Here is a 72,089-nt window from a genome sequence, read left to right as displayed (position 1 = left end):
CTCAACCAAGTTCAAATTATTATTGTTCTGAAGATTTATTTTTATCAATTTTGTATTAACATTGTAAGATATTATTAGTTAGTTATAACATTTGATCATAGTGAATTTTGGACTTAAATTGAAGTTCATTAATAGTTTAATTAAACCATGGACTTAAATTGAAGTTCATTAATAGTTTAATTAAACTTATTAAACCATGCTATAGCATTTATAGTGTGTTATTTTCTAACTTTTTCACACTACAAGGCAATTGCTTTTTGCACCATATCACTGGATCCGATTCCAGCGAAAAAGACGAAATTGTACTTAATTGCTTTTTGCACCATATCACTGGATCCGATTCCAGCGAAAAAGATGAAACTGTACTTAAAAAGCGAAAAAGACGAAACTGTACTTAAAAGGAATTTCCAACCGATTCCAGCGAAAAAGACGAAACTGTACTTAAAAAGAATTTCCAAAATATGTGTTCTTGGATTTTTTTTTCGAAATGAAGTTTTATATTACGGATTTTTTTATCCTGAATGGGTTTTCATTTTTGTTCTGGATTTTCATTTTCGAAACACAATAATTTCTTTTCTGGATTTTTTTTTTCGGAACATTATTTTTCAATTCCGGATTTTTTTATTTAAAATAAAATTTTAATTTTTGTTTTTGAATTTTTATTTCCGAAACTCAATAACGATTTTCGAATTTATTTTTTCAGAATATATTATTTTCAATTCTGGATTTTTATTTATGAGGAATTAAGAATATTTTTGAAAATTAAAAAAATATGTTGGGTACAGGTTAAAAATGATTAGGTGTAGGAAGTATTTGCCTTTAATTTATAATAATAAAGTCATTGAGATAAATCATTTTTAATGAGAACAATCTAGTCGAATATTTAAAAGAAAATTGTAATTGAACTTCTTAAAAATATCATAATTTAATTGTTGTTTTTTCCTTAATAGAAAGATTACATATTGATAATTACAATGACATTCTTTTATTCATATAAATATTTTTCCTTATAAATTAATTGTTTGCAAATTTATTTTATTGAGTGACGCTTCCACACTAACAAAGAGAATTATTCTCTTAATAGATGAACATGCCTTTTATATATATATATATATATATATATATATATATATATATAATTGTAATTTATAAATTATTTTAAATATTCGAATTCACATTATAATTCATTATTTTACCATATGAGAGAATTTCATATAAACTCATAGTCCCTATAACTAGTATTTTTTGTAAAACAAGATATATACATTTATGAGATTCTTTATTTAATCTTTTATTATAAATATCTAAAATAAATTACTTTAATTTATTTTTATGTAGTTTTTTAAAACTCAATAAATTATAAATGATGTGTTTTATACATTAAAAAGACTACTTTCCTATTTAAATAATATACATTTACTCCGTTATTTTTATAATTTAATAAATATAAATATATCTATTAACAAAACTTTTAGTTTTTTTATGAATTTGTTCAACCAGTCAAAAAGAAGAATTAAACCCTCAAAATTTCTATTAATGAAAGCATACATAAACACATGCTTAAAACACTAATTCAAACAAATCTTACACATTTAATTTAATTTGTAATATTTGATTCACACTTAAATTACGTTTCCTTTAATTAATTTCAAGTCCACCCTCTACTATAAATATTCAAAACAATCAATAGTACACACCATGAAAAAACACATTTGATCTAATTACACAAATTGAGTTTCAAATTTTTAATTATCTTCAGTCACAAATTTCAACCTTTTGTCTTAAGGCTACAACCTCAAAAATATGTCAAAGGGTTCATTGAAATTAGTCTTTTTGTTCCTCGTTATTGCCATGGAAACCTTTCATGGTGTGTATTTGTTCTGTAATTATTTCTTCATTGTTCTATGTAATACTTTTCTCATATCTTCTTATACTAAAATCATTTAATGAATTTTGTAGGTCTTTCATTCTCAAAGATACCAATGGAGAAGGGTGGAATGGTTGATTCATCTCAATGTTTTACCAATAAAGATTGTGTTCCCTTCGTTCCATTTATGAACTGTGGTGGAGCAGGTGCTTTTTGCAGAGATGGTGCTTGTGTTTGTAAACAACAAAGTATGTAATATCAAAAGATGGAGTCAGATATTCATATTAATGCTTTTCAAAGGAGGATTACAACTCATTTATCTCTTCCATGTTATCTGTAATATTTTTCTTATATACTTCTTATATTAACATTATTTAATGAATTTCACAGGTCTTTCAAGTGGAAAAGTTGATTCATCTCAATGCTTTACAGATAAAGATTGCATTTCCTTCATTCCATTTATGAAATGTGGTGGAGCAGGTGTTTTCTGCAGAGATGGTGCTTGTGTTTGTAAACAAATGTAATATCAAAAGATGGAGTCAGATATTCATCTTAATGTTTTTCAAATGAGAATTATAACTCATTTATGAATAAGAATATAAATAGATTGAATTAAAATTAGTTATCCTTTCATGAGTTTTATTAAAATAAATAAATTGAACTATTATAAAATTGAATTAGTATGAGATAAAATATTATAAAATTGAATTAATATAAGATAAAATATTATAAAATTTAATTAATATGAGAGAACGTAACTGAATATAAATTGAGTTTAATTACATCATAATTTTATTGAATTTAATTTAATTTAATAATTTTAAATTACTTTAGCATATACATTGTTTAAATTATTAATGGATATTTTATTTTAAAATATTTTTTTACATCTCACGTGTTATAATTCAGTTCAATTTAAACAAACTTAAATAATTTAGTTTTTTAAAATTAAATTAATATAATAATTCAATATAAAAAATAAATAATTTTATATATTTTATACAATTTAAATAATTTAAATAATATTACTATTATAATTTTCGTTAATAATATTAATAATAAAAATAAGGTATGTAAAATGTGTGTGAATTGTGTGTATATGGACCATCTGGAATCACATGAATAAGATGGTGTTTAAACAAGGTAAGGTAGACATTGAGAAAATCTTCCATATGACACGATTTAAGGTGTGGACTAGTATGAAAAATATATCATCTTTTGTTTTGTTCTCCCTATCAGATTGGATGTTATGCCCTATTCAGTGTTTGAAATATGTTAAATGAGTCTCTCTCTCTCAGGTTGTGTTATTGTATTGTTTTCAATATATGTTTGAAAGTTTTGCATTATTCTTAGCTTGATATCTATAATTGTATTTGTCGTAGCAGATTTATTTCTTTGTTATATGATATGTGGTTTGTGTGTAATATTAAATATCTTTTTAAACCTGTTTGTAGCTTTGTCCTCTTCTCTTTTCATACCTTGGCCAGATCAGGGAAAGGTTTTTTTTTTTTGTTTGTTTGCAGGTTCTCTTGGTGGAGTGTTATGGAGAAACTGGTAAAAAGAAGACTACAACTGGCGTGAAGACTTTTGGAAGAGTATTTGACATGTATTACAACACTCCATGCTGGTTTCCAACACTAGCATGCTTTTGGATTTTGTTGGTGGGGTCAGATGGTTGATGTTGCTAAAACCATTGGGCCTTGAGCGGTTTCACTTTTATAACTATGTATTTTTTGTGGTGCATTTGGAACACATAGCATATGTTTTGGTTGCCACAACTGTAAACTACCAAAGAAACTATGCTTTTTAGACAGCTTGTAGTTTTGGTCTTTTTTTGTTAGTTGTTGCATTATTATGTGATGTTTTGGGCTTCTAGTTAGGTTTTTTTGTTTAAGTCAATTCATTCGCAGGCTGCTTGACATGTATGTAGGTTTTTGAGATGATATGTTAGTGGATTGTAATGAATTCTGGCTTGGAGGTCATTCTCGTGTATATGGGTTGAGACGTTCCTTAACTGTCCTATTTTGTTTAATGTAATTAGTTCATTGTAGATAAAAAAAATAACAATATTATGATTATTATGACTCATAATAATAATAATTATGATTATGGATTATAAGTCTTGTGTTTAGAAATTCATAGTTATTAAGAGATAGTTTATCCAATCTCTAACAATGGGATGACTAAAGATTATGAATGAGTATCTCTAGAATATATTAAATATTTGAAGTAATTTATTGGCTTTTTAATTTTTGATACGTCTAAAATTCAGTCATGATGTTATTGAAATGTTGAGAAAGTTGTAGCAATAATTATTTAGAAAATAATATGTAATTAATTTTATTGTATTAAAATTATGTCACAAACAATCTTTGGTTTTGGACAATAGAGATAGTCATAGAGATAAATTAGAGTGTGGAAGATAAGAGACGATTATTTATAATCATTGTATATGATTGGTTAAAAACGAGTAAAATCACATTTTCTACAATCTTTTGCTAAGTAGAATATTGACCACACTAATAAAGAAAATTACTCTCTTAAAAAATAAACAGATAATATAAATATATATATATAATATTTACATTTTATTTTTTTTAATTATTCAAATTTACATATAACAATGTATTTATTATAATTTATTATTTTACCATATAATAGAATTCTATATAAAATCATAGTCGTATAACAGTAATATTTTTTATAAAATAAATATCTAATTTATGAGTTTTTTTTATAATTTATTTAATTTTTTATTATAAATTATTTACTATTAATGTATCATAAAAATATTACTTTATTTCTTATGTAGTTTTTTTAAAAATTAATAAATTATAAATGATGTGTATACAGGATTAAGAAGACTACTTTCTACTTAAATAATATATATTTACTCCATTATTATTATAATTTAATAAATATACATATATTCATTATTAAAACTTTCAGTTATGAATTTGGTCAACCAGCCAAAGAACAATAACGTTCAAAATTTACTTTAATGAAAGGTATAAATACATGCTTACAACACAAATTCAAACAAGTATTACACATTAATTAATTGTTAGAATCAAAACTCACATAATATTTATTTGAATGTATAAAAGAAATAAATGTATGTATAAATATTAAGTGTGAATTATATATTAAAAATTAAATTAAATGTTCCTTCAAATAATTTCAACTTCACCCTCTACTATAAATATTTAAAACGATCAATAGTAAACACCATGAAAAAATCGATTTGTTCAATTTACATAAATTGAGTTATAAATTTTGTATTTTTCTTCACTCACAAAATTTCAATCTTGTATCCCTAAGCCTACACCTACAACCTAGAAGATATGTCAAAAGGTTCATTGAAATTAGTATTTTTTTTTCTCATTATTGCCATGGAAGCCTTTCATGGTGTGTCTTTGTTCTATAATTATTTCTTTCATGTTCTATGTAATATTTTTTTCATATCTTCTTATACTAAAATCATTTAATGAATTTTGTAGGTCTTTCATTCTCAAAGATACCAATGGAGAATGGTGGAATGGTTGATTCATCTCAATGTTTTACCGATAAAGATTGTGTTCCCTTCGTTCCATTTATGAAATGCGGAGCAGGTGTTTTTTGCAGAGATGGTGCTTGTGTTTGTAAACAAAAAAGTAAGTAATATCAAAAGATGGAATTGGATATTCTTATTAATGTTTTTCAAAGGAGGATTACAACTCATTTATGAATAAGAATAGAGATAGATTGAATTAAAATTGGTAATCCTTTCATGAATTTTATTGAAATAAATAAATTAAACTATTATAAAAATTGAATTAATATAAAATTAAATTAATATGAGATAAATTAAAATATTATAAAATTGAATTAATATGAGAGAACATAACTGAATATAAATTGACTTATGTATTTGTTCTATAATTATTTCTTCCATGTTCTATGTAATATATTTCTCATATCTTCTTATACTAAAATCATTTAATGAATTTTTCAGGTCTTTCATTCTCAAAGATACCTATGGAGAAGGGTGGAATGGTTGATTCATCTCAGTGTTTTACCGATAAAGATTGTGTTCCCTTCGTTCCATTCATGAAATGTGGAGGAGGTGTTTTTTGCAGAGATGGTGCTTGTGCTTGTAAACAAACAAGTATGTAATATCAAAATATGGAGACAGATATTCATCTTAATGTTTTTCAAAGGAGGATTACAACTCATTTATGAATAAGAATAAAGATAGGTTGAATTAAAATTAGTAATCCTTTCATGAGTTTTATTAAAATAAATTAATTAAACTATTGTAAAATTGAATTAATATGAGAGAACATAACTGAATATATATTGGGTTATGTATTTGTTCTATAATTATTTCTTCCATGTTTTATGTAATATTTTTCTCATATCTTCTTATAATAAAATTATTTAATGAATTTTGTAGGTCTTTCATTCTCAAAGATGCCAATGGAGAAGGGTGGAATGGTAGATTCATCTCAATGTTTTACCGATAAAGATTGTGCTCCCTTCGTTCCATTTATGAAATGTGGTGGAAGAGGTGCTTTTTGTAGAGATGGTGCTTGTGTTTGTAAATAAGCAAACATGTAATATCAAAAGATGAAGTGGAATATTCATCTTAATGTTTTTCAAAGGAGGATTACAAATCATCTATGAATAAAAATAGAAATAGATTGAATTACCATTAGTAATCCTTTCATAAGTTCTATTAAAAAATAAATAAATAAAACTATTATAAAATTGAATTAATATGAGATAAACTAAACTATTATAAGATTGAATTAAATTAGTTAATAATTTAAATAAATTGAGTTTAATTATATCATTATTTTAGTGAATTGAATTTAGTTTAATAGCATATACATGGTTTGAATTATTATCAATGAATATTTTATTTTTAAATATACTTTTACTTCTCACGTGTTATAGTTCAGTTGAATTTAAACAAACTTATTTAAGAGTGATTTAATTTTTAAAAAAATAAATTACTATAATAATTCAATATATTTTTTTTAAATGATTATAATGTTTTATACAATTTAAATAAGTTTTATATCAATTTAGTCAAATATTTTTTAATGATTGTATATATGAATTTTCATGGATAAAAAATATAAAAAAAAACATTAAAGTACATTAAAGAAATATATTCAATGTTTTAAGAATAGTGATCAAATAACTTATATTTTTTTATTGCACCTTAGGATAAAAAAACAGAAAATCAAATGGTACATTTACATGCATAACCTAAGTTAATCAAGGAAACTAACTTTTACATTCACAATATTGTCTGCACAAACCGTGACTCACTTTTACTTTTTGACACTTAACAAAACCATCTACACCACCAAAAAATATAAAACAATACTAGTCTTTGTGGATTAAAGCTCATAAAAAAAAACTTCAATATTAGTCGGTTTGGAAATAAATAAAAAACTAATTTTCGATTAATCAGTTTAAAAATAAAAAAAATAATTTAAAAAGTACAATTTAACAATACATTTGAAATTGTATCACTTCTACATTTGAATTATACAATCCAAAAATACTAAACAACATTAAAAATAAATAATTTTAAATAATATAATTTAGAACACAATATCCAAATTTTTATATCACTCATTCCAGAGTCTTCCCAATAAAACCCCATAAAAAAACATTTTTCAGATTTTTCATGCCCCCATTAGAGATTACAATGGAGGTGCAACAAAAACTGCGAGAGTGCAAGAAGAAAGAACCATAGTGTTTTTGGGGTTTTGGAAGATAATATTTTTCACGGGGCACGCTCATATTAAATATTAAATATGAAAGTACTTTTTTGTCCTTCAGTAAAAAAATAAATTAATCTTTAAAATTTCACACACCTTTTTCACTTTTTTTTTTCTTCCATTTTATGTCATTCACTCCCAATGACCTCCACTCTTTTTTTAGATTAGTTACTCACTTAGTTTTCTGGCTTTTAAAAATATTTCAGATTACATTTAGAAGATATTTTTTAATCAGACGTGTTTTACATTTTCAGAATCCAAAATAATTTAAAAATTATATATATTCGGATTATATAATCCAAAAGCTAATTTTAAATAAAAAATAACTTTCAAATTATATAATCCAAAATCTAATTATAGAAGGTAATCATGAATTGAAAAAAATAAATCCAAAATATAAATTACACTTTATGGGAGTGAGCCAAGTTACTTTTAAGCTGCACCCTATCACTTTTTTAAATTTCCAAAATTACTCTTATTTTGTATTTAAAAATTCAAAATAATAAATAAAATTCAAAACTAAATAAATAAATTTCAGATAAAAAAATCCAAAACAAAAAATTGAAAATACATTCCGGATAAGAATTTCTGAAATTAAAAAATGTGTTATAGAAATTTAAATCAGAATATTTATGTAAAAAGAATTCAGGAAGTAATTTTTATCCACACTTTTTTTATCTAAGGTTATTTTCGTCATTTTTGGGGGTATTTTTGTCATTTTCAATAGTAAATTGGGTGTATGTTAGAATTGATATGGTGTAAGAAGAATTGGCCTTTCTACAATGATTTTGAAGTTGTTAAATCTTTTTATCCGTTTCTTTGTTTGTTCGTGTGCTAGATTTTCTTACATTCTTACTTGATTTCATATCTATTTAAAACTCGTTCGCACACTCTTGTGATCACCTAATTTTATCTTTTATCTCATAACACATAAATAATTTAAATTTAAATTATATGTTTTTCTTCTTTTCTAGGTTAAGAATAAGTAAAAAATTGTTTTAAAATCATATTGAAACTTTCTCTTAGTAACAAAAATATTGGTTTCTTTTAAAAAAACAAATTAAAACCTTTTAATTTGATAAACTTTTTTCAAGTAAAATTATTTTTGTTGGCTTATACTTGTTCTTTTAAAGGTATAATTATTTTTTGTCCCTACATTAATGATAAATAGTCAATTTCGTCAACATTAAATTTTTTTAATCAAAATTTATATTTAAAAATATATTTTTACTTAATTTTAAAAAAAATTTATCTAACCTGCCGGGTAAACCCACAGATTAACTCTTATAAGGATGAGAAATCACATTTTCTTATAGAGAGAGTAAACCGGGCCAGGTAAACCCACTAACCAACATTGTCATCCTTAGAAAACAAAGGGCAGTTTCTTCCTGCACCTCTATATTTTTCTTCCTACACTTCCACAATGTTATGCAAAGATCCAACTGTCCCTATTATTTTTTAAAACTCTAAAATACACTTGAATTGTATTTATTTTGGATTATGAAATTTGGAAATTTTTTGGATTGGCACTTCCAGTAAAATTTCGGATCCACCAATTCGTAATTCAAAATATGCATTTCACATTAAAAAATCCATCATTCAAAAAAAGCATTCTGGATCCATCAATCCGTAACAGAATTAGTCTTCCAGATTCAGCAATTCAGAAATCAATAATTTATGCAGAAGAAACACCCTTTCATCCGAAAAAAAAACGATTTAGTTATGGATTGATAAATCCGTAGCAGACTCTCATATCCCGATTTTCGGTACCCACAGTGCCTTTTCTAAATAAAAGGTTAAGGCCAGTTTCAGGATTTAGAAAATTGTGGGGTGCAAGAAGAAAAATGTAGGGGTGCAAGAAGAAGAAGCCGAAAAAGGATCCATAAGTTCAAGGTAGTTTCTTCCTGCACCCCCACAAAGTTGCACAAAGACAAAACTATCCCTATATAAACTGTATATTTATAAGTTTTTTTGTATTCTGGATTATGAAATCCGGTAAATTTTTGGATTGACCCTTCCGGTAAATTTTCGGATTGACGCATCCGGTAATCTCCCAGATTGGCACTTCCGGTTGTACATGAATGATAGTGTTAATTCAAAATAAAAAAATGCAAAACATCTATAATTGAAAAAACCATTCCAGATCCATCAATCCGTAATTCAAAATATGCATTCCAAATTCAGAAATCCATAATTGAAATAAATCATTCCGGATCCACCAATCTGTAATAGAAATTAGGTTCCGGATTCAGCAATCCAGAAATCAATAATTTATGCAAACTTTGCTTCCAGAACACCCATTCATCCGGAATGCAACATGATTCACTTCCGGATTGATGAATCCGTAACACACTCTCAGATCCCTAAATTTTGGGGGTCAGTTTCGGAATTTACAAAATTATGGGGTGCAGGAAGAAACTGCCTAAGTTCTCTGCCCATAGTTCAGCCCAATTGAGAAGAACTAACGCCGTTTTCATTTCCAAGTTCTTCAGAAACTCTCTCACTTGAAACTTCATTTGGGAGTGACAGAGAGAAACAGCGACTGCACCATAAACCCTTCAAATCAAATCAAACAAATCCTTACAACACAATCGTGGATTCAAAACTCGAACAAAAAATGGGTTCTAAGAACGAAGAAGCTTCAGATGAAGGACCTATCAATTCACCTTCTTCTTCTTCTTCTCATTGGACAACTCGAACCGTTATTCCAACCGTCCTCGCAGGTCTATCTCCTTTTCTCTCTTTTATTATGTTGCTTCTTTTATTTCCCAATAACTATTTTTTTTCATCGGATCCCCATGCCCACGATCAACACTAGTTTTATTTTATATATACCCATGATTAGGCTGGAGGAGTTAATACCTATGGCATTCGTGTTTTGCACTAAAGAGTTGGTTTTTCACAACATGGCGATCCCTTTTTCTGCTGGAAAATGTGACATATTTACTGTCTCCAATAGGATTGTCTCGTAAGAAGATACATGTGGTTTTGTAGAAAAGTTAGAGAAGCTAATTTGTATTCTATTGCAGATTATTAAGATAATGTTTTAGTAATGTTTAATTATTCATTTAGTTCTTATAGTTTAACAGATTTTACCTTTTAGTCACTACATTTTAAATTTGTCCATTTTATCTTTATATATATTTTCTATTTTAACCGTTTTTAGTCCATGCTCAGATGGCAGGAACAAAATGAAATTAAAGTAGTATTTCTAAGGATTAAAATGGATGATTAAATGGTGTGTGAAATCAATGTTGCAAATTTACATTAGGTTGAGGATTTGAGTGGGGATAGAGAGTGAAAGAGGTTAGAGTGTTTGTATTTATGATGTTTGTGATTCTCTGGGAGCAGGGGTTGCTGGAGCTGGAACTGGGTTAATTTCAAAGCATCGAAAAACTCTTGGTCTTGCAAGTGTGTGTTCTAGCTATGCTGTGAATTTCGCCATCGTCACAGGGTGCTATAGTGGTAATTGTTGGATTTTCTTTTGATCTGATTATCTGCTTTTCAGTTTTGGAGATATGTTGTTGTATTTTGTATTTGATGGCATTGTTTGTGTTGATTAATGCGGCGTGTTTGGAATCCATGAATTTATTGATTTTCCGCGTTTCTTATGGATTTTGACTCCTCATTTTTTTTTTCACATGAGAGCAACATATTATGGGAGACAACCTGTGAACATTGTGCAGTCTTTCAAATTGAGGCTCTAGAATATTTGATTTTATCTTTGGACTTCATGTTTCAATTGCAAGGATTCAAGTCCAGTTTGTCTTAAGAAATTTTTTAGATATAATGTTGAATCCATGCATTTATCTTGCTCTCGTGCTGGGAATTTTCTAGTAACCATGAATTGAAAAGAGTAAGAAAAGAAAGATTTTTACTGAATAGAATGTGAGAAAGAGGAGAGCGCTCTCCTCCAAGTGTTTACCCTTCACGATAACAAATCTCCCTTTCTCCTATCCTTCTTCCCCTATTTATATCTTACTAGCCCTCTAACTAACTAACCCATTAATATTCTAATATCTTAACTAATTTCTCTTCCTCCTTATATCCTGACAATACACTCCTCCTAATATCAACCTTGTTTTCAAGGTTGGAGTAGTGGAAGTTTGATCCCATGGCTCTTCGTAATCACCATGATATTCACCCACTCTTTCTGAAAGTAATTGTGATGCTTTCCTACCGTAGGAGTGGAAACCCACTGGCTACTGCATGAAATTTCAGGTCTGGTGGCTTGAGTGATGGTGGGGGATGAGGGTGGCTTTTGTATAAAAAGCCTTTTGAACCTTCCTTCTGCCTCGGTGCCATTGCCAAGCTGCCATAGATGCACTTAAGTTTAATGCTAAAGGCTCAACCAACAAGTTGAAATTCCAAGATTCCAATGTCATTGATATTCCAGCTTCCTTCTTTCTCAAATCTGGGTCCAACAATGATTCTGATTCATATTATGGAAATTTGAATTTGGAAAAATATGATGTTTTTTTTGTATCTCCACCTTGGACTTCCTTTCTACTATTGGATTATCAAGAACATGGTCTTTGCCGCCCGCATTCTTTACTTTCCTTGCCTTTCTCCTATCAATGCATATACTTTTTCCTCTACCATAATCTCTGTTTCTCTTGCTATTTTGCCTCATAATTTTTGGTTTCTTCTCCACTACGGGTGTGGTTCTTGGTCAATGAACTTCTTTAGTTCTACCTTTTGATTTAAAGAATTGCAATAGATTACTACACACTCAGCTGCCACTCTTTGAATCAATTTTCCTTTGGCCAAAATGCCAACATCTATAACACTGGCTCTTTCTCGATGATCGGATAGGCCAGGTGAATTTGTTAGGAACCAAGAATTGAAAACAGAAAGAAAAGAGTTTTTTATTGAATAGAATGAAAAGTACATTAAATTGGAGATCACTTTTTCCTCCAAGGGTTTCCCCTTTACAAAGGATTTACAAAACAACAAATCTCCCTTTCTCCTATCATTCTTCCCTTATCTATGTCTAACTTCCCCACTCACTAACTAACTATCCCATTAATTTTCTAACTATCTTAACTGATTTCTCCTTCTCCATCCTAACAATTTTAGATTGCAACCCTCCTCTATATAGATAAGTTGATTGATTCACTGGATCCTAGTTTGGGGCGTGAACCCTAGTTGATGACTTTTTACCTAATTTAATAAGATTTAATTCTGTTTAATTTGTTAGGGGCACGCGAATTTGTGGCTGTAACTAGAAAAACAGGACCTGATGATTTATTTAACTCTGCATTAGCTGGATTTGGAACTGGTGCTATTCTTGGGCGTCTGCAAGGTTTAGTTCTACTCCTCTCACACTATTGCTGCGTGCTTGTGATTTTTGTCAGTCATTAACCATGGTGAATTATCTGTCTGTTCTTCAACTATCTTTTTATTATATGTTAAAATGAATTTTCTCTTGAATCTTACTATTACACTTTCTTTGTATTTGTATGATCTATTTGCTGCAACTTGTTACATATATAATTTATTCAGGACATTTGATCCTGCCCAACAATTTAGATCGAAATAACTTTTGCTTGATGAAATCTGAAATGTTTCTATCTTCAGTTTTCTTGCTCCTTTTTTTTTTTCTTTTTTGTCTGTTAAATCTTTTTTTGCTTTCTTAACTTTTCTTCTATTGATTCCTACATTGTCATGCAAATTTGCATTAGTATCAAAACCATGATTCACTAGGGTAGTCAATAGCAATGAATTTCTTTTAAAAATAGAAATTGATCAATATTTTTATCGTGAAGAACTTGGATGTGCTATACCATTCTCAATTACTTGTAAGGAAGAAGAAAAGGTATCATGGTTATTTCAAGTACAGTTTTGTTCTTTATCTTAGATTACCACTTATTTTTAATATTCTAGCTAAGGGTAAGGTTCTTCGAGATTACCACTAGGGTTGATGTGGAAGTTACATCCTTGGAGAGGATGAAGGTAATGTTGAGAGCATCTTTGAATTGCTATGGTACCCAAGGGATTAGTCTCATGACAATGCTTATGGGAATAATTTGGTCAAAGAGAAAGAGTTTTCCCATATTGTTTAAATTTTGATAAATGCATTATTTTATGGTAAAGTAAATGTAATAATATGAGGAGACTAAATCAAAATCCATACATAAGAATGAACCTCAAACCTAGACCAATCAAAACATAGGAGTTTAACACTTTTTATGAAAGTACACCAAAGAGAAACTATGAGGAAAACAAAAGAACCAGACCAATACCTACACCTTCAGATGAAGATCGCAAAAGAGACCTACACAAAACAAGGACCCAAAAAAACCAGATAATAATATTTTCTTAGTTTGACCTGCCCTAATATGCTTTTTAACACCTTTTCTAGGATTTTGACGCCTCCTAGTAATTTACAGAAAAGGCACAACCAATTCTGGCCGCTGCACCTTCTACGCACTACTAGGAGGCTTTGAAATCCTCAAAAAGGAGTTAAGAAGCTTGCTAGGGCAGGTCAAACTAAGTAAAAATGATTATTTGGCCTTCTTATGTAGGTGTTGTTCTTTTGTTTGCCTCATTGTTTCTCTTTATAGGTGTAAAACTCTTATATTCCGTTTGGTCTAGACTTGTATTATGTATGGGTTTTGGTCCAATCCCCCAATACTAGTTTGTACTCTTTTTTCTTTCTTTTTCCTTTTGTTTAATAATATTTTTTCATATAAAGGAAAATGATTGTTGGATGTCAGCCTAGCTAAGATGTCAGGTTTTATAATGACGTAAGTTTTATGAAAAATAAATAAATTTGGTCAATAGTGATAAGAGGCTCGGTTACAAGCCTTGAAAATTGATTTCATTTGTGAAATTTTAGGTGGTCAACGGGGTGCACTCCGGTACGGTGTCATCTTTGCTGTCGTAGGGACAGCAGCAGATTTTACTTTTTTGAAATTGAAAAATGCTTTTAGAGATCAGAGTAAAACAATATACCAAGACATTGAGAATTCAAAGAAGAGTGGATCTTGGTTAAAATTGCCGGAATGGTTTCCAGTTCGAGTACTCGATGAGGAAGCCCTTGCTGCTAAACGAGCTCAGGAAGAGCAATTCCTTCAGCAGAGGGCTAGGATTCGCAGCCTTAAAGAAGAAGAATCTTGAGAACTTAAATCTTTGTGGATGTTTTGCTGATCCTTGAGTGAAGCAAACTTCCACCCCGTAAAGCATTTTGTATACTCAATTTTATTTTATTTTATTGAATTAGTTTGTAAGTACTTCTCAACCTAAAAAGCAATGGCTTCAGCAGAGATTTTGAAAATGTTGAGATTGAAATTCATGTACTCATTTGGATTGTCTAATGATATTTCCCTTAGGGTAAACAATGTCCAGTTACTACGTGAGGAAAATCTATAAATAGTTTAAATGTATTTTAGAATTTTTGAATATACAATCCAATTAATATATTTCGAATTATATTTCAATATGTATTTCTAGATTCAGAATATATTTTTATTAAGGTAGTACATTTCTGAATTGTGGTATACTTTTGGAGTGTATTTTCTATTGTGTTACAGAATGTACTTTCAGGATACAAAAATTTATATTTCGAAATGTACAATAAAAAAAAAATGAATTATCGAATGTACAAAATAAAATATTGTATTTTAATATATTCATTCTGAAATACAAAGTATGGATTCTGGATTATATTATATATTATGGAAATACAAATTTTAAAGGGGTATAGAAATTTCTCTTATGAGGAATGCATGGACTGAACTGTTATATAGCAACACTAATGCCATAGCGACAATATTGTTTCATGTTTTGCTTGTATCACATTTGACTTATTACTTTCTTTCTTTTCTTGTTTGGTTGAATTTGCTACATTATCTTGGTCTCCTTATCATTCCCAAAATTGGATTATTTCCAACATTTGTTTCTACATGTTGGACTGGTAGTGCACATGATCTCTAGTAATCTACAATGATATTTATTTTATTGACATGGCTTTCTATACAATGCATCTACTACCTTCTTTCTTCTCCACTTTTAAGGGCTTTCATATGGAAATTAATGTTGCATTAATCTGTTAATCTTTGACAAAAAAAATGTTTATGTTTCCAGTTTCAGTTCTCTTTTTAATATGTTGGTAAAGTAATTTGCTGTTATATAATCGCAAAATTATTTTTTATACTTGTCTCTAATCTCTTCACAATGTCCTAGATGATTGACAATTCTTGTCTTTCTAGATAGCATAAAATTTTGCACTAATTCATGATTAACGTGCATATCGTACAATTCATGATTAACGTGCATATCGTACATGACAAATAATTAGGTTAAAGTTAAAATGCTTTTTTGTCAAGAAGTTGATGAAGAAAATAGTTTTAGCTCGTGTCTGGAGAGATTTTTAATATTTGTTTTATATTTGATTTTGAATGGAACTCTTTGGCAGACAAACATTCCCTGCAAAAATAAAGTAATAATATGAATGTTTATTTTAAGTACGAAATTTGCTTAGTCTACGTGTAGCTTCTCATGCTTAGTGCACATTTATTTATTTTTATGTGCGTTAACTTTGAGAAAAGACTGCACAACATTGTATCGTCTATTAAACAAAACACTTGGACTTTCATGATTTGTTGTTTTTATAGAACTATCATCTTATAGATGAAATATGATAATGTTTTATACACTACAATGTTTATTGCTTTATGCAACACTGAAGCTGTTCACAAACATATAAGTGTGGCTTAAAAGTGGAAAAGATAACACTTTTACAAACATGACTTATAAACCATTATAAATCATGATTTTTGAGACATAAATGTTTAAACCACAATTTTATTGAGTGACCTTTAAAGAAAATAATAAATCACACTAAAAAAAGTGTGGTCTAAAATGATTCATAAAATTAAGTTTTTTTTTTCACATTTCTCCTAATACTCTCTCCTTCACCACATTCCTAAACCATCGTCCCTCACAGTCTCCGCCACCGCACTTGCCGAGACAGAAACCGAAGACCGCTCGCGTCCTTCTCCTGGAAGGAACCGACAAGCGATGCTAAGGTCTCACTCTCCCTCGCTTTCTTTCTAACTCCTACATTTTATCTGTTTCGTTTATCAGTATTGTTTATGTAAATAAATATATCTTTTATTTTGCATGGTATCAGTTGGGCTAATACAATGTTAATTAGTTTATCTATTTCGTTTATAATTAAATTAATATTCGTGGTGTTAAGGCTTCACTTATGTAAATTAATATATCTTTTATTTTGTAAATAAACATTTATCATATAAACATTTAAAAATAACTAAAAACTTTTAGTTTTTAATTATAAAATAAATTTTAAAAATTAATATTTTAGTGTAATATTTTATATTAGTATTATTTCTAATTAACCTTGAAGATTGAATTGCTATAGAAAAGTTGGCGTTTAATTCGAATAAATTATAAAATTCTATATAGCGTGGTGAAATCTAACTTTAACCTAGGAAAACTACAAATATTTAAAATATACTCCACTTAAATTAAATTGCATTTTTTTTAATTAAATCTGTTTTTGTATTTTTTTAATGTTTATTGAAATAACACTATTTGAGGTATAAACACAGGCTGTTCTATGGTCTTCCATATATAATAATCTAAACATGAGCTGTGTCAGAACAATGAAACCTATGAATAAGATATATAATTCAAATTCAAATGATTCACAATAGCCTTGGATATATTTAATCACAAAATTGAAACAAAAGGTCAAAGGAAAATGGATCCAATTGTTCATGATTACACATGGCTCATACATATAATAAAATTATTATAGTAACAACACAAACAAACTATATATAATATTATTTTTATTTTAAATTATTAAAACATCTTTAATTATTAATAATTTATTTTAAAATTTATGTGCTTATAATATTTTTTTTATTTGATATGAAAATTAAAATATGCTTTTCTTTCTAACTTTAAACTTTTTATAATATCATATGCTTTATTGATTTTAATTTTTTGAATTTAATAAATATTTTAGTCTATAAGAACATGAGATGAATAACAAAAAATTTCATACTTATAAGATATTATAAACAAAGATGAGTATCTATTATATTCAAACTCACACATCTATTCTCACATGCCGTCGTCCAAATAAATTTAATATAGTAAAATTCATTGATTATTTTTATTAATTTGTTAATTTTTTTCTGTATTTTTTCACGACCTTTTAGTTAATTTCTATGTTCTTTTAGAAGTTAAAAACTTGTTCGATCTTATCTTACTAATTTTTTATTAGTAGTTTTTTTATAATTAATATTTTCTAATAGTTTGTAATATTTATTATCTTTATTTATTAATTTTTTAATCATTCAAGGTAAATTTTTTCAAGTTAAAATTTATTTATTTTTATCTTCTTAGTGATAATGATATATAATAATAATAATTCACGGGTCATGCAGAATGAGTCAGAACGATCCAATAAATTAAAAATATCAACTCAGTTAATTAAATTGTATGATAAACTTATAAAAATAATAATTTATTCAAAAGATATGTAAAATATTCTTATATACTTACGTAAATATCTTTTAATTTATATATTTTAAAAAAAAAATTAATAACGAACGTTTTAGTCGTTTAAATTAAAAATCTAAAAAAAAGAATTCATAAATTATATGGTTTAAAATGAAAATTAATTTATTAACTTATTTTTCACAAAAATACAAATAATGGTTGTTAACTGGTTCTACAACGTTGACGCTATAAGCACTTATTATATTAGATATTAGTTGTTTTTCGTTTTTCTTTAATGAAAAAGACCTTTTTATTAAAATAATAATTCCTTTTCAAACTCGAGAAAAGGATAGTGATGGCGATATGATGTTTTTTTAATTACTTTTCTCTTTGTTTGCATAAGTTTTTTCGTAAAATAATTTAGAAGAAATAAAATAAAATATTCCATATAATAAATTAGATTTTTTAGATAAATTTTCATAAAAAAACTACATGAGATATTGTATTACATTATTCCTCAAAATATTGTATTATAAACCAAAAAAATATTCCTCAAATCTTATTATGTATCTCAGACACCTGTGATGCTAGTTAAGATCAAACTGGATCCATTTTCTGTTCATATTTTCTTATAATTTTTGGGATTAAATATGTAAATAATTTGGACTTTGAATGTTCATGGTCATAGGTTTCATTAGTTATGTATATATGCTCTCAGTTACACAGCTCATGTTTTGATCGTGTTTTTATGGCAGAAATCGTGCTATTTAAACAACAATTAAAAAAATATATTAATTAAAGGATGCTGATAAAAAAAAAAAATTAATTAATTAAAGGATAAAGTTTAGGTGGTATACTTTTAAATATTTTTAGTTTCCTTGATTAAATTTAGATTTCAGCAAGCTATAAATAAAGATTGGTATTACACATCAACTTTGTTTAATTTATAGCATTGAATCTTCAATTTTAGTTTAAAAAATAATACTAAAACACTAAAATATTACACTTAAATGATACCCTTAATTTGAAAAAAAAATGCTAAAATCATTTGTTAAAATTGAATTTATAAATTATAAAGTAGAAGTTTTTTTTATTTAAAATAATAATTATTTTATAATGATTTACTATTATGAATTAAACTTAATATGTAGAAATAATTTATGAACTTTAAAGTAAAATATATTTATTTTTAAATAAAAATAAAATATTAAAATAATTACTAAATATAAAAGTAAAATAATATATACAATTCCTTATTTATAATAAATATAAGCATATTACTTAATTAAATTATATGTCTAAAACATATAATTATCTTAAATTGAGATAATTTTTTATTTATTTTAATTATACTTATTAATATTTTATTTTTATTTTTAATAATAAAATAAATGTAGTTAATAATAAAAATGATAAGTTATTAGAGAAGCTAAAGATTTAAAATTAATAAATATTTTTTAAGGACTTAAAAATATGTAATGTTTTATTTATAAAGAAATATACTTGAAGTTGATAGGTGTGAATGAATGTTTTGCCATGTGATATATTTATATGTGTTCACATATAATTACTCTCACATTCAACCCAGAAAGTCTTTCAGGGCATTGTACAGGAGGGTTATTAAATTACTACTTCCTATTGTTTATAATATTTATTTAAGTTTTATTTTGCCGAAATTAAAAATTATTTAATTTGGTTAATTTTAAGTGAGTTATTCATTATATTTTTTATTTTAATATATATATATATATATATTTATGTATATATATTTATGTATGGTCACCTTTTCTTTATACTATTATAGTTAACTAGAAGATGGATTTTGCGAAAATAAAATAAAAAAAAATCAATTTGTGACTTTGCGAAACAAGTTACAAGTTGGGAGTCCATGATATTTATTCACCAACTTAAGAGGAGTATTGAAATAATTATATTTTTTATATAAATGTATATAGTAAGTGTATCAATACATAATATACGTGATAAAAATAAGATAATAGTTTGATGTAATTGCCGATAGATAAACATATGGAGTAACACATTATATAAAACATATCTCTCTAATCTGATTGATTATAAATAAACAATAGACATGAACATAAAAAATATTTTTTCTATAATATTTTGATAAATAGCATGAACCCCTTTTATATCAGTATTTTTTTTTTCTCTTCTTTATTTTTTACTTTTTTTTTTCAGCAAAGAATTAAGTAAATTAAGGGAATACTTCAGGGGTATCCCAACCCTTATAAAAAAAACCAACAACAAGTATAAAAAGAAGATAAAAAGTGGCATAAAACTGCATAATAAACAGCAGCTTGCCCAAAACACCTTTCAAAAAACCTTGGTCTACATGAGTCCCCACATACACTGCCTTTTTGTTCCAGCATTTTATCTTTTTGTTCCAGTAATTTATGCCACATATTCTAGCGAATCTGCAACTCTCTTTCCTAACTGTTCCTTTGGCCATTAATCACTGTATACTTACACAATTTAGACTTCAAAAACTGCTTCCATACCTGCCAACATGATCATCTTCTTCTTACTAAAATTCAGCAAACAAGAAAGTTAGGTTGCACTTGCATCTACTTTGTATGCTTCTGGTATAGTTGGGCTTCATAGGAGTTGTTAAATTCCCCTAGTCATCATATCATACGATGCTGGTTCATCTCTTTGGAAACAACCATTATCAAAAACTAGTAACACTACCAGCAGCTCATTGCCACAGGATGCTGCACAAACTTCACTATCCTTTGCACCAGATGCAAATGGTATGCTCCATCCAAATGAACTTTGTGCACCCAACATTCGACCCCACTTGGCTGCAACATCGGGCTCCAAGCTTCCTAAGCAAAAATTCCAGCATCCTATATCGAACAGATGATAAAGTGTTGCAATGCCCAGCACTAGTCTACCACAGTTGGTTGACCCAAACACCCTGCAAAGCCATCCATCAACTTAGAGTATCTTCTTCCACCGCCTTTCTTCAAAAGTGCTGTTCTCTCATCCTACTCCTTATCCGAAATAAAACCCTGCTCCCCTCGGCTGACCTGCATAAAAAACAACCTTCCCCTCCACACAAACCAGAAACAAAGAAACCATAACAGCAAAATATATATGGATTGCACACACCAGTAAACAAGTGAAAAACTGCATTTACCTTGTTACCATATTGACACAGGTTAATGGTGATAAAATCCAGTCTGAAAAGGAGAAAGTGACCTTCTTATCTTTATGTTTCATCCAAACCCATGATTGTACTTGTGCCATAGTGAAGACTTCCTCTGCATCTACCTTTGCTTGGTTAAAAGTGACCCTATTTCTATGCTTCCATATACTCCATACAATTGAAACCCAAAGGCTCTTCCAAAGTCTATTGCCTTCTTTGTTAAAGCAAATACTAGAAAATTGTTCATAATGATGATGCAGCTCATTGTGGTTCACCGAACTAATTCCCAACCAGCTAAAACACAAATTCCACACTTTACTTGATTCCCTACATGAAAGGAGAATGTGTGTGGTTGTCTCCTCTTCCTTTTCGCATAAAGCACATAAAGTGTCACTTAGAGAGACACCCCTTTTACTCAGATTATGTTTTGTCGCGATCCTATTTGAGAGGGTTCTCCACACATAAAACATAGCTGAGGGCAGAACCTTCAGACTCCAAAGAGAACCGAACACTGATTCCCCCCCAGGCCTGTGATCAACTAACTTATTATAAGCAGATTTAACCGAGAAAGTGTATGATGGAGGGTCATTCCATATCCTTACATCCTCCTTTTCAGGTTGAATTATCACCAATGATATTAAAGACATAAAATCCTCCACCATATTCTTCTCCCACTCGAACCATTCCCTTCTCCAGCTGAACTTCCACTCCCATCTGTCTGTGTTCCAACTACCAAAACTTTCAATATTCTTATCTTTAAGCACATAATTGTTGTATATTCTTTCGTACCTTGCTTTAAGTTGACCAATTTCTAACCATTTATCTTCCCGAAATTTGATCTTATCCCCTGATCCTATTTTCCAGGTTGTATTCTGATTAAACCAATTGTCTCCTTGGTTTGATAGACCCACTTTACATATGTCAATCCACCACCTTGATGTAAGCCTACTTCGTTTCGGTGCATGTGAGTTCGACAACCCCTTCAAATCATATTTGGATTCCAACACCTCCTTCCAGAGTCCGCCCTCTGTGGAATGTAATCTCCATAACCACTTTGCCAAGAGAGCCTTATTAAACAAGTCAATACGTCTTATTCCTAGGCCTCCCTCCTCTTTCGCTTTACAGATATTTTCCCAGCTCGTCCAAGCGATTTTCCTCCCTTCCGATCCCCACCCCCACAGAAACTTCCTCTGTAATTTAATAATTTCCTTACACACTCCAGTTGGGGCTTTAAAGAAAGATAAAAAGAAGAGTGGTACGGCATTGATAACAGATTTTATGAGACAAACTCTTCCCGCAAACGATAGATTCCTACCCTTCCATACGGACAGTTTCTTTCTTATCTTGGATAACACTGGTTCCCAAAGAGCACACCTAGCTGGGTTGCCACCAATAGGTAGGCCTAAGTAGGTGAACGGTATATCCATTAGGCTGCAATGGAGTATTTCTGAAAACATTTTCACCTCGTACCTATCTACTCCAATTGCCCCAATCTTGCTCTTATGAAAATTTACTTTAAGACCCGAGCTTAATTCAAAACATCTTAAAATAGCCTTGATGCACATAATATTCTGGACATTTGATTCACATACAAAAAGGGTGTCATCCGCAAATTGTAGTAAATTCACCTCCACCTTTTTATCCCCTATTTTTACACCTGAGAGCAAATTTTTTCTTGACGCTTGTTTTACTAACCCAGCTAAGCCTTGAGCAACAATCAGGAACAAGAACGGTGCCAGCGGATCACCTTGTCTGAGACCTCTAGTTGGTTTGAATTCCTTTGTCGGGCTACCATTTACCAAGACCGAAACTGTAGCTGATTCAAGGCAGGCTCTAATCCACTGAACCCATTTCCCACAGAAACCTAGTCTTCCCATCATATAAAATAAGAACTCCCACCTTACTGAATCATACGCCTTCTCAAAGTCAAGTTTCACGATCACCCCACTTTTCCTCCTTTTTTTCAAGTCGTCCACAACCTCATTCATTACGAGGACACTGTCTAACAAACCTCTATTAGACAGAAAAGCTGATTGCGAACCATCTATCACATTCTCGATGACCTTTTTAATCCTATTTGCTAGCACTTTTGTCAAAATTTTGTACAGACAACCAACAAGAGATATAGGTCTGTACTCTTCAAGGGACTGGGGATTCTCTAACTTAGGGATCAACGTTATGAAAGATGCATTACAGCTCTTTGGAATCGTCCCAACTTTATGAAAGAATTTTACGGCCCCCATCATGTCTTTTTCTAGAAAACTCCAATTATTTTTAATGAAGCTGAAAGTTACACCATCTGGGCCAGGACTTTTTTGACTATCACAATTCCAGATGGCTTCCTTTATTTCTTTGTCATCAAACGGATCTGTCAAAAACCTATTTTCAGATTCAGATATCTCCTTGAAGACCACATTATCCAACCTAACTCCAATATCTTCGGTAGCCGACATCTTCTTTTTGTAGAAATCCAACACCATCTCTTTTACCTTGTTTGGTTCTTCCACCCAGTTCCCAGATGTATTACAATTAACTCCTCTTATCTCATTCCTCATTCTCCTCCATTTAATAGAAGCATGAAAAAATTTGGAGTTCGAGTCCCCTTGCTTAATCCATAATGCTCTTGATTTTTGATGTAAAAGGGATTCGTTTCTCTCATTTATAACCTGTAACTGGCTCAAGAGCTCTCTTCTTTCTATGATCCTGTTTTCGTCCAAACCGTCTTCATCGTCTCTCGAATCCAGCTCTTGTATTTTCCTCAAGGTCTCATATTTTAGCTTATCAGTAAACCCAAAAACATCTTTATTCCAGACTTTGAGGTCACTCTTCAACATTTTCAGTTTCTCTTTTAGTACCATGATTTCGTTACCTTGGACCAGGTAACTGTCCCACTTACTTCTAACAAAATCTTCAAACTCTTTATTTTCCTGCCAAATGTCAAGAAACCTAAAAGGTTTTGGACCCCAATCTGCCACGTTTGATTTTAGCACTAGCGCGCAGTGGTCAGATATTTGTCTCTCTGTAATGTATTGCTTACTCCCTGGCCAGTGTTGTAACCATTCAAAAGACAACAAAAACCTATCAAGCCTACTCTTTGCTTTACCATTAGGTCTATACCAAGTGTATTTTCTTCCAATACAGGGTATATCGACCAGCTCCATATTATCAATAAAGTTATTAAAACCTTGCATTTCTCTCTTATTGCCTCTTACATTATTAACCCCCTTTCGTTCCCTTTCGTTTCTTATGGAGTTGAAATCCCCCAATATACACCAAGAATTACACGGATCCCTTTGTCTAACTTCCAGTAACTCTTTCCACATTTGCGTTTTTTCATGTAGAATATAGGAAGAGTACACATTTACAACAACAACAGGGATATTTTTCTCCTTAGACCAACCAAAAAACACAATGAAACGTCTATTGATAATGTTACTATTACACTGGAAGAACATTTTGTGCCAACTCATAAGAATACCCCCTGACCCATTAGATGGTTCACTATATAAAAAATCAATGTCATTATCACCCCATAACTTACAACATAAATTTAAGCTGAAGTTATTCATTCTTACTTCTTGCAAACACAACATTTTAATCCCTTCCTTTCTAATGATTTCCTTAACATACCTCCACTTTACAGCACTCCCAAACCCTCTCACGTTTAACGAAAGAAAACTCATTAACAACCTATAGTCTCCCCCGCTTCTCTTTTAAGTTTCATGAACCTGTCTCTTTTTTCTAGTTCTTCTAGACTTACCATAACTTACCATAATTTTTTACTTAAATCTCTAATCGTTATTCTTTCTTACTGATCCTAATTATGGTTGAAATAAAATCCCAAATTCTAACAATATGAATATTATACTATTATGCAGGTGTTATAACATTTTTGTGTAACAAGAATAAAACATCTAGAAAACACTTCACATTTATTTATTATCTTGCCGAAAAGAAAACAATTATAAATTTGATGTCAGAAAACAATTATAAGTTTGATGAAGAAGGGTTGGATATTTATGAGCACAAAGCGATAGGATTAAATATGCAGAATGCGATTAAACATGGTGGAACGTCACACCCTAAAACCTAGTAAAAGACTATGTTACGTCATACGCTGTTTGTCAACTTTCACATTATGCAGACTTGTATTCTTTTAATGAAGGAGCATTCACACCTTGAAAATGAGTTGGATGAGAAACTGCGTCCTTCAAAATGGCCTTATAAATGAAGTTGGAAGTGTGCATTTAGACGCAAAGCACTCCCATTTTCCTCTTCTTTCCCACAAAAATGGAGGCTTTGGAGGCTGCAACACTGGTTATATCTCAAACCAAAGAAGGAGATGCTTATTTGCTCGCCTCAACACAGGTCATTACCAACAGAGAAGGTGCAAATTTAACTCCTTTTTAACATATAATAATCTCTCATTTCTTCATTCATTCTTCTTTAGATTTAAGCTATTTAGATTTAAGCTATTTAGATTTAAGCTATGTAGCACAAATACGGATACAGACACTGACATCACACAGATACGGACACAGAGACGTATAATTTTTAAAATGTAGGACACGGGGATACAGATCTATATATTATATAATTTTGAATTATATAAATTGAAAATAAATATTTATGTGCAAAAGTATGTTTCAGATTTTTTTGGGAGCAAGAAGATATTTTTCATGACTGGTTCAAAATAATTTGTTCCTTATTTTTATAATCAAAATAAAAATTTATATAATAAATTTGAGTTTTTAGAAAATTATTGTATTTATACCTTTTAAAATTGTGTTAGAACCCTCATAGAATTTTAAAAACTCCAACAAATATTTTTTGAATTGAACACTTCACCGATAAGTGTCCTATAAGTGTCGTACGAGTGTCGACACCGATACGTTTGTCCGACACAGATACGCCTATTTAAGAGAAGTGTGTGAGTCTCATAGTATTTGAGTCATATAATTTAGTAGTAAAAACTTATAGTTTTAACTTTTTATGAATTTTTGAAAACACTGTTGTTTTCAGCAGTAGGGCTAATGGGAAGTTTGAAACACTTTTGTTTTCAGTTGTTCTTCCTGTTGAAGCCATATCCAAAACAGTGGTGACAGAAGGAGGGAATGAAGCTGAAAATGGAAAAGATGAAGTTGTGGAAGAAAAGAATGATTCTGCCAAGCTTTATTTCAACCCTTCTGATTCTTTTGTTTACATGAGAAATGGTGCAGCAATTGGTATAGCCATGTCAGCTACAGAGGAAGTGCGTGAAATATATTTGAAAAACATGTTCATGATGCCTCCAAACCATGAATTCTATTGCCCCAACTGTGAAGTTTGCATCAGCAAGGTCTTGCTTTGTTCCACAACACCACAAAAAGTTCCTTCAGTTACAGTACCTCCAGTTACAGTGCCTCCAGTTACAGTGCCTCAAGTTACAGTGCCTCCAGTTACAGTGCCTCAAGTTACATTGCCTCAAGTTACAGTGCCTCCAGTTACAGTGCCTCCAGTTATAGGTGCAGTTACTGATGAGAATCAAGTTATTGAACGAGATGAAGATGATGTTGAGTGTCTGGTACGATGCTCAACGTGTTTCAGTTTACTCGTTCAGAAAGGTAACTCGTGTTTTATTTACCCCATTTGCTTTATGCACTCAACAAATTTCAAAATGCACCCTATTAGTAACACCAAATAATTCAAATATTTTCTGTAATTTTAAAGTTTTAAATAGGAGTAACTGGTTCAGAAATATTTTTTGGATTTTGTGTTCTGTAATAAATTTCCAGATTATTCTGTTTTCAAAATATATTTTCAGGTTTTGTTTTTTTAAATTGTTTTAGAATATAATTTTTGTATTTTAAAATTGCTTTTTTAAAATGAGATTTAGAATATAATTTTTTTGCGTATTTTTTAATTCCGGATTTTCAATTTTGGAATGAAAAATAATTTTGAAATTTTAAACATTGATTAGGTATAGGTGAAATTTTAAAATCACTGTGAAGGAAGCAATTCACTTTATTTACTGTTATGACTCTGATTAGTGTCTTTATATAATTAAAAAAGTAATAAAAATAGTATACTAGGGGGAAAACAATCTAAATGCATGTCTAATTAGAGTTTTCTTTTTAAATTAGGGAAATGGATATATTTTAAATAAATTACAAAATGTGGATTAGTGGTGTTTTAAATATTTTAATCATTTTTAAAAATAGTAGTAACCGATTTTTAAAACATATAATTTTATTTTTTTTAAGGAAAAAGTTTAACAGATGTTTTAAATACAACTTTTCAAAAACATATATAAAAAAAAATTGAATCGTATTTTAAATTATGACTTCTACATAGTTAAAAAAGAAATCGTATTCTATAATTTATTTGGAAGATATTAATTTTACTATTTTCTTTTTAAAAAAATCCTAAAAACGTATGTAGACTATGTTAAATTAAAAAAAAAAAATCATTATAATTTAGAAACTCGTTGAAATGTAAAATCTATAATTGTTAATTTTCAAAAGAAAATCATTAACACACAGCATAACATGGAAATTTGTTACTTTGAATGAAAGTTATCAAGAAATTAGTCTTTGATTCTACTTCTTAATAAAACACTGCAAAATTATCTTATATCGTTGAACAAATCTTTGTCATTAGCTTGCAGGTACGGAGACTTTTTTATTTATTTATAGAAATCAAAAGATTACTATTATATATATATATTGTATTAATTTATATTAATGAATTTATTTATCAGTTAATGCATTATGCTGTTAGTGTTGATTTATAATATTTATATTACTGATTTAATCCTTATTAAAGAAAAAAAAATATACTTATGAAAACATGTCTATTAACTATATACAATATTTTGTAAATATACAAAACTTTTTAGATAAATGTTAATTTGAACATTCATTGATGTTACTTCTGTATATACTTCCAAAGTACCAAGCAGCCTAATTTTACTATATTTTGTCTCTATTTTCATTATGAGAATTATCAGTAAGGAATAAATATATTTTCAGTGATTGATTAGATCACGCAAATTAATTAAATATATTATCTGTTTGTTCAAACCATGTGATATTGAACAGCAAAACGCGTAAGAAATACTCAGAAGTAGAGTACATGTTCTACCATTTAATACTTCACATTTTTTATAGCAAAGAATTAATTAAATTAAACACTTACTTAACATAAGTGTTTAATTAATTGATATAGAATATTATCATTGACTTTGACTTTTTCTTCTTCTTTCTTTGAACAGGAAAAGAGTTTTTCACTGGGTTGCTGCCACGAGTTCCTCAAGGTAAGTTTTTTTTAGTCATGTATAATTAGAAATAATCGTAATTTATACCTTATTAAATATGTAAAAGTCAACAAAGTTAACCTATTTAATTTCTCTTTAAATTAATCATTTAGCAATTGGACACAATTGATTGACTTCTGAATTAGCTAACCACACAATTCATTGACTTCTTATTGGATTATAGCAAAGGACAAAACACATTATACATTTCTAGAACATCATTGAATAAAAAATCAATATTAAAAATAAAAAAATTAATTATTATATTATATATCTAAATTAAACACTATTTTAGAAACTAAATAATTATTATATCCAAATTAGTTTTTATAATTGATAAATAATTCTAAATTTATATTTAATTAATTACTAAGATTTTAGCTAATAACTTTAAAATTTAATTAATTAATAGTTTAAATAATGGTAATTAATTAAATATTAATTTAAAAATTATTTATCAATAATAAAAAATTATTTCAATATCAATATTTTTTAATATTTTAAATAATATTTTATTTAATCTATAATAATAATAATTTATTTTTTCACTAAAATTAATTTCTATTTAATAATTTTTTTAGTACTAATATATTGAATTAATTTCTTAATTATATGATCAATTTTTTATTTTTTTTAATAATATTTTTTTCGTGTGATGAAAAATGATTGTTCTTACTTGAGATGTCAGCTTAGTTGAGATCTCAAATTACATTTTTTTATCAACAATAAAAAATAAATAAATGAAAACCATTTAAGGAGTGATCTAACTCTTATAGAGAAGTACTAATTATCATCCTTTTAACTAAAATCGTCTACCAAATTGACAAATGTACTACATTAAAAAACACAAAAAAGACATTAAGAGATCAACCTCATAAAAATCAAAGAATTCAAAACCCAATTAAAAAAAAAATAAAAATATAACGAATCTCAAGTTACATAACATGCCTAATATGAAAATTTTTATTTAAAAAAAATAAACCTATAAATTTTTTTTATTGATGATGATGACAAAGAAACGTTGAATGAGGTGGCGACTAAATAGTTTTCTATTCTTGCACTAGAGAAAACAAAGCATAAATAAAATAATAAAAATGTGAGAGACTTACTTGTCATATTATATATAATATAAATGATGAAGACATGACTCATAATTTTGAAAGTCACTATCCTTATAAATGGTGGAATGTTCCACACATGAATGATAAAAATTATATTTAATTCTTATAACTTATTTAACATATTATATTGATTATGGTATATTTTGGTTGAAATCAGAGGAAGGTTCTGGAGAGGTATCCATTATTGTAACAGATCCATCTACTAGTGTTACACCAGGTATCATCATCAGAAGAACAGAAGCAGGAAGAGAGAGTAATAAGGGTTGGGAAGTTCTTAAAAGCATCGTCTATGGTGGTTTGGCTGAAATATTAGCAAGTCTAAGTGTTGTCACATCTGCAGCAAGTGCTGATGCTACCACATGTATGTAATCAACTTTCATTTCTCCTACTTCTGCATTTTATTTTATTTTTAATTAGAAGAAAATTATTAAACAAAAATTAATTTTTAAATAAAAATAATAATTATTATATTAATTAAATTAAATTTTATTTTAAAATTTTATTTTTTAATATATAAAGTAGTTTTTATTATTAATAAATAATTTTTAAATTAATATTTAATTAATTATAATATTTTAATTTTTAATTTTATTTAAAGTAATTAGTCTTTAAAATCTTATTAAATTATCATATATTAATTTAAAAATTATTTTATAAAATTTATTAGTAATAAAATTACTTTATATATCAATAAATTTTATAATTTTTAAAATAATATTTAACTTAGTTAATATAGTAATTAATTATTTTTTATTTTTAAAATTAAATTTTATTTACTAATTCTTTTAGATTGTATCTCATGCATGGATTTTACTTTAAATTATTATACTGTTTTTCCTTGGAAAAACAAACTATCTAATAACTAATGTAAGTAACCCACTAGAATATCAAACCAGTGTAATTTATGCATGAATTTGATTTAACAATCCCAAATTTTCTTTACTGAGATCTATTCCTTAATTTCAATGAAAAGGGTATGAATAAAATAATAACAAATTGCTCAGTAAAATTAAAAAAGAGTTGAAAGAAAATTTAATAATTTAAAATTAGTTATATATAAATTAAAAAAAATTAACAAATTTATTTTGAAAATAATTTTTATTTATACATACACTAATTTTAATATATGAAAAGTTTATGTTTTTCTATTTTCTCTATCGTAGAAGTTGCTAGGAAGATTTTGTTTTTCAAACATGTTATTAGTTTAAAACATTGTTCCTGAAATCATATGATATCATTGACCAGAAGTTGTGCTAGCAAATTTATATTGACTATAATTTTTTTGCTGAAATTGTGTTTGCAGTGAGTATTGTTGCTCTGGGCATTGCAAATTTGATTGGTGGATTTACAGTGTTGACACATAATGTGAGTTTTTGTTCATTGCATGATTGTTGTAATTTTATTTTCATGAAACTAAGTGTTTCTATATACATGTTACAGCTCAGGGACTTGAAAGCTTCAAAAGCAAGAGAAGAAGGAAGTGAAAGAGATGATGCAGAAGTGGATAAATACTATGAACTACTGGGAAATAGGGAGAATTTCTATCTTCATGCCTTTGTTGCTGTCTTATCATTCCTTATATTTGGGTTAGTGCCCCCAATAGTTTATGGCTTCTCATTTCGTGAGAGTGATGACAAGGATATGAAGCTTGCAGCAGTTGCAGGAGCTTCTCTGATTTGCATCACATTGCTTGCCATTGCCAAAACTTATACCCAAAGAAACAATAATAGTTTCATGAGTTACTTCAAAAGTGTGACATTTTATGTTACCTCTGGAGTATTGGCCTCACTACTGACTTATGTGGCTGGAGCCCAGATGAAGAAACTGGTAGAACAGCTTGGATGGTTTCAACCACAATCAAACTTCGGTTTGCCTCTTCCTCACACCAGTGTTCAGAATTCTGGATGGAGTTCATTCTAATAAGTAATTTGATCCATTTTATCTGTAAAAGAATAAATGATAGTGTTTTCAGTACTATTACTCATTTTTTATAAAAAGGGTGTTGGACAATGTGTGTAATATCAAGCTTTCATGCATGTTTGTTCTTATTTTGTTTTTATTTTGTTTTTTTTAAAAGTTGGTTGATTGGTGTTGGAGATATCATATTAATTAAAATATTTTTTTATAATATATAAGTGAGTGTAAATATAATTTTATTAGTGAATTTTATAAAATTGAATTAAGCATTTTCATTATTTTATGATACTGTATAAGTTTGAAGGTTATGCTCAGTAACGTGTGAATGAAATGCAAGCTTATTGGAAGTTAGATCTCTGATGAAACTGATCATTAAAATAAGATTGAAATACTTCTTCTGATAAATTAACTCAGGTTAGATTGTTAGTTTCCCTCCTTGAATTAGTACTGTATATGTTTTTGGTTTTCTTTTGATGGTAATGATTTTGTTAGTTAAAATGCAAAATAAAAAGAAAAAAAATTATAATTGAGGGTTAAGTGGTAAATTATTGTAATTTCTTATATTGTCTTTGTGAGTTTTTTCTTTTGTTATCTTTTAGAGTTTTCTTTGTTTTCTTGAAATTAGAGGGAGCTTAAGAAGGTACAACCTAAAGAGGTGAGAATACTTGTTAAGTGTGTTGGTTAATGGAAGCTTTTAAGCAATTGTTTAAGTGGACTGGTTGTTGCCCGAGTTTAGGTGAACCAAGCTAAATTATTGTGTGTTGATCTCTCATTACTCTTGTTGTTGGTCATGATTTATTGTTTTCTCTATTCTTTTTGTTATAGATCTATCTAGACTATTCTATTAGATGATCTAATTAGATAGTCACTTAAATGGTCTATCTTTATCTGTTTCAAATAAGAGTCCAGACTCCATTTCTAGAACGAACTGTACTAATTATAATGTTGTCATCTCAAATTGTATTTAGAATGAGAAACTAAAGCTAAAAAAATATTTCATGTATATGTCTTGGATCCAGTTAGGTATTTTTAAATTTGACGACAATGTCTTGATATGATGGAACAAAGCTCTTAAGAATTGTGGGTTGGGAAAAAAGTTCTTCTAAACTCGTAATAAAATATGCACAAGAAAAATGTTTGTTTTCTTCTTATTACAACAAGAAATTTCACTTGAAGCTTCAACGACTTCACTAGGAGTTATGAACTATAGATAGGTACTTTAAAAACATGAGAACTACCACATTCAAAACCAATTAAAATGATAAAAATTTAAAAACTAAGATAGTTAAGTTTGTGAATGATAGAAAAAAATATAACAAAATTATATGAGTATCATTCTTCATAGAGTTGGTGAGCCATTAATGTGGGAACCCAACTAAAAAAATTAGGTTTTGAGAAGGATATTAATAATGATATCTACTATAACTCAAGTTGGAAGGATAAGGTCAAAGTCAAATGACTAAAACCCTTCCAAGTTCTCTTAAAGGTCATTCCTTGCTGTGTTCTTAAGGGTCTAATATCTTTCTTCTACAATTTCTACTTCTACTGCTACTTTTTCTCATAAGACTAGTTTAATAAATCCTTCAAATGTTAAGAGAAGAAAGAAATGTGGATAGTGAACATTCTTTCATTTCTTCTAGTTCATCCTTTTTTTTCCTTCTTCTAGTGATGAATATTATGTTATATCATGTATATATGACCTGTTAGGTGAGTGCTTATGTTATTATGTTAGGTGAGTGCTTGATCAAGTCAAAAAAGAACTTTGATTATGAAAAAAAAAATATTTTTCATATTAGGTGCCTAATCAATAAAAAGTTATTTTTTCTCATGATAATGAAGTTACACTAATGTGCCTAACACAAAGTAGTATAGAATACTTAGTATTCTTATGTCCAGCCATATAAATTGCAATGATTAAGTAAAAATGGAAAAATTATTGTAAATAAAGAAATTCTCGTTACTTTAACTAATGATAGGTACAAAGATGAGATTTATGTAATGTAGTGCTAATGAAAGTAATTTATACAAAAAATTTTAAATTATCTAACTCTCATAACCTCTCATGAAACCCAAAATAAAGTTATATTAAATTTAGAATAATCTTTTTTTATCGACAAAAAAAAAGTGACCCATTTTAAAAATGGTTCAATCCTCATACAGAGAAAAATAAAATAAACACATCTATCTTTATATAAAAATAAAAACACAAAAATACTGCGAACTGCCTAATACACTAACTAAAAATAATAGAAAAATCAAGGATCAACTCCACCGTCCTATAAACAACTTTTAATCGATTACATTACAAGGGGTTTTAGGCACTAGTTAGACAATGAAAAACTCACTGATATACTTTTAAAGAAATACAAGACCAAAACTTTATGTGTATTAAGGAGAAAACTTCAGAATGATTTCAAAATTTCTATGTTATTTCAAAATTTCACTTACCAAGTCTATCCAAACATTATTCAATTAGATTAACAGATGTATAGCTACTATAATCAAATACTTCAGAAAGTTTACCTATCATCCAAATCCCAAAATGCACACCCTGCCCTCTGTTGCATCAGTTTTCCACCTTAAGTGATGTCATCCCCCCACTATCTTCTTTAAGTTACAAACAAAATCAGACCAGATCACTTTTACCAACTATCGCTTATGGGATCACCATGAGGCACCAAAGCATCCACAGTGTTTAATGACATAGTAGCAGGGTTAACTTTCAATCTGCATCTGCATATTTGACACCATGATTTGAATTCTTACTCTCTTACTCTTAACAATTAATATATACTCCCTCAACCAGCCCTTAGGTTTTGTATAAGATGTTTATATATATAAAACCACTCTAACTAATTCCACAAATCACTCCAACAAATCCATTATTTTAGCCACATGCTTTCCACTATTAGAAAGTGAACTAGAAGTTAGAAACATGAAACAAACAATTTGCATCAAACAGTTTGCACAACCAATATGTAGTAGATACTAACCATCATGAACTCAGTGGACTCTATAGACAATCTTAAATTACTTTTTCACTAAGTCAATATCAACATCCATGATATTTGTTTATTATTCTCATTCACAACAACCATTTTAAGTAGTTACACACATTCCCTTAGTATGATCCCCATCCGGTTTGTTGAACTCCAATCCCAGGAATCTGCATGGAAAAATTTGATACTGAATCAAACCATCCAAGATTTTCTATGAGTTCCTTCACAAGATCACCAGCTATGTAAGAAAGCAGTGAGGCCACAGCACCAGTGCTGATATAGTAAAGCACCGTTTTGAAGTATGTGAAGTAGCTGTTTGGTCTCTTGATATATGCTTTGGCAATGGAAAGCAGAGTGATGCATAGTAGAGAAGCTGCAGCAACAGCAGCTAGCTTGAAATCCTTGTCACCACTCTCACCAAATGAAAAGCCATATACCACAGGTGGCACTAATCCAAAGACAAGGAATGATATGATTGCTATAAAAGCATGGAGAATGAAATTCTCCTTCTGACCCAGTAACTCTATGTACCGATCCACTTGTTCAGATTTCAGTTCCTCTAGCTGAAATGTAAACAAACACCAAGTTTCAAGTGCAAGTAATAACCAACATTATGTAATCTATTGATCTATACATAAAGGGAATCAAGACACTTTGGTTGATTATTTTCAAACATCATGAATAATTCTATGCATGATTTGAACTTTTCTTAGTGTGGTTTGTCATTGCGGATGTGCTCCCAAAATCATTCAAGTTAACTGGAAGAAGCCTTTAGTGCAACGCTGCTGCTAGAAAAAATACTAGCCATCTTTTAGTGCTGGTATCTATAGGGTTTCTCTGCAGTGAGTTCATACGCGTTTTTGTGGCTTATAATAGTATTATGGATGCTCTCTATTCGAAATTCATTGCTTCCATAATAACTATTGAGTATGCCAGTACCAAAGGATGATATTATTTGTGGTTGGAATATGATTACCAATTGGTGGTGAAAACTTTCAACCACCCTTCTTTGGTGCCTTAGAATTTCTTAATATAAATTTCAAATTATTCATATTTTTTTTATAAACATAAGTTTTTTGTTGGTGGGTTTCACATTTTATCTTTTAGGAATCTAAGTCTGAGTTTAAGAACACTTTGAGTCAAAATAGAAAAATTGAACATCATACAAAGAAGAAGATCCATAAATTATCGTCTTTAAGATTTTAGGTTGGTGATGTTGTCAATTTCTCATGTGAATTTGGTTCAAATCTCATTGTTGTCATTTCTTTCCATTGGATAAAAATGAGAAAGTGAAACAATATATAAAAAAGAACACAGAAACAAACTGTCTAATTCCTTACTTGAAAGACCTACTTCCCATTTTAAGAATATATTTGATTTAACTAAATATAAGATTTTTTAATGTTTATTTTGTTTTAAAAAGAGTTTTAGTCTAGTTTTCATATTTATTTATATTTGTTTTTATTTTTTTTAACATGTTGCAAGTAATAGATGGAATTCAAGGTATTAACTCGTGACAGAAAATAGAAATTGGAAGAAAAAAAAGCTCAGAATTAAATTTGAAGATATATAACTCACGTTATGACCAAGTATGAAAAGTCCTCCAATCAGATTAGCCATAGACAGTGCCACAATGTTTACTGCAAAATGATAAAACTGTCATTAAAATTGCAATATTAATTCCAAAAACTTACTCACCTGTTATATTTTTCTTGTGATCGCATTATTAACAATGTTTTTTTGAAGATCAACAACGTTGCTAATGATGCAGCCCACTTGTGGAAATCTTTCTATGTAATGAAAAATGTTTCCTCTTTTTCTTCATACATGTTAAACAAGTGTGATCTTATAAAAATATTTGAGAATACTAAATATCAATTTACAACCCAAAAAAGTATAACTCAATATAAACAAAACAGCACTGATCTTCAAGTATTATTGTAAAGAGAAAGAAAAAAGAATGATGAAATGAAAAAAAAATGTCCTACATGTGGTAGCATCAGCACTAGCAGCAGATGTCACAACACTGAGACTTGTTAACGATTCAATCAAACCACCATACACAACACTTTTTAGAATTTCCAATGTCTTACTACTTGCTGCTACACTTGATTCACTAGGCGTAACAAGTGATGCAGTTTCAGCAGGAACAACTTCTGCTGCTGCTTCTGCAAAACAATTAACATCATTTCATGGCAATGTAATGAGAAATTGGATATTAAATTTTCTAACTAACTTCTATGACCGATCTTTGAAACCAAGCACAAAGTGAAGACTAAACTATACCAATTCCTTTTATCACCCAACCAGTGTTTTCTTGCAAAACTATAGTGAAATGAAAAAAATTTACTCATACTTGGAGTGCTTACGTTTGTTATCTACATCAACTTTAACCTCGATATGTTCTTGCAGGTTCTCATCAGGAATGTCAATTTCAGGTTGCTTGGCTACAGTGGCCTGAGAAGCAGCTGTCAAATCACTCTCTTTTGAAGGGTCAGTTTTAGGTTGCTTGGGTACAGAGGCCTTAGGAGCATCTCCAAAAACTGGCCAATTACTCCAAAAATGCTTCTTCCTTGGTGCAATTTCACCTTTACCTTGATCTTGGGAGGTTGCAGCTAAGTGACTTGATGAATCATCTGGTTTCTTCTTGTTTCCAGTTCTTTCAAGTCCTAGAGAACAATTAAGGAATAGTCTGTGATTGTTGGGAAATTTGTAATATATATTTTTGTATTTCTTCTAAGCTAACATCTAGAAATAAAATTTAGAGTCTTTAACAACCTTACAATTGAAAAGAGAAATAAATTTTTTGCTGAAATATGGATTTTTAGTAAAGAGATGCAGAGTTTTGAAATTGCATTATCACATATCATAGTTGTAAACTGGTGTATATTATTCAAAAATCTACTCAAAATATACACATTTTTAACAAATTTTCTATTGTGAATTGGAATTTATGAACAGTCAACGCAATGGACCCCACTATCTATTTATAGGGTCTTACTCTATATTTAGTAAATCATACATGAATATTAACTATCAGTCAAATATTTCGAAAAAAACTAATTACATGTTAGTATCTTTTATAGAAGAAGAAAATGTTCCTAAGGATTACCTGTGCTATTGGTTTCATCTTCCCCTTCAGTGGTTACTTTTTGTGCTCCTAGTTCAGGAGGGACCTCTTTGTCAGTGTTTTCTAAACTTTGTTTTCCTTTATCATCTTCACTTTCACTGGCTGGATTTGGGATACTTTTGGCTTCAGATTGATTAACTTGTTTCTCAGATTCATCAATATTTGAAGTCTCCTGTAGTGGTGCACCCTTCAATTCATGGTCAGGATCTTTGGGAGAATTCATGTAGTCAACCTCACCTTGTTTCTTGGATTCATCAGGTTCTGTGGCCTCATATTGTGGTGCATCTTTGAATATTTGGTTAGGGTCTTCAGAGTTATCCATGAAACCAGCTTCTCTGTCAGATGGATTCATTTGTTGCTTGAGTTTATCAGATTCTGGAGTTTCCAATTGTGGGACACCTTTGAACTTTTGGTTAGGACCTTCAGGATGATCTATGTATTCATCCTCACCTTCAACTCGATTCTTTTGCTTTGTGGATTCACCATGTTTTGGAATTGGTGGACCTCTGAACTTTTGGTTAGGACTTTTTGGTTGATCAAGTTCTGGAGTCTGGTCCATGTAGTTTATATCATCTTCAAATTGGTTCTTTTGTTTCCTAGATTGATCAAGTTTTGGAGCCTCATGATGTGGTGCTCTTTTGATTTCTTGGTCAGGACCTTTAGGGTGATCCATGTCACCAACTTCACCTTCTGTTTGACTCAATTGTTTCTTAGATTGGTCAGGTTCTGGAGCCTCATGTTGTGGTGCACCTTTAAATTTGTTGTCAGGGCCTTCAGGAGGATTATCCATGTAATCAACCTTACCTTCAGCTTGATTTATTTGTTTCTTGTTCAGGTTCTAGGGTACTATTTTGAATTTTTTGTAAGAGCCTTAGTACATCAACTTCACCTAATAGAATATAACTTCATTACTGATGTTGTTGGGTTAAGGATTTGTATTGTTATTTGATGAATCCATCACTATATCTAAATCGATTTCATTTACAAAAGGTTACATAGTTATGTCAGTCAAAATTAAGCTTTGATGAGACATACAACGAGTTAGATGCTAAGGATATAATACTTCTGCAATGGCCACTGTTTGAATGTTCATGACAAATTATGTTCATAGTATGACATTGGCAGCCATTCTACAGTTAAATAATGCATGAATTTATAGATAGAATCTTAAAACTTGGAGCATTTACTTTTAAAATTTGAATGGCAAATCATCAAACTCACGAATTACATCGATTAGAGATAACGACATTTCATAGTATATAAATTAGTGTAAATCTCACCTGCGAACTAGTTTTGTAAGGTTGAATCAGACTTAAACTAGTATTATAAAGTTGAATCAAAGCTTAAAGATGAATCTTAAATAAGTTGTTGATTTTCTAAGACAAACATCCTTGTCATTATTTAATGTCAAAACTTGGATGGAAAGAATACAAGAAAAAATGTTCTGAATGAAATAGACTCAATACATTACCTAGATCATTCAATGCAGCAAACCAAGGAATAACCAACAACCTGTTCAAAGCAAAGAAGAATATAGAGAATTCAGGTCATTTTTCAATAGCACAGAAAAACATAGCAGTCATGAAAAAAAGAGAAACTGACAAAAACAAATGTAGTAGAAGAAGTATCAGTTGAACTGAGAGAACAGAATCAAGATCAGCATTATATGAATAGTTGCTCAGTTAGTTGGTGGTAGGTGTTGGTAGTTCTGTTCCAACTAAGGGTCAACCATTTAACTATAAACAAAAAGTAAAAAAACTGAGAGAAAGACAAGTTTTTGTGGATATTTTATAGGCATAAATTAGCAACCGATAATGTTTGCTCGACATTTTCTCTAGAAAAATCTTTATGCACTTTTTTTCTTCATTTATTTCTAGAAAGAAAAAGGAAATTTTGTAGATAAAATAAGTAAAAAAAAACGTATAAAATCAGTATCATGTTTTTGAAAACATTCCATTATATGCTTGAGAGTGCCAATAAGTATACAAATAAAATACAGTAATTTTTTTTCTTAAGAAAACAGGTAAAATAAAATAAAATTCTAGCATAGTTTTCTTATTTTTCAAATATTTTATTCCAAAAACACCTTTTACTCATAGAACATACTCTATTTGAAAATCATCTAAAACTGTCAACGATAATTTAAATATTTAAAAAATATAGGTGGAAGACTTTTTTTTTTTTTTTTATGTTTGATAACATCAATAAATTTTTTAATTTATTTGAATAGTTTATAAACTAGCTTGATCCATACAAAAATATTTGGTATGTATTTTTAAAAAGTTTAATTTAGAAACTTCTAATTTATATATTACAAGTTAATTCTATTAGCTTCTAGCTTGTAGCTTATTTAATTTTCTTTTATTATTACTTCTTATATTTTAATATTTTTTATATCTTAAATTTTTTTTTTGTTTATTATTATCTATTTCAATTTTGTAGGTTATTACACTATTTTTATTAATTTTTTAATTTATTTTTTATGTAGTTCAAATTAGAAGAGATTTAATATTATAAATTGAAGTAAGTAATGTTTGATTATATGATACCAGTGAAAATCGTAAAAAAAATGTAGCAGTAATTTAAATTGAGAATTAAAAAGTTAAATTTCTGAAAATAAATAGAAAATCAATTTGATTAATACTCATCACATTAACTAGTTTAATTAAATTATTTGTCTATATGAGAAAAAAGCCTATACAACTTTTTTTTTTAAAATTACTGCAAAGTTTAATAAGAATTTAACTATTTTAGAAAATCTAAAATTATAAATACATAATAATATATTTTTATCTAAAAAACACAAATTTAATTTATATAATAAAACTTGTATAGTTATATTTTTTAATCAGAAAAAATATATATAAAAAAAAAGTACATGGGATACCAAACCCAAGGTTTTGTACAAAATAAACTCTTAAAAAAATAAGAAAATTGCAATCCAAAAGATTACAACATCCATGCAAAGTTCAAGATGAAATCAACGACTAACAATAATATGAATAGATCCCTATCATTACAAGAAAATCATGAAATAAAGTCAATTTTAGAGACAAAAAAAATTAGTTGATATAGTGATTAAATTAAAGACTATTTTAGGGACTAAATAAATTTTTGTTTTCTAAATTAGTTTCTATTGTTGTTAAATGGTTTCTAAATTGGTATCTAATTAGCAACTAAGATTTTTGCTACCAAATTTAGAATCTAAATTATTGGTAGTTAAAACCTTGGTAGCTAATTAGATACCAATTTATAAACTATTTCACAATAATAGAAACTAATTTAGAAACCAATTTTTTTTTACTAATTTAGTTACTATTGCAACTAATTATTTTGGTCTCTAAATATTGGTTTCTATTTGATTATTTTCTTGTAGTGTATGATGAAACTATCATATAAAACATAGAATTTCCAACAAAGAAATCTTCCACCTTTATGCATTGTATAGGGCTAAAAAATTGGCTTGTTCCTCAATGTATGTGTCAAAGTAGATGAAGTTGTTAACCTGACAGAGAAATAACTAGTAGACTACATTCCACTACCCAAGGTGAAAACAAACCTCTAATCACATTTCATGCATCATAACCTATTTGTAGACAACGAAACCAGAAGAATCAAGACATGTGTAAACATGCTAAAGGTCTCAAGCACCAAAAAAGGATAAGTAAAATCAGATTTTTTTTTATTCATATTAGTGATTCATACCCACCCTTTCAATTGTGCTAAGCTAAAGATTTCATCCCCATCACAAATATCGTTCTTAAACACAACTCTATATTTGTGAGACAAGATTTATGACATCACTACTGTCCACATAGATTTCCAAACTAAATTCTGCCTCTTACTTAAACTTGGACCAACAAGCTAATAAAAATTCACTACAACAGTATTCACTACAAGAAAATCATGAAATAGAAACCAATTTTAGAGACAAAAAATAATTAGTTGTTATAGTGACTAAATTAGAGACCATTTTATAAACTAAATAAATTTTTGGTTTCTAAATTAGTTTCTATTATTGTTAAATGATTTCTAAATTGGTATCTAATTAGCAACCAAGGTTTTAGCTACCAAATTTAGAATCTAAATAATTAGTAGTTAAAACCTTGGTAGCTAATTAGATACCAATTTAGAAACTATTTAACCATTATAGAAACTAATTTAGAAACCAATTTTTTTTTAGTTTTTAAAATGGTCTCTAATTTAGTTATTATTGCAACTAATTATTTTGGTCTCTAAAAATTGATTTTTATTTGATGATTTTATTGTAGTGATTATGTAACATATTTAAGACTCCAATCCACCTGAAACGTTAATTCCAAACTGCCATGAAATTTTACATTAAAAAAAATAGATGTTGGGTAGATTCTTCATGCTTTTAGAAAAGGGGGCAAAGATTTGTACTCATTACCACTCCCTTATTCTACAAATTTAGCTTAGTCTGGATTCTGTTAAACCTATCCTCCAAATAAGAGTTTTAGCTTTAGGGACAGTGTGTACTTTCCAAATATCACTGAATAACTTCTCCCAATTAACAACATTACCACTATGCAGTAAGTCATATGCGAACCTAACCGAATAATTTTATGAGGTTCTCCCTTTCCAAACCCACCCATCTAACCTATTTTTTATTGGAAGATTTTTTGTTAGCTTTAAGTTGAAAGTTTCTACCATTGGTCTTTCCGACTCAAACCAATTACTCCTCCACTTAAGATCCCATGCCCAACTATTATTTTTCCATCTTCTAGCTTGTATTAAAAGTAAATAGAAATTAATGGAATTCTCGAACATCCTTGGGAATTTTTCTGCCATTACTTTCCTATCATTCCATTTATTTGTCAAAAATTTGATTTGTTCACCATTTCCTAATTTCCAACTTATATTTTCATTAAATCAACTTTTCCCTTCTTTGCACCCACACACTTTCTTTAAATCTAACCACCAGATTAATTCTTCTCTAGACCTACTTGATTTATTTATATGCCTACAATCGCCATATTTAGATATAAGAATTTCTCTCCATATCCCAATATCCTAAGTTTAAAATGCCATTTCCATTTTCCAATTAACTTCTTGTTGAAATGTTTTATATCTCTTGTACCGCCCAGGTGGTCGGAAGTGATGACGTGGCAGCAAGCTATTATATAGGCGTGTTGAACGGGGCACCTGGCTGGCAGAAGGGAAGGAAGTCGGGGGGCTCGTGTAGTCGCCAGTTATTAAGTTGGCGTGCTCCGATCTCTAGCATACCTAAACCGGCAGTCACCAGGATTGAGATGAAGTCGCCGGATGTGAACCCAGACGACCAAGTGATTAGAGATCGCCGAAAGAAGGACATCGCCGCAGGATCAAGGAAGCTTGTTCCAGGCTTTCGAAGCAGAGGATAAAGTCGTCAGATAGTCATTTCCTAGCTAGCCAGAGGTTGAGGTCGGGGAACAGCTTACCCGAACATGCACGATGAAGCAAGTGAAGTAGATCATGATGGCGGCTGGCGAGACCACAGGGAAGGTGTGTATGATGACACCCGTACTCGCCACACAGAAAAGATCGCGCTCCAAGGCAGCTATACACCGGGTTACTCCTCGCGTGGATAACTTAGTCGAATAAAGCCTGAAGAGTAAGAGGTGACGCCCAAGTCAAGGATGCTCCAGATGGTGACACGTGTATAGCTGGATGCGAGCCACGTGTCCAGATGTGTAACTGTCAGGAGAGAGAAAGTGCACAGGTATATAAGAGATTCTAACGAACTTCTGAGGTACGCGCGTTTTAGAATACTTCTTTTACGCTTGCGAGAACTTGAGTACGCTAAGAGAGAATTTTGCACGGTTCCTGAAAGTTCTTAGTTTTCTCTTAGTATTTTGGTGGTCCAGTCGCTGACTTGGGCGTCGGAGCGCGATCGGCCGCAGCGGCGCCGTTCTGTCTTTTGCAGGTTCTTGAGGTGAATCAAGGTGAAGGACGAAAGCTAACACGGCGCAGAGTCGATCCAGATTTGACGAGGCAAAGTTCTTGCGTCCCGGTCAACAGGCAGGATCATCAGGCGCCCACCGTGGGGCCGTGTAAAACCTGTCCCTATCCACAGCGTGAGTTCTTGGAGTTTCTGCAGTTTCTGTGTGGTTGTGTGCTGGTGCAACCATTTTCCGCCGTTCATTCGAGCTTTGTCCGGTAAATTTGCGTTTTCCACCATTCGTTCGAGGTTTTGTTCGGAGGATTGAGGTTTTTCCCCGTTTGTTTGAGTTCTTGTTCGGTGAGGAGAAGTTTTTCGCTGTTTACGCAAGTTTTAATCGGGGAAATCGAGGCTTTGACATTCGTTCGGACTTTTGACCGGTGAATCAGAAGTTTTGGTGGAGGAGTGGTAGGTTCGTGCTGAGATTGCAAATTTCTGCGAAGGTCTTTGCTGTTGAGATTGCGTTCTTGAAGTTCTTTGGAGCTGTCGGAGTTCGATATCAAGTATGAGCCCCGAGGTCCGATCAAGGGGCAGATTTTCACTGATTTCGTGGTCGAGCTCTCGTCAGAAGCAGCGCGAGTTGAGGGGGATGATTTCCGTTTGGTGCTCTCGGTGGACGGATCGTCGAACTAGCAGGGTAGCGGTGCTGGAGTCATCCTGGAAGGGCCCAACGATGTGCTGATTGAGCAGTCCCTGAGGTTTGCCTTCAAAGCCAGCAACAATCAAGCAGAATATGAGGCGCTGATCACCGGAATCTTGTTGGCCAAGGAGATGGGAGCTAGGGTGCTAATGGCTAAGAGTGACTCGCTGTTGGTCACGGGACAAGTAACAGGCGAGTTCCAGGCCAAGGATCCACAAATGGCGGCTTACCTAGAGTATGTGCAGGAGTTGAAGAGTTCCTTTGTCTCCTTCGAAGTGGTGCACGTGCCTAGAGAGCAGAATGCCCGAGCTGACTTGCTAGCTAAGCTCGCCAGTTCGGGCAAGCGGGGTAGGCAGAGGACGGTGATCCAAGAAACTCTGAAGACGCCTAGGGCATTTGTGGCAGACCACCTGGTTCTTCAAATAAGCAAATCGACGGAGAAAGCAGCAAGGAGTCACAGGTCTTTGACTCAGGTAACCTTGAGATCGCCGAGAATAAGAGCATGTCGGGGGGAGAGGGTGAACATGACGCAGGTCTGCGCTACGCATGAGCCAGACACGTGGATAACACAGTACCAGCGATGCCTGGCAGAAGGCCTTCTCCCGCTGGATCCGACGGAGGCTAGGAAGATAAAGAAAAACTCCAACAAGTTCACAATGATTGATGGCGAGTTGTATAGGTTTGGGTTCACACACCCGCTCCTAGAATGTGTGCACGGAGAGAAATGTGCAAGAATCATGGCTGCTCATCCATGAAGGGATATGCGGAAGTCACGTCGAGGGTCGAGCTCTGGCCGCGAGAACCCTCCGTGCAGGTTACTACTGGCCAAGAATGAAGGAGGACTGCAAGAAGTATGCACAGTGTTGCAAGCAATGTCAGCAGCACGCCGATTGGCACAAAGCGCCTCCCGAAGAGTTGAAGTCAATTTACAGCCCTTGGCCGTTTCATACATGGGGGATCGACATTCTGGGACCTTTTCCATTGGCGATCAGGCAGATGAAGTACTTGGTGGTGGCAATTGAATATTTCACCAAGTGGATCGAAGGAGAACCAGTAGCCCAGATCACCGCACACAAGATCGAGAGCTTTGTGTGGAAGAACATCGTGTGCCGGTTTGGCGTGCCTAAGCGCCTCGTGTCAAACAACGGGACTCAGTTCGCAAGTCACCTGTTGAAGAAGCTATGCGAAGAGGTGGGAATCCAACAGGTATTTGCATCCGTCGAGCACCCTCAGACAAATGGCCAAGTAGAGTCCGCCAATCGGGTATTGCTAAGAGGCTTAAAGAGAAGACTAGAGAAGGCCAAGGGATCGTGGGCTGAGGAGGTACCCCGTATAGTTTGGGCGTACCACACCATCGAGCAGTCAGGAACCCATGAGACCCCGTTTAGCTTGATCTATGGATGCGACGCAATGATTCCTATGGAAATCCAGGAGAGCTCGCTGAGATTCCATAACTTTGTAGCGGAAGACTCGAATGAGGAAAGAAGGCTAAATCTGGATTTGCTGGATGAGGTCAGGGAGGAAGCGTGAGTAAAAGCTGAGGCAGTGAAAAGAAGGATTGAACGAAGGTATAACTCGAAGGTGATGCCAAAGCAGTTTAAAGAAGGCGACATGGTGATGAGGAAGGCCCACCAGTACGAGATGGAGAACAAGCTGTCGTCTAAGTGGACGGGACCGTTCAGAATAACCGAGGTGCTCGGGAACGGCGCCTACCGCTTAGAAACATTGGAAGGAGGGGCGATTCCTCACACTTGGAACGCCACGCACCTCAAGTTATATTACAGTTAAAAGCTTTGTAAGTAAAAACAAACACGAAGAGTTTTGCAAGCTTTCTGTTAAAACAGTTTGAAGGGGGCACTCTTTTTTCCCTAAGGAGGGTTTTTAATGAGGCCACCCAATAAAGAAGAGTTTTCAAAGTTTAAAGTGTTTTAGATTGCATGATTGTTGTTGTTACGAAAGTTTTGAAAAAAGACCTTGTCACTCGCATGTGATTTAAGGCAAGTTTGAAGTTATGTTGCATACTTTCTAAAAAGTTTTTAAGTCCCCATCGCTTTTCGGCGATTGGCGGCATCAGTTAAAGTTAAAAGTCCTCATCGTCTTTCGGCGATCGGAGGCACCAGCAACGTTTAAAAGACCTCAACGCCCTCACGCGTCCTGTGGCGAGAAAGAGATAAAGACCTCCTCGCCGTTGAGCGAGTGCAGGCGAGAAAGAGATAAAGTCCTCAGTGCATCCAAGGGGGAGGAGATGTACGCCCTGGACAAAGTAGAGGCATTAGATAAAGTCCTTCTCGCTGTCGAGCGAGTTCAGGCGAGATAAAGACCTTCTCGCCGTCGAGCGAGTGCAGGCGAGAAAGAGATAAAGTCCTCAGTGCATCCAGGGGGGAGGAGATGTACGCCCTGGGCAAAGTAGAGGCATCAGATAAAGTCCTTCTCGTCGTCGAGCGAGTTCAGGCGAGATAAAGACCTTCTCGCCGTCGAGCGAGTTCAGGCAAGATAAATTCCTTATCGCCGTCGAGCGAGTTCAGGCAAAATAAAATCCTTCTCGTCTCGATCGAGTTCAGGTACGGCGTGGATGGTGGAAGAATTTTAAAGGATAGCTAAGGTAGGTTCGAAGAGAACGCCTAGCTATCCGGCTTATTGTTCTGAAACTTAGGGAGGTAGAGAAGGATCCGAAAGGCGCCTCTACCCCCAGATGAGGGAACAATAGCCAAGTCATGAAGGCAAAAGGAGGCTTACATCGCCGGGACCCGATGACGATCAGAAGAAATTCAGACGATGGCAAGAGTAAGAGCCCATTTTAACGGAGCAGATCAGGTGAACTATGTCTTAAACTATCAGTTGGATTGAAACTTGTTGTTTAGTAAGTAGTTTCACGCTGAAGCTCGTTGCCTTAAGTTCACAAGTTATTAGAATGCTATCGTTCGAAAGTTGATAGTTTGATCGAGTTCGAAGCAGTAAGTAAACAGGTGCGCCCGCAGAATCGCTAAGTTTAATTCGTTTAAGCGGTTTTTACAAGAAGAAGCAAAGCAAACAGAGAGATCATATGTAGAAGCAGAAAAATTTATGATAAAGGCAATGTCAGTTCGAATACATAAGAAGAAAGGAAAAGTTATTACAGAAAAAATTTGTACAAGAAGGAAGAAGCATAAGTTTCAGGAAATAAGTGATGAAGGGAAGCGGTTAATCTTCAGAAGGCACGATCTTCCCATCCACCACTTCGTTACATATTGATACCATGGAGAGGTCGAGCTCAGGATACTGGTAAGCGACTTGTTCCAGGGCGGCGTCGAACCCAGCGGCGAGGACTTGGGCGGAGCTCAGCTCAAGCTCTTCGTTTTGTTGCTTGAGTCCCTCGGTTTGCTGCTTCAGCTCGTCAGCTCGCTTCTTCAGTTCTTCAATTTCCCTACGAGTCTAAGCGAGGTCATTAGCAACCTTCTTACCTTCGCCCCGCGCCTGAGCCAGCTCTGCAGCAATCTTTTCATTCTCCTCTCTAGCTTCGGCGAGCTTAGCCACGGCGTCATCCCTCTCCTTTTCGACCTTTCCAAGGAGAACCTCCCGATCAACCGACCTTTTTTCAAGGTTCTCTACCTTGGCTGCATCCGCTTTTATTGATGCCTCCAAGTCAGCCACCTTGAGCCGGTAGGGAACCAGCTTACTCTCCAGCTTGATCTTCTCTTGAGCTAGGAGGTGCAGTTTCTGACGTAGATCGGAGGTCTCCTTGCGTGCGACCCTCAGCTCGGCACTCATGGCATCCTCCACCCTTGAGTGGTCGATCTCTGCCATCATCAGGCTACAAGACAGCTTCTCCGCCTCGATTCTTATCAGGCGATTCTCCTCTTCGAGTGTGGAGATATCATCCTGAAGTTTTTTGTTGGAGCTCTCCACAGCTTTTGTTATGATAGAGGGAAGGTCCTCTGCCATCATTTTGAGCTTAGCCGTGAAGGGCCCCCAGATTCCTTTGACCGCGAGGGGAAGGCTTGCAGCCGCTGTTGGTGGAGGTACTGAAGGAGCCTGGTGCTAACTCTCACCACCACCTTCTTGAATCGATTGATGAGGTTGGGCTTCCTGGCGTGGTGGTGATGGGGGGGACTCGGTAATGAGTATTGGCGAGTTATGAGCGCCTTCATCCCCACTTGGAGCAGCTTCAGCGATTGAGGTAGTTGAAGGAGGACCCTCTCCAGCAGATACGAATGACGTGGAGGCGCTCGGAGGGTTCTTCATGAAGTTGGGCTCGTTGCCTTCAATCGCAGGAAGTGCAGCTGCCAAGGGTACTGCTTGGACTGGCGGTGTTGGTGTTGGGGGAGAGGGCGGTGTTGGTGTTGGGAGAGCAGGTGGTGAGGAAGGTGCCACCCTTCTCCTTTTGGTAATGAGGCCGTCCTCAGTCGCCTCATCATTCTCATCCTCGTCTTCTTGAACCACTTGAGGAGTTTTCCTTTTTGGTTTCTTTAAGACGAGCTTCTTTCGTTGTGGGGCGGGCAGTGCCTCTGGAGGAGCTGGGCCTTGAGGGGGCGATCTGCCCTGGGCAGCGGCGATCTGCCCTGGGCAGCGGCGATCTCCACCACCGAGTTTGGCATGGTTTGAGAACCCGACGCCAATTTGTGGGTTCGGGCGAGCGCCCTCAGTTCAGCTAACTTGCCTTTGCCCAACATGAGATCTGCACAGTGCAAGAATATACAAGTAAGAGTAGAGGCAAAGGTGAAATGAATGTATGAGTGTGTGTGCAAACGAGACAAACAAATGGTGCGTGAAATAAAAAACAAGTCCAAGTGCGCAATAAGCAGGACGCCCAATAATAGATGACAGATGATGCGCAATCAATTCCAACACAAGACAAAAACCTAGATGTCGAGGTAAGTACTAACCTATGTGGGCTTCGAGTTGGTCCTCGAGGAACTCGAAGGAGATTATCACGGAGGTGGGAAAGGTGATGTTAGCAGCCGCTACGCTCTTCCAGAAAAGGCAGAGGTCCCTGTCCAACTCGCCCATGTTGTCAGGACTTCTTGGCCTTCTGAAGTTCTCCTTGGAGTCCTTACTTCCCTTGTTCACCCAGTACAAGGGAAAGCCATCGAGCAGCGAAGGGTCTTGATTGTTTTGGCGCACTTGGACGAACTTTCCCTTCCAATCTTTGTAAGACTGCTGGAAGATTGAGAGGATCAATCACCCAGCAATCCCGTTTAAGCTCACCCAGGGGCGGTCTCCAGGGTTCTTAGCCTCGAACAAGAAAAGGAAAACGTCTACCGAGGCCGGTAGTCCCAAATGCACGCACATAATTTGGAATGCCCGCACGAATGCCCAGCTGTTGGGATGGAGCTGGGCAGCGGCGATGTTGAGCTCGGTTAATAGTTCCCGTTCAAAACGGGTGAAGGGAAGCCTGAGTTTCACCTTCTTGAAGAGAGTAGTGTAAAGGAAGCAGAACAACTCGTCGTTGTTCCCCTTGTCATCCGCGCAAATTGACACGTCGGGAGGGCAAGGCAGCACCATCAGCTTGTTGTCGTGCTCCTTGTGGAATGAGAGGTCGGGTTCGTCCCCTTTCTTCAGCCGTAGCACCGCCAACGCAGAGTTTACTGAAGAGGTCTCCTTCAGCAAAGTTGGGGTGGCCCACGGGTAAAGTTTCTTGTAGTCTGGAGTGGGAATGGGGGCTCCTCCGGCGACTGGTGGAGTTGCCTGGGCAAGGTTGGGACGAGAGGTTGCAGGCCTCTCAGCCTGGGAGGAGGGAGCACCAGATGCTCGCGGTAGGTTATGCACTTGGGATGGAGGGTTTCGTGATGAAGGAGGAGGATTCGCGGTGGTCTTTGTACGAGCCATCGCAGGAACTGCAAAGGAAAAGGAAAAAGAAAAGATGAACGAAGGTTGTAGAGATCGACTCGATTGTGGACGAAGGATGAAAAACGAACGAACGAGAGTTCGTTGTGATGAAAGTAATGGAAGACGAAGCCCTAAGTTACGAAAAGGGAGAAGAAGAAGAAACAACCCACAGCGTATGCACCAGGCAGATAATGGATGATGCGAATCGGTTAAAATGCAGCAAATATCAACAGAGGAAGTAAAAGAGGTACCTTTCGATGATCAGATGAGCGCTGAAAGGAGTTGGGGATTGAGAGAGTCGAAGAGCGTCGTGGGTTTGCAGAGAAAACTTAGAGCATTTTGAGAAGGCAGAAAGATGATGAAACAGTAAAAATGAAAGGGTTTAAGGGTTTTTCAAACGTTTTTGGAAGCGCAAACGACAGCTAAAGATGACCGTTGATGAAGCCACGTGTCGAGCGATTGGAAAAAGGTGTTTGGTGGAGTGTCAGAGAAGCAGAGAGTACGAGCGTTTGGAATTCTGTGTCAGCGCCACGCAGATCGGCAGTGACGTGACCTCTTAGTCTTTTCGCTGGACAAGTCTTCGCTTAAGACTGGGGGGGCTTGTGTACCGCCCAGGTGGTCGGAAGTGATGACGTGGCAGCAAGCTATTATATAGGCGTGTTGAACAGGGCACCTGGCTGGCAGAAGGGAAGGAAGTCGGGGGGCTCGTGTAGTCGCCAGTTATTAAGTTGGCGTGCTCCGATCTCTAGCATACCTAAACCGGCAGTCACCAGGATTGAGATGAAGTCGCCGGATGTGAACCCAGACGACCAAGTGATTAGAGATCGCCGAAAGAAGGACATCGCCGCAGGATCAGGGAAGCTTGTTCCAGGCTTTCGAAGCAGAGGATAAAGTCGTCAGATAGTCATTTCCTAGCTAGCCAGAGGTTGAGGTCGGGGAACAGCTTACCCGAACATGCACGATGAAGCAAGTGAAGTAGATCATGATGGCGGCTGGCGAGACCACAGGGAAGGTGTGTATGATGACACCCGTACTCGCCACACAGAAAAGATCGCGCTCCAAGGCAGCTATACACCGGGTTACTCCTCGCGTGGATAACTTAGTCGAATAAAGCCTGAAGAGTAAGAGGTGACGCCCAAGTCAAGGATGCTCCAGATGGTGACACGTGTACAGCTGGATGCGAGCCACGTGTCCAGATGTGTAACTGTCAGGAGAGAGAAAGTGCACAGGTATATAAGAGATTCTAACGAACTTCTGAGGTACGCGCGTTTTAGAATACTTCTTTTACGCTTGCGAGAACTTGAGTACGCTAAGAGAGAATTTTGCACGGTTCCTGAAAGTTCTTAGTTTTCTCTTAGTATTTTGGTGGTTCAGTCGCTGACTTGGGCGTCGGAGCGCGATCGGCCGCAGCGGCGCCGTTCTGTCTTTTGCAGGTTCTTGAGGTGAATCAAGGTGAAGGACGGAAGCTAACACGGCACAGAGTCGATCCAGATTTGACGAGGCAAGGTTCTTGCGTCCCGGTCAACAGGCAGGATCATCTCTAAATCCTAATCTCCCATCTTCTATCGGTTGACACACTTTAGATCACTAAACCCAAGCTATCTTCCTTCCTTCAGCCCCCCACCCCGACAATTGTGTTTTAACAATTTTAGATACCATCTTTTTGGGCTCTCTAAAAAAAGACAGGAAAAAAATAGGAATAATTGAAATAACCGACTTAATGAGGCATACTCTTCCAAAAAAAGATAATTTTTTTCCTTTCCATTGTGCTAGTCTTTTCCTAACCTTACTTACCATAACTTCCCACATCTTAACTCTTCTAGGATTGTCCCTTATTGAAATTCCAAGATAGGTAAAGGGTATAGACATTGTTAAGCAGTTAAGTATTGCAACATATTGTTCTAATTGACTATGATTAACCCCTAACCCTCCAAGCTTACTCTTATAAAAATTTCTTTTCAACCTTGATATCAATTCAAAGCATCTTAAAATTGCCTTCAAAGTGACAATATTCTTAGGTTTATTTTCACACATAAACAAGGTATCATCTGCACACTGACATGCATATATTTAAATCAACTTTCCCAAGTTTCACACCCTGCAACTGATTTAATCGTATATCTTGTCTAGTTATACCTGTCAAACCATCATTAACTATAAGAAAAAGGAAAAGAGTTAAGGGATCACCCTGTTTAAGACCCTTAGATGATTTAAATTTCTCTATAGGACTCCTATTAACTAAGACTGAAGTGGACGTTGAAGAAAGACAATTTCTAATCCAAAAAATCCATTTCTACATAATCCAAGTTTTTCTAACATGTACTCAAGGTAATCCCATATGATAAAGTCCTAGGATTTTTCAACATCTACCTTCATAACCAAAGCTTCTCTCTTTTTATGGTTTAAATTTAACAATTAGTTATTAACTAAATTTCTAACACTTTAATAAGTTAGTTTATCATATCGAAACTTATATATTATGAGCTTATAAGATGGGAGCTAACTTATTAACTACGAGCTAACTTATTAGCTAGTTTAGACAAACATACACTAAGTAGTATATGTTGCAATTAAATAGGCAGGGAGGTACAAATTTAATTATACCACTCTTAATTTTTTAAATAAAAGCTTATATTCGTTTATATGGCTTTTGGAATCACTTTTTTATTTCCACAAACTGTGTCAATATTCTAACATCAAGTCCATGAAGATAACATCAGTAGAGTCAATTGCTACATCTAAGGTATTGTCCACTTTGGAGCTCTCTGTCATAATTTTGTCTTTAATAGACATCTCAAAGGGTTAAGAAAGGAAGGTGTATTTAAATTATCCTTAGCCTCAAATCCTAAATTATGTGAGACTATTGGACATGTAAAAACAATTTACATTAATACTTGATGATTGTGAAATTTATGTCTTATTCTCATCCTTATTAAGTAATGAGATTTACCCACGTCTATATCTATTTAAATATTTATCTATAAAAAAAATCAAAGCGAATGAAACATAATATATATTATCAAGAATTAACAATGAAGAAATTATAATTGCATAAACTTTAAAATAGAGTGTTGTACATACCTATCTCAAAGAAACTTGGATTGATAAATACATCGATTGTTGCAAATATCAAAATTCAATGTTAGTGTTATTCATTCATTCACTTAAATGGTTGAGTACTAGACTAAGAATTGAAAGTTGATATTCAAGTCCTTATTCACAACTTATTATATTTTTAGTTACTTAACCTTATTATCAAAGTCCCAAAAGTCTGTAAATACATATCAATATCCAAAGAAGTGCTCACTTAAAACTTAATTTCCTTATATTATTTATTAAAAAACTCTTATTAACTTAAGTGTCAAATAATATATTATAGGTTGTGTTAAGACCCTAAATGATCTAGACAATATGTCTAGATGGTCTCTTATTTTTGTAGACAGTTTGATAAGACAAATGTGACACTTGAAGATTCCTGATGCTAGAATTTCCTTGATTCGTATTTTATGTTTTGATGATAGCAAAAATCATTTTAATGATTTATACTAATATTGAAAGATATAAATAGTATTTTTTAAGTGTTTATTGTATGATATACCATCTATTAGACAATTTAAATATTTGTAGTACATAGTCATTAGACGGTCTGATGAACAAATTAAATTCATAAAGTCTTTCTTTAAAAGTTGAACAAAATCTTTCAAATATACATATCTAGTATAAATGTGTTCAATCAAAGATATTTTATACTAAAAAATGTTAAATATTGAAATCGAAAAATCACTCTGTTCATCCCTGTTTTTTCAGATATCTCTAACGTTTATCTTTTCTTAAACTTATTTGATCAAATTAACAGTTGCAATTATCCTTTATCATATTTGTGCATATCATTGTATCTTTGTTAAAAAAAATAATTTGAACAACTAAAAATATTTAATGCTCTATTTTAATGTTGTGAAAAATATGGAATGAGAAGATTATTAGTTTATGTTTGGATTTTTTTTTTCTACTAACTCATATTGCAATTACTTTCAAAATAGTTTTGTCGAACAAATTTGAAGAAAAATCAATTTGAAAGATTGTGAATCCAAGCTTTTTGTTAATTTTTAGGATCTTGTACTAGAAAAATGAAGTTAAAAGATATTTTGAAATTCAACGTTAACCAATTCGAGGATCAAAGATCAAATTAAAAGAGAGATATATAAAGCTATTGAAGGATTAGAACAAAGTAAGTCAAGTTGGGCAACAAAATCCACATTAGTAATCTTGTTGAAAATTCAGAAGAGATGCATTGAGTGTCTAATCTAGCTATTGGATTGAGTGTTAAACCATTGTAATTCTTCATGTTGTGAAGTTACCCGTGTAAGCTTTATTTGTGATCTATCTGAAAGTGTTTTATTGTTTCTTTGGAAAGTTCTTAATCTTAAGGAGAGGTTAAGAAGTTGTAACCTCGAGAGGTGGTAATACTCGATGTAACCTAGAGAGGTGAAAATACTTGTTGAACCTAGAAATTTGAGAATACTTATAATAACTATTTGGTTAGTGAAAGCTCTTATGCTATTCTTTAAGGAGACTAGACATAGTCCGAGTCTGGGTGAACAAGGATAAATCTTTTGTGTTGATATCTCTTTACTATTGTTGTTTTAATTCCCACTATTGGATGATCCAGTAGACAATCTTACTAAACACTTTTTTAGACGGTCTTACTATATATTTTTGTTAGATGATCCATTAGATGGTCTAACTAGTTAGTTTAATTATCTTTTGTGGAAAGAGAGTCTAAAGGCTCCATTTACACCCCCCCCCCCCCTTGTAGCCAATTGCACCTACAAGTAGAACCTTCTTTAGTTTTCAACAATAAGTCAAAGTTCATTTGTAAGGAATTTATAAAGCTCAAAATAGTAAAGTTCACCCCTTAACATATCAGAAAGGTGTATTTGGCACCTATCGTGGGCTCGAGTAAAACTTTTTCCCAAGCCACTCATTTTAGGGTTGTTACTAGAACTCGCATAATCATCTCATCTTCCTCAAACATTAGGATGAATTCCTCATTACTAAATACCATAAAAGCTTACATGGAAAGCATACTCCAAAAGAATGAGGAAACCATGTAGAACAAGAAAACCAATATGCATAACAATGAGTAGAAAAAATTCATAAAGCAAGTGCAACTTCAGTAGCAAATTCAGGTGCAACTTGCTAAAGATTTTAAATTTGTTTCAGAAAGGGTGGTTGAATGGAGTCTGACTCAATTCTCAAATTAAAATAAAGTAACAATCAACAAAATAGAGGGATAAGGTAGATATAAGTAAACACATATTTATATTGGTTTTGCCTACAATCAGGATTACATCTTGTCCTCATAAGCAACCCGCTTAAGAGCATTTCACTAAGTATTCTCCATCTCTCCAGGTACACAAGTATTAATACACCTATTTAGGTCACCAAGTATTGTCTACCTCTCCAGGTACATCAAGTATTCTCCACCTCTCCAGGTACACAAGGTATTCTCTACCTCTCCAAGTACACCAAGTATTCATTACCTCTCTAAGTATATTATTACACCTCTTTAAGTAACCAAGTATTATCTACCTCTCCAACTACATCAAGTATTCTCCACCTCTCCAGGTACACAAGGGTATTCTCTACCTCTCCAAGTACACCAAGTATTATCTACTTCTCTAAGTACACCAAGTATTATCTACCTCTGTAGGTACATCAAGTATTCTCTACATTTGAAGGTACACCAAGTATTCTCAACCTCTCTAGAACCAGACATAATCTCCCCCTAAGATAAGACCTCTTAACAATATAAGAAACCTCTCTACTAAGAAAACAATGAAAGCTCACAGGATATTCTTAACAATTCTTGAATGATTTACAATGGTTAGCACACACCACTTTCTAAATGCTTTAATATGCAAATATATACAACGAAACTCACTCAAAGTATTTCTCTTTTTCTAATGCATTCTTTTTTTACTTTTCTTATTTCTTGTTCTTCAAGTTCAAGGTCATAATATAGCCTTTAGAATGTGACAATTTATGTTTAATTTATATTCTTCATAGTTAGTTCATTTGGAAACTTTTCATTGTTGTATATGAGTTCAACATTGCAGCTTGATGCCTTAATCATTATCTCTATGAATCTCACGTTGTAACATCATCATTTAGATTTTTTATGAGGTAAACTCAACTTTGAGAGTATCTTGTTAGTCCTTATCATACTATTTCATTTTTAATTCCTTCCTTAATCGTGTTTATTTTAACGTTGAAGTGTATTTCTGAAACTGCATAAATCACATTCTCAACTTTGTCTCTTTCTGCCATTAGACGCTTTATATGGCAACTCTTTCTTTGATGAATTTTTTTCATCTCAACCATGTATTTCCACTTTCAAAAAGTTTCTTTAATCATAGAAAGTTTAGCGTCGAAGCTTTGACGTGTACGTTTTTGAACTTTCCAAAAACTTGCATTGTTCATCACCTTCTACATAGTAGATGTTGGATATGGTAACTTCTATTCTGAATGATTTTCTCATCTTGAGCATGTGACACAATTCTAATTATTTCTATTTAATCCCTAGATATGATCTTTCTAGATTTAATAATTTTAACTCAATATCTTGATTGAATTTGGCACATTGATCTTCATCTACAATGTGTTAGACACTCTAAATGAAAAAAATTTGTTCTAAAAAAATTCCATGTCCTGAATGTTTGTTGAGTCTTAAAGTCTTTCTTTGATTTGTAAATCTATAATCATTAAAGCTCTTCCTTGAATGTTGATTCTATGAAACTCGTACTCTAGCCTTTCAATTTATCATTAGACACTCTATTTGAAATGTTTAGATACGAGCCTTCAATCTTCATTTCACGAATCTCACATTATGGCTTCTTCGTCTCTACGTCATTAGACTCTTGAAAAGGAAATTTCTTAATCTTAAGGTTTTAAAATGTCTTGATGATTTTTCCAATCTTGAAAGACTTTTTAAGCTTGTAAACTTCAATCATTGAGACTTAATATTTCTCTTCTCACTGATTGCACAAATCACATAGTGCAACACCTTCATTTTTCTATTAGACACTCAAATAAAAAACTTTGACTTTTGTTTCTTTTACTGTCCAATGAGTTGTAAACAATTTCTAAAAACAATTTGAACATGATTGAGAAAATAATCTATATTAAAACACTTGGGTCTATCAAAATCATATTGAATAGGAGATTTAGAATCATATGCATTGACGACCTGCTATTTTAGAATTTTTGTTGTAAATGCATTTTTAAAAACTATCCAAGTTTTTTTTCAATATTTAAACATTGGGAAACAATAAGACTTTATTAAGATTAAATATATCGAAACACTTTTTTCGAAATCTATTGAATATTCAAATCAAAACATGCTCTGTTTTACATACGTTGTAACAACGTTTTTCACAAAAATTCTATACATATATAATTTTGATCTTTTAACCATATCAGTGTATTAAATGATTTATTTTTCATCCAAAAAGTGTATTGCATAAAAATAGAACCAAACAAATTGAAATATAGAATTTTCAATTTGCTCTATTTTAAAAAAAAAAATACAAAACCTTTTATATTATTTTGATAAACACGTTTTGATTAAAACAAAGATTTATATTGATTAATTTTATCATAACGAGTTTAGTAATCATTTAAGATTCATTAGAAAACAATTATAAAATGTAAACAATGAGTTTAGAAAACTCCATGAAGATAAACAGTACACTCGTCTGATATGTTCTTTGTTAAGAACATCTAACACGCAACACATTGACATCGTCATGTACATATCAAGACATCGTCTAACCCGTCTTGTTTGGTAAGATCGTCTAACACATTTGTCTTGTGAGTTTGCCTAGTGTTTCTTTATACCATGAGACCATCTACCAAGTCTTTTCCTAGTTAGACCATCTAGTGAGTCTTTATCTAAATCTACATATCTAAAAGCAATGTTACAAGTCTTAACACACCTTACAATGTTTATTATCATCAAAATTAGTAAACTCTCATATCATGAGACTGTCTAAAGGGTAATAGATCGTCTAACAGGTTCTGGAATGTCTAATGTCTTAACATAACCTTCTTTAGTTTTCAACAATAAGTTTTCATTCATAAGAAATTCATAAAGCTCAAAATAGTAAAGTTCACCCTTTCACATCTAGGAAAGGTGACATTCTTTTTTTTGAGAAAAACATTTGTCACCTACTTGTTGGGTTCAATAGTGTCAGAGTTCAAGAGGGGGATGAATTGAGCTTTTAAAAATTTCACACAGTTTTAGTCTTTTTACAAAACAGAGGAAAAAAATCAATTTATTTTAGAAAGAACAAATTTATTTTTCTGCTTACTTTATCAAGGCAGTATTTCAGTTATCTGATTTTAAGGTATTGAGTGATTTCAACAGAGAGCAAAGAAACACCTTGAAATGCACAGATGAAAAACAAATAATTGAATCCAGAGATTTATGACAGTTAAACCACACAACACCTTTGAATGATTCGTGCTAATTGATATACTTGGTTTTTGCAAAACAATGTGCTTCAATTCTATTCAAATTAGTTACACAGATTTCAACAAGTTATTCAAATTGATTTATCAGAAAACAAGAACAATATGAACAGACCCATAATGAACAAATTCCATTTTAATTGAACAGATTTATTTTCTGTCAGATCAACATACACAACAGTTATTGAGTGTAGGGATTAAGAAAGATTGAACACCACAAGATTATTCCGGTTCATTCAAATGAGCTACATCCAGTCTCACCTTTCCCAAGGTGAAATGCACTAAAAATAGTACACACCAATTACAAAACCTAATATTCTTGAACCCTACAAGAACAAGACACACCTAGCTAAAAAACCTATTTCAGCACACACAACTCTTCAAGAAACCCTATCAAGAAGAGTCTTACAACCACACTTTACAAAGAAAAGAATGATGAAATGAATACACCTGGAAAGAAAATGCAGCATTCTGACTAGACCAGTAGAACAGATTGCCCAAAACAATGACAACACCTTCGACCAAGCTTAGAACAAAACAAGAACAAGCACACCTTTTTCTTTTGAAAAACTCTTTCAAGAACACATGCTCATTCTCTGAAAAACTCTCAATCTCTTATTTAAACTTGTTTTCCCAACACCCTTTTTAGTGAGTTATAACTCTCTTTATATAAGAAATTATTTATAACAGAATTTCAAAAAATAGTTTAAAAAGTTGTTATAAAAAGAACAAATTGAAGTTATAATGAATAGATTTATTTTCAAAAAGACAAAGAGAGATTTTAAAACAGTTGCAACTCAGTCGTTTTGATAGCATAACAGGATGAGCCAAGATACTTGGTGCACAAGACAAAGTTATCAAAAAACTTTTCAAAAAACCAGGCACCAGTTAAAAAGGAATCTATTCATTTTGAGAAATAACATATTCATTTTTTGTGCAGTAAAGCCTATTTTGGAAAAACATGAGGAAACCAATTTTAGAAAACGTTGTGTTTGATCTTATCACCTTGATAAGGGTTAAGAGTGGGTCACAATACAAAAAAGCTCACTTTAAACACACTTTAACCTATATACAAGACTACCCAAATACAAATACAATCTTCACAGCAGAACACACACATTTCTTCATCAAACACATTGACTTGAAGGAGCCACATCCATCTTCAACACTACTATGGACTTGGGTAAAACTTTTCCCCGAGTCACTCATTTTATAGTTCTTTCTAGAACTCACACAATCATCTCATTTTCCTCAAACATTAGGATGGTTTCCTCATTACTAAATACCATAAATGCTTACATGAAAAGCCTAATCCAAAAAAATGAGGAAACCATGTAAAACAAGATAACCAATATGTGGCGAGAACAAGTAGAACAAAATTATAAAACCAAGTGCAACTTTAGTAGAAAATTCAAGTGCAACTTGCTAAAGATTTAAAATTTGTTTGGTAGTAGCATCATACCAAATACAAGGTCTATGAGATTAGTTGGACGTTTTCATTTGTGATTATTAGACATGAAACACCAGAAATTATCACAAAGTAGGGATCCTCAACCAATTAAGAAAGTCGCAGAATCTTGAGTCTTAGAAGACACTCATACTAAGAAAAATCACATAAATACACACATTGAGAAGTGGCATACTGAAGTTCATACACAAAAAGCATCATATGGGAGTATGTAGCCATAAACAACATAAGGAAGCTCATACCTTAAATACTACATATTGAAGCTCCTACACAATAGTATAAAATTGAGGTACGCATCTATCACTACTAGAAAATTGTTGAATAGTGACTGAAAAATTTGGTCATTATTAGTGACCAATTAAGTGACCAAAAAACGTGGTCACTATTAGTGACCAAATCAAAGATCAGAAGTTAGTTTTATGACTTAATGATCGAAATAGTAACTACAATTTTAGTCACACAAAATCAGCCACATAAATTAGTTACAAAATTGGTAACCAAATCGGTTATAGAAAATCAGTCACAAAATCGGTCACTAAATTAGTCACAAAATCGATCACTAAAAATCACTCACAATATCAGTCACCAAATTAGTCACAAAATCGGCGACTATACTAGGTTTTTATTCTCCAAAAATTTATGTATATTTTCCTCTTCTAATTTTCTTGCTCAGCTCACTCTCCCCCTCTCAAAATTAATTTTAATAACAATAAAAATATTAATAATAACAAAATAATAATATTAATAAATAATTTTAATAAATATAATAATAATAATAATAATAATAATGTTAACATTAATAATATTGTTAAATATAATAATAATAATAATAAAGAATACTCCTTAACAGAGTAAATCAAGAGTAGCTGCGATCCAAAAGTATACTCGGTTATTCAAGAATGGGTAGGTACAAAGAATACTCAATGATCATCTAAAAGTGGATAAATAATGTAATAGAGATTCAATTGAAAATATTCACACTTATATATGACTTAAAACTTAATTAAGTCTTCTTATTATAATACATTAAATTTAAAATTTAAATGAAATAATTTTTTTAATTATAATTCATATAAATTGTTTTAAACTTTAGTTATAATTCTTATTAAATTAACATGTTTTTTTCTTTTTATATTACTTGTCAATTTTAATTGGATGACATACTCAAGTTTTTAATTTAAAAATTTCATTATTATTACATTACAAGAAAATCATGAAATAAAAACTAATTTTAGAGACAAAAAATAATTAGTTGTTATAGTGACTAAACTAGAAACAATTTTAGAGACTAAAAAAATATTGGTTTCTAAATTAGTTTATATTATTGTTAAATGGTTTTTAAATTGATATCTACTTAGCAACCAAGGTTTTTGCTACCAAATTTAGAATTTAAATAATTGGTAGTTAAAACCTTGATTGTTAATTAGATACCATTATAGAAACTATTTAACAATAATAAAAACTAATTTAGAAACCAAAAATTTTGTTAGTCTCTAAAATGGTTTCTAATTTAATCACTATAGGAACTAATTATTTTTTATCTATAAAATTAGTTTATAATTCATGATTTTCTTGTAGTGTTATATTTTAATACATAATATATTTTAAAATTTAAATGTACTAATGATTATATTTATATTGATTATTATGAAAATAAATATATATTTTTAATAATATCTAATGAAAATATCATTAAATATCTATTTTGAATAAAAAAAAAGTATTCATTTTTTTATGTGTATGGTTTATTTACAACCACCAAACAAAAAGATATAAAAAAAACTTAAATAATTATGTATACCCTAGATTGAGAAAGAAACGGAAAAAAAATAAATAAATAAATAATTCAAAAAATACTTCAATCCATATATAAAGCATAAAGTATAATAATATTCTTATTAAATAATTAAATGTGCTTACAATTTTGAAGCAATAAAAAGGGAGAGAAATTATCCAAGAGTTGAAATATTAAAGTAAAAAGAATTACCACACCGTTTTGCCTGGTGATATACTCATATAAACATCATAGCTAGCTTCATATTGAAATAGTATCATATAAATGATATTTTTAATTAATTAATTATCCTGTCGACATCTATTTATCGCAGAGCAGCTACGGTTGTATGGATTGAACAATCAGACACTATGTCATCTAGTGTAAGCACTTTGTTTCTACTAGTTGAAAAATTAATTGGATCTTTTACTTACTTCTCTTTATTCGCAAAGGAAAATTTACAAGCACATCGTCATATATTGACTATATGTGTTCAAGTTGACCCTTCTCTTCAGTAAGTACTTTGATTTTATGTGTTATGATGATGCTTCTGCAATTGAACATTAACCATGTAACTATTATTTATTTAACTTAGAGAATTTAGAAACATTATATAAAGAATATTAAGAAGTCGTATGCGATCATCCTCCGTGATAGATAAGAAGGTTAACAGAGAATTTGCATAATGGTTTTCTCAACATGTATGTATAATTTACATTGTTGAGCTTTGATTATATTGAATATATGCAATTATTTTGATCATATTTTCCTTTGTTTTGGATAAGAAATTACTTGAATGGACCCCACTGAGATAATTTAATGTTCTTTGCTATGGGGCCAATTTAATATTTCTTGCGGCATATCTTTTATCTTTTTGTTTTTCGGGCTGGGTGCTACTAACGTTGGTCTTTGGCCAACAAAGGGGTTTGGTGTTTGTTGCAAGTTCTTGAGATGGTCTCGGGGTTATGAAGGTTTGAAGTATGTTGTTTTCTTTCCCTTGTATTGTTTTACTTTGTTCCTTTTGGGTGGAAGCAGTTTATAGGTTTTTGTTAGGTATGTTTGCGGTAATGTTGGATTGTTCGGTTTGGTGTTTTGGGGCTTGTATTTTTTGGCCCATCGTGTAGTTTGTGTGCGTTGTTTGGTTCGGAGATTGAAAGGTATGGCGTTGCATTTTTTTGTTCTTCGCTCTTGACCTCCTAGGTAAGGGGTTTTGAGCATTATGTATAAAGGTTGGAATACCCCTAAAATATTCTATTTTATTTTATTTTATTTATTCTTTGTTGAGAAAAAAAAAATGTAGATCCATATTGTGTGTGTTTAAAGTTGGAGGATGATCTTTTTGCATCTCAACAAATTTTCCCTGCATTCCATCATTTTTTGAAAAGATTGTTGTACCCTTTTTAAAATGACTTTCAGATTACTTTTTCCAAAAATGTTTCTGAAACATGCTTTCTAGAACACATTTTATGAATTTCAAATTTATCATTCTGAAAGTAAAAAAATATGTTCTGGAATGATTTTTTTGTTTTCCACATTTCCAGTTCTGAAAATACCTTTTATTTACATAACACTCCCAATTATGGAATTATCCAAAACTCTCAATCATAATTTGGATATTTTCAGAAAAAATGTAAAAGTGCATGAAGAAACAACCGAAGTTCAAATTTGAATAATAATTTGTTTTGTCCGTTATGATTCTAGTATATATTCAGACTATTTGTTTTGATATCAAGAAAAAGAATAATATTATAGATATTTATTCTCATATCATTTGTCTTTCTTTTACTCTTTTGTTCGGTTCTATTTTATATTATTGAATAATTTTACTAGAATTATCACACCGTTTTGTGTGGTGATATACTGATATAAACACATTGAAATAGTATCATATAAATGATATTTTGAATTAATTACCCCTCGACATCTATGTATCGCGTTGCAGCCACGGTTGTATTCATTGACAGGTTGAGATAGTGTTTTGTCATCAGAAAGTCTACGTTCAGTTACCCCTTTTGTTTCTGTGTTTTCCACTTCATCTTCTACGTTTCCATGACCCAATGCAACCATGCTAAGAACAAGAAAACACAAGAACCAAACCTTCATGCTACACTTTTTCTCACCCATCTCAAAATCTTCTGTTTATACCTCTCTTCTCTAATCTCTGCAACAGAATCATTGCATTCTGTATATTTATACTTTCTAGTCTAATGCTCATCGTCATACCAAATTAGGTTTAAATTTGTGATAGAAAAATGAGTTTATTTTTAGCTGTTTACTTTTAGAAAAGAAAAACAAAGTTTCATGTGTTATTTATGATAAGAAAGTTTAGTGTATTCGTCTAAATATATATTCCACTATTCTAAAATTTATTCAAAATTTTTTATTTTAGTTTTTAAATGAACATTTTCCTGTAGAAGTTGTCTTTTTTCGGAAAATTTAATTAATGATAAAGTTAATGCAGAAACCGACAAAGCTAATTGATTCCCTAATTCAACGCTTAAAGTTGTTTATATTTGAAAAATATAGTTTAATGTTTGTTTAGTGTTTAGGGTTTATATATATATATATATATATATATATATATATATATATATATATATATATATAAATAGAAGAATAAGAAAAAAGAAATCTTTTAGAGTGTTATATCAAGCAGCAAAATTACCATAACAAAGCAAATTCTTGCAACATACCCTATAGATGGACACATAACCAAGTAGCTAGGTCACAACCATATACACTCAGCATAAAATTTATTTAGAGATATAGTTTGACATCACTTTGAATCACTGATATAACTCTAACAACAGATGCATGCTCCATTGCAGATTATGGACTAGTGGGGACCCTGTTTAGGGTTTTAACTTGAGAGTTTCCATGATTAGGTTGGATGCTATTGTAACTTTTTGGTGGCCAACTACAAGCATAAGGGTGTTGAAGACAATATTCTGTCCACTGATGAATTACATCTAATGGCACTGGGAATGGCAATGGCACTGGCACTGGGTATGGATATCCAAAAGTTTGTGGTTGGTACACACCATGATCATCTTTCTCTGGGACTCTTCTTCCTGCAGCATCAGAGCCACTCAGAAGAACTGCATTAACAAACAGAACCAAAACCAACCATGCTTCAGTGGTTCTTGCCATGGTGCAAAAATGTTAATGAGTTGCTCTCAACAATGAAATAACTTCTGCTTTTCTTTGCTTTGCATGAAAACACAATGCAGCAAATTAGGTCAATTTATAGAGGCAGTGGTTAATGTGAAGGGAACTATTTAGTTTCCTTAAACGGGAATAGAATTATAAATTGGTGTTTTGAGTGAGGAGATTGGTTACAAGAAAGTTAAGGTAACAACTGGGGTGTGGCGTGTGGAAACCATAGAACAATTAATATGGTTTTAAATGTTAATTAAGAAGCATGGTTTTCCTTATAATGTTGTGGTTTATTTAAGGTTTAGAAGATTTTCTTTACAAGGGAAATAAATAGAAAAAAGTGCAGTAATATTGCATAACTAGCTATGAATTTAATTGGGCATGTTCTGATTTTGTATTTTTAATTGGTAAGATCCTTCGAAAGTGTCATTTTCTGAAGATAATTAATGATGAAGCAGAGTAAGTGGGAATTCACTCTTAGCGTTGAAATTAATTTTTATTGAGAATACTCTTGTAAGCTCCAAACGAAAGTGTTATGATTTGAACAAATTTCAAAATTATTTTAAGTGGAAAATAAAAGGATTAGGATCCACATGATAGATAAACTAGAGTTAAAGATATTAACTTATAATAAATTATTTTAAGTGAAAAATAAAAGGATCAGGCTCAACGTGATAAATAAAAGAGAGTTAAAAAAATTTATTAATAGATAAGTTTTATGCTCTTAGATAATTTTCTTTTTCTCTCATGAATGAATGTAATATTTTTTGTTCCATTTTTCTAAGCTTTTCCTCTCTTATGATTCTCTCTCTCTAAAATTTTAATTTTAATTCTCCTCTTTTTTCTAAGTCAGATTTCACCTTCTAATATATTGCTAAGTAGACGTTTGTTTATTCAAATATGTTTGAATTGGAATAAGAGTCTTTTTCCTTTGAAAATATTTTGTTTCTCCTTCTATTTATGTCTGAGTTCAATTTTAGTTTGATTAGTTGAGAAAATTACGTACTCTTTCATCTAGCTTGATTCTTGACTGTAGTTTGGTTATTAGGTTTGTAGAGTTTCATGGTGAATCTTTAAAGCAAGTATTGTTGTTTTAAGTATGAGAAGTTATCTTTGATAATTAAATTTAATTCAACTAAATTAGATTGATTAATGGAATTAATTCTATAATTTGTTGAGTAGATCTATGCATAAAGTTAGAAAATCCTTTTGTGAATATGTATGCAATGTTGTATAATATTCTTAGTTTTTGGTTGCACTAAAACATGTGGAAATACAATTCTCTTTGGTTTGAAATTTGAAACTGAGTAGAAAAATATTTGATGCCATTCCATCCAGAGAGTCATTGTTACTATCGGGCTTGAATTCTGGGCTCGAATCCCTTGAGTGGAATTTTCAAAATCAGCTCAACAAATTTAAATTTTCTTTGTGAATTTAGACCTAAGAACACTTGAATAATTTGACAAGTTATTTTGTTCATTGGATTTGTCTTGTTTCACAATATTATATTTGATTGAAAATATTGGGAAATGTAGAATAGGTTTAATTATAATCATACAATATTGTAGATGATTATGACAAGGTTTATGTACCATATACATGTATGAAATTGATGGCAGAAATTTAGGATTATATGTGAATCATTCTTTGAATTTTTGTATTAAATAATGAAACCTATAAAAAAAGAATGATATCTTAGTTTTAATTAGTGTTAGATTACAACCTTAAGGGTGAGAAAATGAATGAGAGTTTATCACATCTAAAATGTTAAGAGTTTCAGATATTCGATGCCATACCATGAAGCTTGAGTATACTTACATGGTTCGAGTGTTAGTCCCAGACAGTACTTACTTTCGGAAGGCATCAATAGATATTATTCCTTACAAAATATAATTTTTTTTTATATAGATCCATGTGTTTTATTATTTTATGTGAGTATGTGTAACAAATGACTTATGGGATGGTATTAACCATGAATGTCTGGTTGTAATGAAATTGTATAAAATTATTTTGTTTATAATATCATTCTTTAATTTCAAATACATATCATATTTTTGTTTGTTTATGTATAATCTACTGTGATTGTATTATGTGCATGAGTATACATGGATACAATCACTCTCACAAAAAAAGGTTTTTCACATTAGGATGGGGTGGTTGAGAAGATAAAGGAAAGACTGGGAAGATGGAAAGGTAGATTTATCTCGATGGCAGGAAGGATTTGTCTGATTAAATCTATTCTCTCTGCTATCCCCTTGTTCTATATGTCTTGGTTTAAAATCCCTGCTATTGTTATGAAGAAGATTGTGGAAATTCAAAGAAATTTCCTATGGTGTTGGAGGTCAGGTGGGCGAAAGATTGCGTGGGCTTTTTGGGAGAAGGTGTGCGAACCCCGTGGAAATGGTGGTCTCGGGGTTATTAATATTAAATTTTTCAACATTGCTTTGTTGGGAAAATGGATTTGGAGGTTGGATTTTTCCAAAGGTGGTCTGTGGAAGGAGGTGGTAGAATCTAAGTACGGGGTTTGGAGAAAGTTGAAAGGGCCAAGTTCAAAAACGATGGGGTCCCTTTGGTGGCGGGAGCTAAAGGCGATTTGGTCGATGGAGGAATGGGGGAGAGAGTTCGACGACCGTTTCAATTGGAAAGTCGGTAATGGGAAGGAAATTAGGTTTTGGGAAGATAAATGGGTGGGCGATTTGGAGTTGAAAAACAAATTCCCGAGGTTATACTCTCTTTGCAGGGATAAAGATGAGTTGTTGGAATGTTGTGGAGTCTGGGAAGAAGGAGAGTGGAACTGGAAGTTTGGGTGGAGAAGAAATTTATTTGATTGGGAGAAGTCTCAGGTAGACCAACTTTTTGAAGAATTTAGAGGTTTGAGTATTGATCCGGATATTGATGACTCGTGGGTTTGGAGGGATGGTATGCATACTGATTTCTCGGTTAAATCGGCTTATAGTGTTTTAAGGGGACATAGTGAGGGGGATTTGTCAAAATTGTACAACTTTTTCTGGAGTATTAAGGCTTTGTCTGCGGCCTAGGTTCTAGCATGGAGGGTGTTGGAAAACAAGATTGCTACTAAAGTCAACTTGGCACAGCGAGGGGTGAAGACTGACGTTTTAGTTTGCTGTTTTTGCAGGTTGAATGAGGAATCTACTAGTCATTTACTCTTTGACTGTAGAAGTGTCTGGCTCGTTTGGGGTCAATGTTCCGCGTGGTTAGGAGTGTCGTCGGCCGCTTCCATTGATCCTTTCGCTCACTTCTTGCAATTTTGTAACGTTATAAAGTCGTTTAACTCTATACTGGAAAGTGTGTGGATCTCAATGGTTAGAGAGATTTGGTGTCATAGAAACAGGGTTATTTTTAAAGGAGGTGTGGTGGATCATTCTGAAATCTTCACTTTGGCTTAATTGAAGGCTTGGTCATGGGTAACTTCTAAAATACCCTCTGCTTGCTTCTCCTTTTCTGACTGGTGTCTTGGTCCTTTATCGTGTTTGAAATCGATTTAATTGGCATGACCCAGTTTAGGGTGATAGGTATCTCTATTTCGATGGTTGTTGGTTTTTGTGGGCTGTTGGGTTGGTGTCTGGGTTGGTGGATAAGGGTTGTTGATCTTTTTGCCCCTTGTTATGGTTGCAGTGAGTTTATTTTGGATTTGTTTTGCGTTTGTATGGGTTTTTTTGAGTTTGTACAGGTTTGTTTTGAGTTTGTACGGGATTGTACGGGTTTGTACGAGTTTTTTAGTGGTAGATTTTTTTGTCTCTCTCATTTTGTTGGTTTGGGAGACCTGAGATTTGATTCATATTACATAGGTATGTATAAGGGTTGAACCACCCCTAAGTGGTTGTTCCTGTTATTCAATCCTTATTGCTGATAAAAAAAAACATTAGATATTTATATTTATTTACGTCAGTTTAACCGTTCAATGTGGATGTTGGTGACATAAATTTACATTGAACCTAGTCTCTGACCTAAATTTACGTCGAACCTAGTCTCATCCAATGCATTATGTAGTAGTCACATTTGAATGAATCTGCTTGCCTATTATACTAAAATGAGAAAGAAGTGAAAAATAATAATTTCATACAACTTGTAAATAAAATAATTATTGTATGTATTAAAATATGTCTAACTTTAGGATACATGAATTTTTTAGTGACTTTGTTTTGCCTCTTCACTTAAAACATTTGTGTCAGCTACACCTCTAATTATAGTAAAGACACATTTTAGTCAAAATATAGTTATATTTGCCCAATATAATGAAAAATGTACAATTTACTCTTATAATGAGATTTTCATTTCCTGACTATATTTTCTTTGAAGCCAAAAAAACTAATGTAATCCCAAGTATATTATTATCACGAGAGCATCTTTTATGAATTTGCAAGACTAATACAAGTTAGTTATAAGCATTCAAAAACTTCTAACCAATGGTACAAAATACTTAAACAAATAAAAGAATTTTAGCACATCAGCTAATAAGGAAAACAATGTTAGATAGTCTAACTCAATAAACATTATTGATAAACAACATGTTTTATTGAATGGTTTAAACTATTAGACTCTAAATACTCTCCTCTTATAAAGTAGTTCAATACACAAAATCATACAGATAATATATACTCAACTTTTGTAATAAAAAAAATTATTTCTTAATTCCCTAAACCCTAAACCCTTGTCTGAGACTAAGTTTCCTTATGTGAAGTGAACCACTAGAATTTTTCTATATATCTTATCTTTAGCATAATATGTGGAGAAATTAACCTAAAAGTTTCTCTTCCTTTGAAGTAGAAACCAAGAATAGTATTACCTATTAGATAACTAAAAATGTATTTATTTTTTGTTAAATGAACTTATCTTAGGTTAAGTATATTGAAATAAATGTTAACTATTAAAAGGTGAGGTTTGGAAAAGAGCTTAAAAACTGTTTAGAACAATTTTTTTGCAATAAGGACTATTAGACATTATAGAGATCACTTAATGGTTTTTTAAATAAGTTCACAAAACGCTTTTGCCAATATTTTGAAAACAACCTAATAAAAAATGACAACAAACACGTTTCTATTCTAGTTTATCTTTAATCTATTAGGTTCAATTCTACTTTACTAACATGAAAGAGTTCTATTGGTCAATAAATATAAATATTTTAATTGTCATTTCTAACTTACAAGAACTACATCAAGTCACTTCTAGTAATCTTTTTATGAGATTAAGGACTTATTCTTGAAAGCAAGTACATAAAATTTCTCCAAATTATATTATTATTAGATTATTGTTATCAATATATTATTATTGTTGTTATTATGATTATATATTGAACTTAGATGAAGATTTTCAATTTTGTTTCCTTTTCTATAGATTTAGTTTGTATTTATCTATTTATCTCTATCTATCTATTTATATTTATATATATATATATATATATATATATTGCTTATTTAGTACTTTCCTTTCATCCATTTTTATTTCTACTAAAAAGTCTATGCGTTATTTTTTTATAGACATTCAACGATGAAAATAGGCATGAAAAAAAAAGTCTGTTTAAGGCCAATTTTAAAATATGGGCCTAACCCATATAAAACAAACTAGGCTGATTTTTCCTTCACTGTACCATTTTTGACATGTAACTAACAACATTATATGAAAAAGTCTTTTGTACTCCTAATAAACAATCTTTTATTTTTTTATATTAATATTCGAAAGCTTAATCAAATCATATGAAAATTCAAAACTCATAAAACATTTTTGGATATGAAAATCGAAAACTCATAAAACACTTCTGGATATGAATATCTAGAACTCATAGCTCACTTACACTTCTAGATATAGATATTCGAAACTCATAGTTCACTTATAAATATGTCCATTTAGAAGTTTAAATAAGAAATAAAATCACTTTCTAAATTTCTATATATGGAAGCCGTGATAATGACTTTTGGATTCCTGCATCCGTAACTATACATGCAAGCTTCCAGATATTGGAATCTGATGACATCTCAACTAAAAAAAATGAAAAACAAACATGATGATTGGTTTCTTATTTCAGAACAATTTGCGTCGCAACTAAGAGTGAAACTTTCCTCCACCACCACAGTAACCCATTGCACCACCACCAGCTACGTTCAAAACGCACTCCTAACACTTCTCTGTAGTTTTTTTTTTTTCAAAACAAAAAAGACAAAGACAATGTTGAGTTTAAAAATTTATGTTAGGTGCATATAAAAAATAATATGGTGCAGATAGAAACTGCCAAGAAACTATTCATAAATTTGAAAATTTAAAACAATTATGGCTTTTGCTTCCTACACTCCCACAATTACTAAATGCCCATACTAAGAAGAAAAAAAACTAAAACATGTTCCCTTGTAAGTTGTGGAAGACAACATCGCTGATGAACCTCCAACTACACCTCTCTTCTCCATCGCTTTGTACTCTTTGAGAGGAGGAGGAAGAAGATGAGAGAGAGAGAGAGAGAGAGAGTTATTTTGGAAAGCTATTTCTTAAAAGCTTGTTCTATAAAGTTCGTTCTAGAAGATTTATATATGTTTTGAGAAAATGATTCTAAAAATTCTATTTCATAATGCATGTCATATGAAAGTTATTTCTCAAAGGTTTGTTATAGAAAGTTCATTTTAAAAAACATCTCATATGTTTTAGAAATCTTACTCCAAAATGTTTGTTCCAAAATGCCTTTCATATCTTATGAAAAAGTTCTTTTAAAATTTTATTATGAAAATCTTGTTTTAAAATTTTATGTTTTGAAAATCATAAAAAAAAAATAGTGTAAAAATTGCTTCAAGTGTACATATACCCTTTATAAATATCGATAGATTTTCATGTTTATATTCATCAAAAGCTTCATGTTAAATAATATGAAGAATTAAAAAAACAGGAAATTATTATAAAAGTAAATTAATTTAAATATTTTTATCATAAAGTGAGTTAGGAATTTGAGTAGTGATGTATTTTGAGAGCATTTGTTTATAAAAGTTGCATGTTTGAGCAATAAAAGTTTAATTAAAT

The 72,089-nt window shown here is 31.7% G+C and overlaps 5 protein-coding genes and 1 long non-coding RNA gene across 6 annotated transcripts; 5 read left to right on the top strand and 1 right to left on the bottom strand.

Annotated features, from left to right (window-relative positions):
• Window positions 1–1,695: 1,695 nt before the first annotated feature.
• On the top strand, window positions 1,696–2,494 carry LOC137819229 (uncharacterized). Its single transcript, XR_011082257.1, has 3 exons — window positions 1,696–1,867; window positions 1,960–2,115; window positions 2,258–2,494. It is a non-coding gene; the product is annotated as an uncharacterized lncRNA (long non-coding RNA).
• A 2,628-nt stretch (window positions 2,495–5,122) lies between these two features.
• LOC137819620 (uncharacterized) lies at window positions 5,123–6,541 on the top strand. Its single transcript, XM_068623522.1, has 4 exons — window positions 5,123–5,275; window positions 5,368–5,520; window positions 5,862–6,014; window positions 6,303–6,541. The coding sequence occupies exons 1-4, from the start codon at window positions 5,212–5,214 to the stop codon at window positions 6,452–6,454; spliced, it is 522 nt and encodes a 173-aa protein (XP_068479623.1). The 5' UTR covers window positions 5,123–5,211; the 3' UTR covers window positions 6,455–6,541.
• Window positions 6,542–9,944: 3,403 nt separating this feature from the next.
• Window positions 9,945–15,086, top strand: LOC137818977 (uncharacterized). Its single transcript, XM_068622650.1, has 4 exons — window positions 9,945–10,367; window positions 10,996–11,109; window positions 12,845–12,949; window positions 14,486–15,086. Exons 1-4 carry the CDS (start codon window positions 10,262–10,264, stop codon window positions 14,764–14,766), a joined length of 606 nt encoding a protein of 201 aa, XP_068478751.1. The 5' UTR covers window positions 9,945–10,261; the 3' UTR covers window positions 14,767–15,086.
• Window positions 15,087–25,483: 10,397 nt separating this feature from the next.
• LOC137819404 (membrane protein of ER body 2-like) lies at window positions 25,484–31,726 on the top strand. The gene is made up of 6 exons (XM_068623241.1): window positions 25,484–25,679; window positions 26,356–26,895; window positions 28,545–28,586; window positions 29,865–30,068; window positions 31,011–31,072; window positions 31,148–31,726. The coding sequence occupies exons 1-6, from the start codon at window positions 25,583–25,585 to the stop codon at window positions 31,625–31,627; spliced, it is 1,425 nt and encodes a 474-aa protein (XP_068479342.1). The 5' UTR covers window positions 25,484–25,582; the 3' UTR covers window positions 31,628–31,726.
• A 2,880-nt stretch (window positions 31,727–34,606) lies between these two features.
• Window positions 34,607–39,452, bottom strand: LOC137819516 (uncharacterized). Its single transcript, XM_068623395.1, has 7 exons — window positions 39,356–39,452; window positions 39,225–39,265; window positions 37,736–38,642; window positions 36,993–37,292; window positions 36,612–36,791; window positions 36,202–36,263; window positions 34,607–35,186 (listed from the first exon to the last, which is right to left on the bottom strand). Exons 3-7 carry the CDS (start codon window positions 38,541–38,543, stop codon window positions 34,746–34,748), a joined length of 1,791 nt encoding a protein of 596 aa, XP_068479496.1. The 5' UTR covers window positions 38,544–38,642; window positions 39,225–39,265; window positions 39,356–39,452; the 3' UTR covers window positions 34,607–34,745.
• Window positions 39,453–67,276: 27,824 nt separating this feature from the next.
• LOC137819123 (uncharacterized mitochondrial protein AtMg00310-like) lies at window positions 67,277–68,107 on the top strand. Its single transcript, XM_068622878.1, has one exon. It carries the CDS (start codon window positions 67,277–67,279, stop codon window positions 68,105–68,107), a length of 831 nt encoding a protein of 276 aa, XP_068478979.1.
• Window positions 68,108–72,089: the final 3,982 nt, after the last annotated feature.

Source organism: Phaseolus vulgaris, chromosome 10, assembly GCF_000499845.2.
Source record: "Phaseolus vulgaris cultivar G19833 chromosome 10, P. vulgaris v2.0, whole genome shotgun sequence".
Classification (NCBI taxonomy): Eukaryota; Viridiplantae; Streptophyta; class Magnoliopsida; order Fabales; family Fabaceae; genus Phaseolus; species Phaseolus vulgaris.
Note: the sequence above shows the minus strand (reverse complement) of the source record. Positions and strands in the feature narration are given on the sequence as shown.

Excerpts from the sequence above, each read along its gene's own strand:
- LOC137819516 (XM_068623395.1), bottom strand. The coding sequence starts at position 38,543 with ATGGATAATCCTCCTGAAGGCCCTGACAACAAATTTAAAGGTGCACCA. Across the intron at positions 36,264-36,611 it reads TAGTGCTGATGCTACCACAT|TAAACATTGTGGCACTGTCT; the intron begins GTAGGACATTTT and ends ATCATTTTGCAG. Across the intron at positions 35,187-36,201 it reads TTTTCATACTTGGTCATAAC|CTAGAGGAACTGAAATCTGA; the intron begins GTGAGTTATATA and ends TTTACATTTCAG.
- LOC137819620 (XM_068623522.1), top strand. The coding sequence starts at position 5,212 with ATGTCAAAAGGTTCATTGAAATTAGTATTTTTTTTTCTCATTATTGCC. Across the intron at positions 5,276-5,367 it reads TGCCATGGAAGCCTTTCATG|GTCTTTCATTCTCAAAGATA; the intron begins GTGTGTCTTTGT and ends TGAATTTTGTAG. Across the intron at positions 5,521-5,861 it reads TTGTGTTTGTAAACAAAAAA|GTCTTTCATTCTCAAAGATA; the intron begins GTAAGTAATATC and ends TGAATTTTTCAG.
- LOC137819404 (XM_068623241.1), top strand. The coding sequence starts at position 25,583 with ATGGAGGCTTTGGAGGCTGCAACACTGGTTATATCTCAAACCAAAGAA. Across the intron at positions 28,587-29,864 it reads GCTGCCACGAGTTCCTCAAG|AGGAAGGTTCTGGAGAGGTA; the intron begins GTAAGTTTTTTT and ends GGTTGAAATCAG. Across the intron at positions 30,069-31,010 it reads AAGTGCTGATGCTACCACAT|TGAGTATTGTTGCTCTGGGC; the intron begins GTATGTAATCAA and ends TTGTGTTTGCAG.
- LOC137819123 (XM_068622878.1), top strand. The coding sequence starts at position 67,277 with ATGGCAGGAAGGATTTGTCTGATTAAATCTATTCTCTCTGCTATCCCC.
- LOC137818977 (XM_068622650.1), top strand. The coding sequence starts at position 10,262 with ATGGGTTCTAAGAACGAAGAAGCTTCAGATGAAGGACCTATCAATTCA. Across the intron at positions 10,368-10,995 it reads TATTCCAACCGTCCTCGCAG|GGGTTGCTGGAGCTGGAACT; the intron begins GTCTATCTCCTT and ends CTCTGGGAGCAG. Across the intron at positions 11,110-12,844 it reads CGTCACAGGGTGCTATAGTG|GGGCACGCGAATTTGTGGCT; the intron begins GTAATTGTTGGA and ends TTAATTTGTTAG.